Below are 72,089 nucleotides of genomic sequence, written 5' to 3' on the forward strand. Positions count from 1 at the left end.
TTTGTTGAGAAACTAAAGGGATATGTAATATTTGTAAATCTGTATAAATACATGTTTCTTCAATGACAGGGGGGTTGCGATCACACATAGCGGGCTCTGTAATAACACGATTTGTGCTTTCACACTTTTGTAGAGGGCAGAGAGTTTTATTATAGAGAATGTAGAGAAGTTATGTCTCTTTTATAAAGGGACTTTGCACTATTGTAAGCACTTTCATTAAGAGTCGGAGCTATTCTTGAAACTGCAGTAATAAAAGTTTGGCATGGTTTTAATTAATTATCGTTTTTGTGTACTTTTACAGGAATGTAGGATTATCATCTCACTTTTAGAATTTCATTATTTATTTTGATCTATATTCTAAACAATATTACGTTTCTTTGATATTATGCACTATTGTTGTGCCATTGACATTTTGTTGTTGAAACTTTGTTAAAGTTATCTTTACAAGGTAGAATGAGATCGAGATCAATCTTAATTCATTTAAATATTCGTGTGATGACTAATAACTATATATCATTCATTTACAGGCTTAGTTTTCTTTCACTTGTATTAGTTAATGTGAAATATTTCCTTTAATTGATACAAAATCATATGATGAATTATATCAGTTTCTTCCCTCTGTTTTAGTTAACTCGCTCTTGAATTAGGAGAGGGCTATCCCATCATGTTTCAAGATAGGTTTTTCATGTTTTAGATTAGTTTTTCATTTACATATTAGTTTTTATCAAAACTTCTTTTAGAGAGGTAAACAAATGATTTAATTGTGTTTTGATTAGCCTTCAAATCGATCAATCCTTTGTGTTGATAGATTCCTTAAATTCACGTCTTTAAAGATCAATATAAAGGAAATGTATTATAGATATAAATAAATTAACTCTTAGTTTAGGTTAGATTAGTATTAGATTAGTTTTAGGTTTGTCTTAGATGACAAGGTAATTGGACCCATAACCAGTCGGAATCACCATTTTCAACAGAAAAGGAGGTGCTCTAAGTTCTCGACCGGGTGGTCTCCCCTAATGTTGACGATGGACATTTTTTCCGATCAACAAAACTATAAGGTATAATACAAAAAAATAATATACATTATCATAGGTCGGGGAATTGAGGTTTAAAATATATGAAAGGAAAATAAGAACAAATTTAATTCATTGAAGCAATCTAAATTCTCAAAATCAGATAGTAATATGACTAACCAGGGAATCAAAGGGTCCTCATACTATTATTTAAGTGAATAATGGGAGCATTGTGTTTTTACCACAACACGAAACATTATGCATATCACAATTATTCAAAGGTCGACACCTTAAAAATTTCAGATGTTGCGATGTGATGATATGACCAATGCTCTGATATTGTGACCGCTGAGATTTCTAGACCTCCTATATGTGATTTTTGAGATTATTTCCCTCTGATATGCGTTCTCGAATATTTTTTCCTTTCGCAACCTTCAATCCTCGAAAGCTTACCAGACCATTTCTTTTGATATAGGAGACCATTTTTGGACTTGCATGTATGGTTAGAAAGCTTTTTCAGAGTAGGTTTTGAGTCCTTTTGATATTTGCAAAAAATGGCTTCCAACTTCTTTGGTAATTTACTCCTTGGATAGCTAAAAAGAGATTTTCCAATAAGCGACAACAAATGTTCAGGTTTTTTTCCTGTCAAGCATTTTGAAAGTATTTGATTTGAATTAGAGTTGTAAAATTATGCTCACATCAATAACTGAAATGCGAACTTGCAAAGTTTGTTCATTTGTATTTTTTTTTAAATACAATTCTATATTATATGTTTTCTAGAAAGGGGGAAAAATTTTGGAATTTCAACTGAGTTCCACATTAAATATTTGTAAAAGAAAGCAACTATTCTGAAATTGAATCAAAAGTATGCTTACTGAAATGGAATCAGGGGGGCTAGATGCAATGATCATACTATAGATGGTTGTAAAGACTTTGATGCTAGCATGGATTCCTCTTGTTGCCTACATTTGACATAAGCATTGCCTTGCATCCAAGGTTCGAACTTTGGAAATGGAAGTGAATGTTAAGCCTTGTCGTTCTATGTTGCCAATTTCCAATATCGCCTTTGGTAATTTCATCCCTTATGATTTATGTATTGTCAAGCCCCATGTCGTTCGAAGGGGAATTTGCCTATGAGACCCTCGCATTATTGCGAGAACTAGAACATAAGATGGGTTGAAGGTATCCCATGGCAAGACTTTGTATTGAAAGAAGTCAATAAAAAAAAGGATGGCAATTGAGGGGGTTTTGATCTAGGTGCATAGAAAATGGAAACTACTTTTCCAAGTGCTCTGTTGACAAGACCTGCTTCAACCCACAAGTTGCATGTGAGGAAAACCTGTTGTTCATTGCAAATAAGAACTTTTGCATCCAACTATTCATCTTCTTCATGTGTACCAGTAGGATGGTGGTTCCTTTTCTCTGCGTAGCATCATGAAATTGGCATGTTCAATTTTTTGAGCATTTGTTTGTTATGCAATGTGACAACTAGGTTGGTTGGATATAGGTGCATTGCATTGTCGAATTCATGTTGCTCATTGTTTGACAAAAAGGAATTTTTCCTTGACATGATAAGGTTCCAGTCTTCGATTGTTGGTGTTTCATTTCTGAGATTTGTGAGCAATTGGCGGAATGAATTTGAAGAGGGTCGGTTCCCTGTTGACGAAAGATGGTAGATAGTGTGACGATCGTGTCAAAGCTGTGCCAAAGGGAATTTCCACGCAATGTTCCGACATACATGGGGATGTCCTTCATAGGAGGTAGTTGGCTAAAATCACCAGCAAGTATGATAGACCGATGACCAAAAGGCACATTATGATACGCTGGAAATACCTCCCTTAAATGATCTTCTATGCGTGAAAGAAGTTTAGGCCCAATAAAGTTCATTTCATCAATTAAAATGTATTTGACATGACAAAGTTTTTCTCAGAGATGCAGAAGTGGTTGGCCCTCAAGAGGATGCATTGAAACTAAAGGAATGCGAAGGGCAGAATGGATTGTAAGTGTCATTATGTTAAATGTTGCAACACCTGTTGGAGCGAGTAGGAGCAATGGACTTGAATTAGGAGAAGATTCAGCAAGAAATTTATATTTTAAGCAATCAATTAAGTGAGACTTCCCTATGCCAACAATACCTTGGATGAGAATTCGAAGTGGACAATAGTGAAATCAACTTGTTGGGTGGGCGATAGTTAGGTCGGCGAGCAGGGAACTGGAGAGGGGCTAGAATGGATTTGGGTGGATGAGATACTAAAGTCTATGAAACATATGGTTGTTTCTTGCAAAGTGGAAGGGATGGTAGTATGGGCCCAATTGTGGTTTGAGTCAAAGTCGCAATGTACAAACATGTTAAGGTCATCAATTTCCATGTTGTTTCCAGGGTGTAGCTGAGAAAGGAATTTCTATTCATCGATGTATATGGATTCAGGGGGGTTCGACATATGATTAGTGGAGGCATCACCAAAGCAAGGGGAAAGGGGGGCTTCAGGGGCACGATGAGCATGCCATGGAACATACGCATTTATTTTTTGTTCCCAATGCAAAATGTTTGCTTCATCAGTGGAGCCAATGTCTAATAGGAGTGTGCAAAAAGGGAAGTATAGAAGTAGTTCACTCTAGCATAAAGAAGCGTAGCATGCATCAACATGAGAAGGGATTGAGGAATAGCAAGGGAGGACATGAACAATATTGCAAGGATTTATTTGTTTCCATTAGTTTTGTTTTCGGTGAGCAGAGAAGGACCAAGAATGTGCAGCCTCAAGAAGAGTTAGTGTTTCAAGTGAAGGAGGTCTATTCATGTATGCTACAATGAAGGTTGGTGTTGGGAAGAGGGCACCTAGACCATGAGAAAAATGTTATGAAATTTTTTATGTGGCGGATGCGATATTACACAGAAGAGTTATAATAAAGTCAATTGGGTCCGCAAGGCATACTGCAAGGGTGTATTTCAAAAGCTCCAATAAAGGGCATTTGTGATTTTACATTTAAGACTGATATGATAAAACAATTGGGTCTGCATATCAATAGTTGGAGGTCCATATCATAGTTCGGAGATCGGAGAGCAGAGGGTGAGGTTCATTGATATGTTTCTCTTTTCTCCTCTGATATCACTGTTTCTTCCCTTCAGCGCTTACTTTTGGGCATATGTGGTCTTCTCTTTGGATAGCTTGTAAACAATGCGAAACCATATTATGATGGATTACAATAGATGTCGGTAGGTCCCCGCATGCCACATCATTGTTTTAATCCCACATATCGTAACTTCAGGAATATACGAGATTTTTAAGTTGTGCACATGTTCTAACCTTCGACGTAGCGGATGCGATATTTCAAAAAACTCATTTTGATACTCCAATCAGGTCTGCATCATACTGTGGCCTCTCATGGATGTGATATTTCAATTAAATTATTTTGATAGACCTATCAGGTCCACAAGTATAGCCGAACCGGAATTTTTAATATGTCATGCTTGCAAAACTTGCGATAGAAAAGTTCTGACACTAGGGATGTGATATTACATTTAAACGTGATATGATAGAGTAATAGGGTCTTGTTGTTGTGAAAACACAACCCCCCCAATTATTCACTTAATTCTCATTATGGGGACCATTTAATTGAATGGTTAGTCATAGTACTATTTAATTTTGAGTATTTGGATTGCTCTAATGAGTTCGATTTGTTTTTATCTTTCTATTAAAACTCGTTTGATCTCATTTGGACATATGGTTTGCAAATAGTGCCTAATTGAAGATTGGATGTTTTTCACTGCTTTGGCCTTGTAGGATGTATACAATGTACATTACTTTTTATTTTATAAATTTTATTTCATTATTTTATTTTTATCCCTTACAAAGCACCCGAGACCAAGCTGCAATGTTAAAGTGGCTTTATTATTTCAAAGTAATATTAGGGAGAAACCCTTTATATCACAAGTGGCTAGTTGTTTTGAAACTCAAACATTCAAACTGCATTCATAAACCTAATACAAGTGGCAATCAGACTATTATGTATATCGGAGAGGTTCAACCCAAAAGTTGCAATATAATCCCTTCTGATATCCAAAGTCCTGATATTCAAAGCCTTCATCTTATGCAACAAGTGGTTGTAGTTTAGGCATATCGCAAAGATCACAAATCAGGGTTACAATGTTTAAATGTTGCGATATATTAAACTCCGATATGTACCCACCGTTGTTCTGCTTGATAAATAATTTAACGAGGTTTAATAAAAGGTTTACACAACATAACCATTTCATAGTCATGATTTGTGATTTGCACCTGCCACGTCATCTATGAAACTTTATATTGAGGGTGTTCATTCCCAACCTCCGGATCCGATATCATTATGAAATTCAATTTATTATTGTAACGAGTCCACCCATTATATCAGAGAATCTCATATTGGAGTTTTGCAGAGTGTGTCTTCGATTAAAAGTTATGATATCATATTTCACCAATCTCCGATGCAACACTCCCTTTGATTGCTGATATCCCTAAAGGCCTCCACTCTGATATCCCAAAGGGCCTCCTGCTCTAACCTCCGATATGCTCATCCCACCAATTCCCCGATATGCTAGTCCTTCCAACCTCTGATAATCATCTCCTCCAACTTCCGACTTCCGATATTGCTATTCGCTCTGATATCCAGACGCGACAAAACTATAAAAAAGAATTCAATAGAATATCGCATCTGCTCTCAATCAGAACTTTTGAAATGGCACACATCTTAAAATCATCGATATTTCGGACCCGATATAATTATAAGATGTGATTCAATCTAAGATCGCGTCTGTTTATTGGAACTTTCGTAATGACATACATTTAAAATCGTCGATAATACAGATGCGATATTGATATTAAAACAGGTTTAATTGTGATATCGCGCCCGCCCCATATCAGAGCCTCCCGGTATTGGCGAGTCAACATTTTTCATTTGTATTCATTGTTAAAACCTTTGATATCCATTTCTCTAACACCACTCATCTCTTGCCACTTGTCACTTCCAGGAGCCACTGTCATATTAATTGTTAAGCCATTGATTTTTCTATTGGTTTTGGGCATAATTATAGTTTGTTTTCATATTATTGTATCCGCCATTTTTATCGCTAACTTTGATCCTATTTTCTACACCCAAACAGAAATGTCCCATAGGTCCAAGCTCTTACTGCCTCATCTACTTTAGATATCTAGTGATCCTTCTCGGCCTCTAAGTCTCCTGTTTTTTCAAGTTCACAAGTTTTGAAATGTATCTCTCTCTCTGTCATATATTATTGAGATCAATACTTGAAGTGAAGTATTTGACTTTTATATATACAAGTTTTGTCGATAACAAAAAGGCACGTTCATTGGAGGAGAGGCCAACTTGTGCATGAGGTGGCACATTAAAAAATATTTCGGAAGGGGTCTTTTGATAATAGTGGAAAAAATATGCCATAGTTTTATTTGAATGGAATCCACATTATAATAAATGATGGGAGGTCCACATGCCACATCATCGCTTTAATCCTGCATGTCGCAACTTCATGAATATCGGAGATTTTAAGTTGTGCACATACTCTAACCTCTGACGCAACAATGCGATATTTCAATAAACTCGCTTTGATAGTCCAATCGGGTCTGCATCATACTTTGACCTCTAATGGATGCAATATTTTAAGTAAATTGTTTTGATAGTAATATTGGGTCCATGACATATATCGCAATCGCAGGTTTCATCGTGACACAACTTTAAAACTTGCGATATGAAGGTTCTAACATGACGGATGCGATATTAGATCAAGGCTTGTTATGGTGGAGCAATGGTTTGTAACACATATCACAATTAGAGGTTTCAACGTGACAAGGCTTCAAAACTTGTGATATGGAGGATACAATATTACAATGAAGTCGTTATAATAAAGGCAATCGGGTCCGCAAGACATGTCACAATTGGAGATCGATGGATCTAAGCGGAGGTCTCATTCCAAAAGCTCTGATGAAGGGTAGATGTGATTTTATATTAAATATGTTTTGATAAAATTAATCGAGTCCACATATCGGCAGCTCGGATATCAGAGATCCCATTCAAATCGGAGATCGGAGATCAGGGTTTCTGAGTGGTAACACATAAAGTGCATCGATATGATTTCTCCGATGTTCCTCCATTATCATTGTTCTTCCCGTTGTCTCTTTCTCTTGGGCATATGCGGTCTTTTCACATATCTACTTCTTGGCTTGGTTCCTATCTTGACTTAGAGTACAAGTCTGGCCATATGATTAAAATCAACTTATAGAATTCGACGGTTTTCCTCTTTATGAATAACATCTTTCATAAGTTGAATCATTAGATCGACGATGAATTTTCGTATGGTGTTTCTCGCAACTCCGGTGAAAATATCCATGGATATATAACTTTATTAATGTTCTTATGGAAGGAGCATAGCAAAGGCGAAACAAATAGTGCCAGACTATAAGATGCGAGAGATGAATTTAGCTGAAGTATGCAATCTGAGATCATTCAAAGAGAGCGTGAAGAATTTGTTGAAAATAGCCACAAGAAGTGCTAAAAATAGCATTGCTATAGATACCATTTCAGGATATATTCCAATTTTAATTTGTCCTTGAATTAAAATTGAGAATTAAAATTCGAATTTAGTCTCGCCAGCTGTTTGAAAAATAATTAATTAATTCATCTTGAGTTAATTAGTTGGTGAAAATCAAACATGAAGTCTTTGTGAAGACATGCAACAATGATCCCTTTGATTGAGGAAGTTATCCCCTAATTAAGGAGATAAGGATGAGTTGTATTTGAGTTGTAATTAGTTTGCTCAGTTAACTGAGTTAAGTCCAGTTAAATTAGTTCCAAACAGTTTGTGGAACTAATTGTGAGTTCAGTCAGTTAATGCATGCATGCATGCAACTAGTGTTCTCTAGATAACTGAATATTCTCTCATAAATAACTCATGCATGTCAGTTCAGAAAAAGACCCAGTTGAGATTAAAGGCAGAGACAGTGTACTATCAATTGATAGAATATTCCCATGTGAATATCTCTTGCATGTAGAAGGAATTCATTCCTTGAGGATTGCGCAATTACTACAGAGGTCAAATCAGTGTGTGAGGTGAGAATCACATAGGTGGCAGTTGGAGGACCCAGGCGAAACTGCACAAGGAAACAGGAGGCTTGGAGGACTGAAGGAAGGCATATGTGTTGTCTATTCTGTCTATGAGCAGTAGTGAGGGATTGTACCGAGAGCTAGATAGCTTGAGAGCTAAAGCTTTGTGTAATCCTGAGATATTTCCACTTGTATGATAATACAGATAGCGGGGTTTTTAGCTGAGGCTTTCCCCAGAGTATTCTTCTTTGTTTCATGTGTGATTGAATCTTTGTCTCTATTATATGTGTTCTGTTTGATCTTACTCAAAATCGATTAAGCTTCCACTAGTTTGATTGTAGAAGTAGATTAAGTATTTTGCTTTAGTACATTGCATAATTAGTTTAATCTACAGTGATAATTTCTACATGGTTTCAAAGCAAAGGTGATCAAAGTGGAGAACAATATACAAAGAAGGGAGAAGTTCGAAGTTTGAAATTCTTGATTGTAGGTACAAAATCGATTTCTTATCACATCTCAAAGTTCACCAATGGCGTTCAATGGCTTGAGACTCGAGTATGCTCGGGATGGCAGCTCAAATTACATAGCATGGAAGGATCACATGGAAGTGGTATTAGAGGACAATGGTTTGAAGGACTTCATTGATCAATAAGTCCCCAAGCTAGCAGTAGCTAATGCCCAAGAATTGGCAGAATGGAAGAAATGTGTGGCGAGAGCGAGGAGGATTCTTCTGGAGGGAGTTCGAGACCATATTGTCTCGAGTCTCCATGGGAAGGAGACATCGTTTTCAATGTGGAAGACATTGAAGGATCTATATTAGAACAACAGTGACCAGAGGAAGCTGGTGCTAAAGGACAAGCTTCGGAAAATCAAGTGTGAAAAGGGCGACACGATCTCTACATATCTGAACAAGCTCACCACCTGTAGAGATGAGCTTGGAAGTGTAGGAATCACGACAACTGATGATGATATGGTGAGTCTTGCTCTCCTCGGTCTTCCTAAGAGCTGGCATAGCTACCAGGACTCAGTGAATGGAAGAGAGAAACTGCCAGATTGGGAACGACTATGGTCAGATCTGATGCAGGAGGAGATCAGGAGAAGCACCAGAGATGGTTCTTCATCTAAGCATGATGATGAAGAAAATCTAGCCTTAGCAAGTAAGGCGCAGAAAGGGAAAGGGAAGGCTTCCCATTCCAAATCGAGTTCTTCCCATGGTAGGAAGAATATTGAAAAATCTAAAGTGCGATGCTTTAATTGTCATGAGGTGGGCCATTATGCAACTAATTGTCCATTGAAGAAATCCAAGAAGGGATTCTTGAAAGGATCAGATGGTGAGGCACTGGCCTCATAGTTCAAATTGGATTTTACCCTCATCACTTGCATGGTTTCATCGATGGTGGGTTGTGTCTGGTACCTAGACAGTGGTGCCTCATTCCACAGGATTGGCAATAAGAGTTTATTCAGTACCTTGGAGGAGAAAGACCTCAAGATGTGCATAGAGATGGGCGATGATGGAAAGTATCGTGTTTCAGGTGAAGGTATGGTTTTGTTTCAAAGGGAGCATGGAGCTCCTCTCACCCTGACTGATGTAAAGTATGTGCCTGGACTGAAGAAAAACTTGGTATCTGTCTCGATGTTGGAAGACAAAGGTTATGATGTAGTCTTCAATAAAGGAAAGGTGTTCTTGAGACACATACCATAGGTCAGACCAAGAGGATTGGGATTCGAGTGAAGAATCTCTACAAGTTGGAGGTAGATGACTATGTTGCATTAAGTTCCAAAGAAGAATTGGTGCAAAGCCAAGATATTGGTGAGTTATGGCATAGAAGGTTGGGCCACTTGTATCATGGGGCCTTGAAGATAATGCAGCAGATTTCTACTAGACTTCCCAAAGGTAAACTTGAGCAAGTGGACACATGCAAAGGTTGTACCTTGGGTAAGTATGCAAAATCTTCCTTTCAGGATTGAGACAGTCAAGCTGAAGCAATCTTGGAGCAAGTTCATACAGATGTGTGTGGACCATTCTCGACAGCCTCCACTGCTAAACAAAGGTACTATGTTATTTTCATTGATGATTTTTCTCATAGATGCTGGATCTATTTCATGCAGAAGAAGGATCAAACCTTCTCAAGGTTTTGTGAGTTCAAAGCCTTGGTTGAGAAAGAATCAGGAAAGAAGATCAGGGCCTTGTGAAGCGACAATGGTGGAGAGTATGTCTCTCAAGAGTTTAAGGACTTCTATGCAGCAGAAGGAATTAAACGGGAGTTGACGACACCTCATAACCCATAGCAGAATGGGGTGGCCGAGAGGAAGAATAGAACAATTGTGGGGGCAACTCGGGCGATGTTGCATGACCAAGGCCTACCACTTCATTTGTGGGCTAAGGCATGCAACATAGTGGTTTACTTGCAGAATAGAAGCCCGCATCGCATACTTGGGATGAAGACACCAAAGGAAGCTTTCTCCGGGAAGAGACTAGATGTGGGTCACTTCAGGATCTTTGGCTCATCGGTTTATTGCCATGTGACCAAGGATGCCCAGAAGAACCTAGAGCTGATAGCAGAGTTGGGGATACTTGTGGGGTACACTGATACTCCCCATAACTATCAGGTGTATTTGCCTACTAGTCAGAGGACAGTGGTTCGTAGAGATATTAAGTTCGATGAGCTGAAGGCCATGCGAGTTTCCCTTGAGAGGGAGCTCAAGTTGCAGGCAAAGGAGGAACTTTTGGTTCCTAAGGAGGAGGAGCCTCAGACTGATTCAGACCAGTTGCATGCAAAGGTTCCAAGAGTGGAGACATCCACTCATGCAGAGTCTTCCAAAGGGGCGGAAATGCATAAGGGAGGTTGACAGATTGTTGATGGATGCGAGAGAGAATGTGGGAGAGCCATCTTCTCAACACAGATAGAGGAGGTCACCTGAGCGGTACACTGGTTACATGACCCTTGTTGGGGAATGTGTAGAGACCGAACCATCTTCCTTTGAGGAAGCAGTGTAATAGCCAGTGTGGGTTGATGCTACGGTGGAGGAGTATGACTCCATAGTTTGGAACAATGTTTGGGATGTGGTTCCAAGACTAGAGAACAAGTCAGTTGTGAGTTCTTGTTGGCTTTACAAGGTAAAGCGTGCCGCTGATGGTAGTATGGAGACACATAAGGCAAGGTTGGTTGCCCGTGGTTTCTCACAGGTCGAGGGGATCAACTATGATGAAACTTTTGCTCTTTTAGCAAGGTACTCATCTATCATATCGATGTTGGCACTATTAGCACAGATGGGTTGGAAGATCCATCAGATGGATGTGAAGACTGCATTCCTCAATGGCAAGATTGAGGAAAAGGTGTACATAGAGCAACCGGAAGGATTTAAGACCTTCGATCGTGAGTCGCATGTGTGCCGACTCAAGAGAGATTTGTACAAGCTGAAGCAAGCACCTTGTGCTTGGTACACCAGGATCAACAACTACTTCACCGGGTTGGGCTTCACAAAGAGTGAAGCGGATGCGAACTTGTACCACATCATGGTGGAAGGTAAGTAGTTGATCATTGTCCTTTATGTTGATGATCTGATATTGACAAGCGATAATCATTTGATCATGTCTTGCAAGGAGGACCTTGCAAGAGAGTTTGAGATGAAAGACATGGGTCTCATGCACTACTTTCTAGGCATGGAAGTGTGGCAGAAGGATGGGGAAGTGTTTGTGTCTCAAGGCAAGTATGCCAATGAGATACTCAGGAGATTCCACATGGAGAAGTGCAAACCCATGCAAACTCCTCTAGCAGGTAACTGGAGGAAGGAGGATGCTACTTCAGGTGAGGTAGTAGAGGCTACTGTATATCGGTAGCTTGTGGGTTCATTGATGTATTTAGTGAACACATGACCAGATTTGTGCTTTGCGGTGAACCAGCTGAGTCAAGCTATGGTTCAGCCTACCAAGATATTTTGGAAGGCAGCGAAGCATGTTTTGAGATACCTCATAGGCACATCTCAGTTTGGATTATGGTACAGACAGTCAGAGGGAGTGAAGCTACAGGGCTTCATAGATGCAGATTGGGCAGGGAGTCCATCAGATCGGAAGAGCACATTAGGAGGAATTTTCAACCTTGGTTCAGCTGCAGTTTCTTGGTACAACAGGAAATAGAGGTCAGTTGCACTTAGCTCAGCAGAGGCTGAATACATGGCTGCAAGTCAGGCAGCATGTGAGGCCATTTGGATGCGGAAAATTCTAGTTGGTTTGTTTGATCAGAGGATGGATCCAACTGTGATCTATTATGATAATCAGAGTTGTATCAAACTCTCTGAGAATCCAGTATTTCATGACAGGTCCAAGCATATCAACATTTGGTATCATCATCTCAGAGACTGTGTGGCGAGGAGGATCATGTTGTTGCAGTATATTTCGACCGAGGAGCAAGATGCTGACATTTTGACTAAGGCATTGTCAAAGTGTAAATTCAAGTTCCACAGAGACAGGATCGGGGTGACATACAATCCCTTTCTTGTTGAGAGGGAGTGTTGAAAATAGCAAAAAGAAATGCTAAAAATAACATTGCTATAGATAGCATTTCAGGATATATTCCAATTTTAACTTGTCCTTGAATTAAAATTGAGAATTAAAATTCGAATTTAGTCTCACTAGTTGTTTGAAAAATAATTAATTAATTCATCTTGAGTTAATTAGTTGGTGAAAATCAAACATGAAGTCTTTGTGAAGACATGCAACAGTTATCCCTTTGATTGAGGAAGTTATCTCTTAATTAAGGAGATAAGGATGAGTTGTATTTGAGTTGAAATTAGTTAGCTCAGTTAACTAAGTTAAGTCCAGTTAATTACTTCCAAACAGTTTGTGGAACTATTTGTGAGTTCAATCAATTAATGCATGCATGCATGCAACTAGTGTTCTCCAGATGACCAAATATTCTCTCATAAATAACTCATGCATGTCAGTTCAGACAAAGACCCAGTTGAGATTAAAGGCAAGGACAATGTACTAACATTTGCTAGAATATTCCCATGTGAATATATCTTGCATGTAGAAGGAATTCATTCCTTGAGGATTGTGCAGTTACTACAGAGGTCAGATCAGTGTGTGAGGTGAGAATCACACACGTGGTAGCTGGAGGACCTAGGAGAAACTGCGTGAGGAAATAGGAGGCTTGGAGGACTGAATGAAGGCATATGTGTTTCTATTTTGTCTATGAGTAGCAGTGAGGGATTGTACTGAGAGCTGGATAGCTTGAGAGCTAAAGCTTTGTGTAATCCTGAGATATTTCCATTGTATGATAATATAGATAGCGAGGTTTTTAGCTTAGGCTTTCCCTAGAGTATTCTTCTGTGTTTCATGTGTGATTGAATCTTCTTCTCTATTATATGTGTTCTGGTTGATCTTGCTCAAAATCGATTAAGCTTCCAGAGTTTGATTGTAGAAGTAGATTAAGTATTTTGCTTTAGTAAATTGCATAATCAATTTAATATATAGCGAGAATTTCTACATCATTGGAGGAAGGAATGGCATCCATAGATCTACACAAATTATCATCATTTGAACCTTGACAATCTTTTATTTGTCCATGGCTTTAATGGCAACGCTCTCACTGGTGTTGAAGTTTCTGGTGTGATAAACCTTGGCGAACGTCCTGTTGGTAGTTGACAACTAATTAATGTAAATTTGGGTAAATTGTATTACTTATTGATAAGTTAGTTTCATACCGAATCAACAGTTATGTAACGGAGGCTGATATATAAAACTAATGAATGCCCAAACTATTGTAAGGAGAATCATTTTTTGATTGAATAGAGATTCCAATCCCTTGCCCCGTGGATGTTTCCTTAACACTCTGTCAGGGTTTTACCACGTAAATCCTGAGTTATTACTTGTGTGGTTGTATTCAATTTTCTTTTGGTTTCATTTCTTTCTTGTTGTGTAACCTCCATTAACTACAATTGGTATTAGAGAAAATGAGTTGAGTTGAGTCCTGCGTGATCTATTTTTGGAGGCGTTTGAGTGTTTGTAGTTTATAATTATTTTTTGAAGGCTGCGTCGTTGCTGAAAGAGCCTGCCTGCGTGTGAAGGCCCGCGTCATTGCTGGACTGCCTGCATGTGGTAAAGACCAGAGCTGCATGGACCACTGTTGAAGAGCCACTACTGAGACGCTGCGTGGACCACTGTTTTTCTGCGTAGACTCAGTCGTGCTGCATACCAGAGGCTCATTTCTCTTGGTCTCTGCGTATGCATGGAGCAAGTGGTTGTTGGCCCTGTCCACCGCTGCCAGAGCTGTTAAGGAGGTTGCTGCCGAGACCGTCAAGGAAGTTCTTGCTGCCAGAAGAACCTGTGTCTCTGCTCTCTGCGTAGCAAAATCAATACCACGTCTCTGCGTGGACCAGAGCTGTCGTGGAGGCCCAGAACCTAACCGTTGCTCTGTCCAGTCTCTGCGTGCGTCGAGGAGAGCCTTGACCTCTGCGTGCTAGAGGGAAACACTGTTGCATTGTTGCGGAGAGGAAGAGCCATCGAGGAGGGAGCCTGCGTGCTGCCAGAGGTGCTGCCAGAGCAAAGCCTGCATGCTGCCAGAGTTGACAAGGAAGCGTGCTGCCTCTGCATGCTTCCAGAGCCGTCGAGGAGGGACCCCAGAGCCTGGCTTGCTTGTCACCATAGGAATTCGATCAGCAGAATAAGCCCGAGTAGGCGCCTGAGGTCAAATGTTTTTCAGATTAGATGGATGAGTCGGCAACTATAACAACCGTCGATAAATTGTTTCAATACCCACCGTCGAATGGGTATATTCTTTGTAGGCCAACGGATCTGCTATAGTGTCGTGAGGAAGAACCTCTCCATAAAAAGCCTATCGACTTAATTGATTTAACATTAAATATTACTGACATCTCTTTACACATATATAATAGATTTGGTTGGGACTGCATCAATTTTATTATTATTTGAGATGGGTGGTTAACACTGAAATAAGAAGATATTGGAAGTTGATGTCCATCACAAGAAAGTGGAACGCCTTATAAAAAAATTACATGAGTAGGAACTGAATCCAATGCCCGAGCATTTCTTGATGTTGTCGTCCCACATTTTACGTTGGTGTTGTCTACAACGGTGTCAATTTTGCCTTGACACTTAAAAATTGTTGTAATTTGGTCTTTTTATTTTAAAAAATTTGATAGTGAGAGTGTTTGAATGGTGTTTTTTATTGTAAAAACGAATTTAGCATTATCAAAAACTTGTGGAGCACTCAAAATTCTGAAGTTCAACAACTCTAACACGAATTTCCAAAAGTTTCCACCAAATTTTATTAAAATTATTGCCAAATTTTCCTTATTTTTCAACAAAATTGAAACTAATTAAATGACTTTTATGTTTTTCCGTCCACCATTGGAAATGAATTTCAACTGTTTGCTGATGACGGTTATTTTTTTTTCATTTATTTTATTTTATTTTAGATTTAATGCATATTCATGAATATCATTGTTTTTGGGTTATACGAAAGTTTTGGTCAATCACTTTCCATATTTAATGTAACATGGTTTTATGTTTTATGCATATTTATGTTTCAAATGGTTTCTTTTTAACATACAAATTATGGGTAGCAACTTTCCATATATTTAATGTAACATGTTTATTGTTATATTCATTTTTGTAAGGACCATGATTGTGCATACCATATATATTAAACTTAAAAAACAAATATTAAAGAATAACATACAAATTATTATTTGTAGGTGTTTGAAGGGTTTTCCAAGGCATAGTTTATTTATGCTATGTTTTGGATTTATTATCGATTGGATGCGTTGCATCTCTGGCATATATTATGTTTAGTGTTTGTGCCACTGTCATATTCATGCTCCCATTTGGTTGTGACCCATTCTTAATGTAAAACGTGTTGGTGGGTATCCACCAACTTAAGAATTACTTGGAGTCAATGGTGAACATTATCCACAGTGCAAGTTAGGAATTAAGTAGGTGTCAAAAGGTGAATATTATTTATATGGTTATCTAGTATTGAATAATTCGTAAAAATGGGTAAACATTATAGAATTGTTTATTAACATAGAAATTATATAAATTAATGGGGTTGATAAGCATTAATTTAATATCAAAATACATAATTTAATGTTGCTAAAAAGAGGCGGCGACGACGTAGCATTAAATATCACTGACAACCCTTTACACATATACTAGCACAACCACATTAAAATTATTAATGTGGTTGATGTATGCCAAAGATGTCATTTGTATCTACCAATGGTGATGATGATGATGGCAAAGACCACGACGACAATGACAAATAAACGTTAAATATCATTGACAACTCTTTACACATATACTAGCACAACCACATTAAAAATATTAATGTGGTTGATGTACACCAAAAGCTTCATTTGTATCTACCATTGATAAATATATAATAAAAAAAACTATTAAAAAATATGATTATTATTATTATAATTAATAATTATTATTTTAAAATTATATTTAATATTTAATATTAATTTTTTTAATGTTATTTAACTATTTAATAATAATATTAATTAATAATAGTAGTAATACTAATCAATAATGATAATCTTAACATCAATAATTATTTAGTAATAACAATAATTATTTTAAAGTGATTATAATATCTTTTAATTATATTAAATATTATTGCTAATTAAAAATAATTATTGTTAATTAAAGATTATTATAATCATTTTAAAATAATTATTGTTATTACAAAATAATTGTTATTATTAAGATGATGATGATTATTATTAAGAATATTATTATTAATTAATATTACTACTCGTATCAATTAATAAATAATTAAATAGTAAATAAATAAATAGTAATAAATAATAATAATAAATAATTAAATAGTAAAGAATAATTTAAAATGGATTAAGAAATCTTTTGGTAGAAATCATATAATAGAAATTTTTGGCTGACGTGTTTCGAACCAACCAGTGTAGTTCATCATCAGGACCATATGAAGAGGTAGACCTTGGCAAAGGCTTAAACAGAGAGCAATGTAGAGACCATAATTTCAAGTAATGACTATTTTTGAAAAATAATATTTAAACTATGATATTAATTTATTAAAAACAAATATTATTAATTAACGACTATATTAAACCACTGGTTTTTTTTTTTTGATCAAAACAATGAAGGGGGAGAGCGTTGAAGGAAAACCCTGCACCTAGGGTTTAGCACTGTTCTGAACAGGTTCACCAATAGTTCTGGCAGCGCACAGAGATTGATTAGTTGATCTCCTTCTCAGAGGCCGTGTACTGGCCCGACAAATGACAGACGGGGGGTCCACTGGGACCCCATCTTACAGGGAAATAGTCATGCAGAAACACACAACTCACGAAGGTTTTAATATCTCTGGGTATGAAGCCCGAAAAGACAGCTCGGGGACAAGCAGCGGAAGAGCAACCCAGGGGCAGATAGATCCAAACCACGGATCAGAGATGCCAGGAAAAGTCAGTAACAGGCAAGAGAAGCACGGGAACAAACCGAACGCAGGCCAAAACAGCTCAGACCCAATAATAGCTCCGTCAGATGAAGAAAAGGAACATAGGGAGGGAAAACGCCCCATAGAAAACGAGGATAAAACGGAAGCTTCCAACCTCAGCCCTAAAAATACCCTGCAAGGAGTCTGTAAACCCAAAAAGAAGGAAGCCCTCCGAGTGGTTTTCTCAGATCCAGATATTCAGGACTACAGAGACCACATGATGGAGCATGCAATCATATGTAAGTTTATGGGTCTGTGGCCAACAGAAAGAGCTCTTTGCCAATGGATCAAACAGCACTGGCGACCAAAAGGTGATGTCAAACTTCATCTCGGAGCTAAAGGTTTTTTTACTGTTGTCTTTTCTAACCTAGAAGACAAGGATAGGATCTTCGATGGAGGGCCTTACTTCCTTTCATCAGCAGGCCTCTACATGAGGCCTTGGAAAGCAAACTTCGTACCTGAAAAGGAAACCTTCACCCAAGTCCCTGTGTGGATTCGCCTCTTCTCTTTACCTATCGATTACTGGGGCCTAGCAACTCTAAAGCGCATAGGAGACCGACTTGGCACCTTCATTAAAGCCTCGGAGGCAACGATGCAAAGGAAGTACACTTCCTGTGCCAGGATCTGCGTTGAAATGGATGTCTCAGGTGCCCTACATGAAGGACTGTGGCTAGAGTTCAGAGATGAAGATTACTTTCAAGCTATCGACTACGAACAGATCCCTTTCCGTTGTAGGAAATGCCATGAACACGGTCACCTTGTAAGGGAATGCCCATTAATCAAACCTGTGGAAGAAGCCAAGCCTGAGCAGCCGGCCAAGAACCAGGAGGTTTTCAAAAAACCAAAATCACGACAAAGGGCCTACAGGAAAAGAGTAAACAAAGCAGTGACAGATCCCAGCATAACTCTTAACCCCTTCAGCATTCTGGACTCAGAAGCAGACTCGGAAGGTAACAACAAAGAGACAAGGCTACCAGAAGATCCTCAAAAAAATAAGACAGACCACAGATCAACGGATGCAGAGGAAACCACTGAAAACACAGCAATACAAACGCATGAAGTAGCAGATGAACGAGATGAAGACACAGACATGCTAACAAGCGATGGGGAAGACCTGGAACTCAATGAAGTTCTAGAAAAAGAAGGGGTAAACCTGTCAGATATGGAAAAGCACTGGAGAACACAAGGGCTGGAAAATATCCCAGAGGAAGAAATAAAGAAGATCAGCGACCTCTTCATAGAAAGACAACAAGCGGCGCTAGACAAGCAAAAGAAAATATTAGGAATCATGAAAGGCACAGGTAACCAATCCAAAAGTCTTTTTCTTCATTCATTAGGACGGAAGCAAAACAAGAAAAGAGGTCGAAGGACGAATGGAGAGGTTCTTCATGATTTGGGTATCTTTATGATCAATTCAGGCAAAATGAAGGATTTACACGCCTTCCTGTCCTACCAATAACCTCATCATTATTAATGAAAATCATCTCCTGGAATACAAGAGGGCTCAACAGCCACGTCAAACAACGACTTCTCAAGAGGAAGTTACAACAGGAAAAGCCAGATATTATGCTCATTCAGGAAACAAAATGTGCCACTGAACAGCTGGAGAACATCACCAAAAAGCTAGGAAAAACTATCAAATATATAGACATAGCCAGTCACGGATGGGAAGGAGGCATTGCAACCCTCTGGGATTCCAGAGTCATTGAAATCACCTCTATGGAAGCTACCAGATCATACATTGCCACAGAATTTCAACTAACAGGTAACTCTGAAACCTACCTCTGTATAAATGTCTATGGGCCTCAGCGTTTAGAAGATAAAATTTCGTTTCTGAACTCTTTAATGAAGTTAAAGCTAAGACACCAACATTCAAAGATCATAATGGGAGGGGATTTCAACATGATTACCACCCTCCTGGAAAAAAAAGGAGGCCTTAGGCGACTAAATAGAGACTCAGAACTCTTTGTTGACTTCATGGAATCCGCCCAACTGGTCGACATCCCCCCAAAAAATGGGCTCTACACTTGGAACAACCGAAGAGGAGGAGAACACCGGATAGCCTCTCGCCTTGACCGTTTTTTGATCTCAGAAAACATCTTACTGGAAGGAACAACAGTTGACTCTGATATCCTCCCCTGTGGGGGATCAGACCACTGGCCCATCGCCCTGGAAGCTGCTTTTCTTGAGACCCCCAAAAACAGGCCATTCAGATTTGAGAAATTCTGGCTAACTCACCCAAATTTTCCTGATCTGGTGAAGAAATGGTGGGAAGAACCCAGAAATATAAGGGGGACCAAAATGTTTAAACTCCAATCCAAACTAAAACACATCAAACACAAAATCAAGGAATGGAATGCAACCGAGTTTGGTAATATTTTCCAGGAAAAGCACAAGATAGAAGACCGACTAAGTCAAATTCATAAGGACTGGGCTTCAGGGATTAACAGGGAGGACTCAAATGAACAGGAAAAGATTCTAATGCAGAAATGACAACAGGAAGAAATCCTTTGGAAACAAAAGTCTCACATCCAATGGTTGAAGGAGGGAGAGAAAAATACAAAGTTCTTCCATAGATCAACGATGGATTACAGGGGGGCTAACAAAATCCTGAAGCTGACCAATGCATCTGGAGAAGTTATTCAAAATCATAATGAGATTTCAACTTTGCTTACTAGTCATTTTAAGAAAATTGCCCAGGAATCTCAAGAAGATCGATCAGAAGCGAGAGAGGAAATAATTCAGGCCATACCCCAAATCATTACTCCAGCACAAAATGCCTCTCTGTTAAGAAAAATCTCAATGGAGGAGGTGGAGGAGGCTGTTAAAGACATGCCAAATGATAAAGCTCCGGGCCCTGATGGTTTTACTATAAACTTCTACAAAGCTTGTTGGCAAACAGTCAAAACAGAGGTTTGGGAAGTAGTTGAAGATTCAAGATGATCTGGCTCAATTCTTAAAGGCCTAAATTCTACTTTCCTAGCCCTAATCCCTAAAGAAGAGGAAGCCCTAACTCCAGAAAAGTTCCGACCCATAGCTCTGTGCAACGTGATTTATAAAATCATCTCTAAGGTCATCGCTAACAGACTAAAACCTATCCTCCCCGATATCATCTCGGAGGAGCAGACAGGATTCGTGGAAGGCAGACAAATTCTGGACAATATCCTCTTGGCACAGGAGATGATACATACTTTGCAGTCCAGAAAAATCCCCGGTATGATGATTCAACTCGACCTTTCAAAAGCTTTCGACAAAGTGAATTGGAATTACCTGGAGGCCACATTAAGGGCTTTTGGTTTTGATAATCGGTGGACCAAATGGATTCTCGCTCTTATCAAGTCAACAAATTTCTCTATTTTGGTTAATGGATCCCCCTCGGCCACCTTCTCTCCTTCCCGAGGCATAAGGCAAGGAGACCCTCTGTCCCCCTTCCTTTTTGTGATCCTCATGGAAGGGCTTAGCAGATATATTCACAGAGCCAAAGCGGAAGGGAAAATCAATGGATTGCGCCCTCTCCCCTCCACCCCTGCAACTACTCACCAGCAGTTTGCCGATGATACTATGCTGCATGGATCTCCAACTGTCAAAGAGGCCAAGGCTTACAAGTCTATCTTATCTCTTTTCAGCATGGCATCAGGTATGGACATAAACCATTCCAAATCGACTATTTTTTTCTTTAACACTCATGTTTCTATTCAAAGCCATCTCACCAGCATCCTAGGCTTTCGAAATGGTTCTTTGCCCTCGAAATATCTGGGAGCCCCGCTCACCACCAAGCCTTGGCAAAAGGTTCATTGGGAAAGGCTCATAGCAAACATGGAAAAAAGATGCAACCATTGGACCCACAGGGCACTCAACTTTGCGGGGCGCCTTGTTTTAACTAAAGCCATCCTGCAGGCCATCCCTCAGTACATGCTTTCTATCCTCCCGACGCCCAAGGCCATCCTGCAGAAAATTCGATCCATCCAAAGATCCTTTTTATGGAGTGGCAGCGTAGAGAAGAGGAAATGGGCTCTCGTGGCCTGGGAAAAGATCTGTAAATCGAAACTTGCTGGAGGGTTAAACCTAATAGACCCCGATATTAGCAACAAAACTGGGGGAGCCAAACTATGGTGGCGCTGGCTGAAAGAGACCAACCTTCCCTGGGCCAGACACTGGAAGGCGAAATATACTCCCAACTGCAGAAACCAGGACCTCATAAGACTTCAAGAATTACCGGAAGGCTCTCCAATCTGGAACCTAGCAAAAAGAAACCGAAACCTTATACAGGACCACAGCTTCTGGGAGATCCGAAATGGGGAATCAACCCTCTTCTGGGAAGATGCCTGGCAACAGCATCCAAAGCTTGAAAACCCAGACCTTGAAGATTACAAAACAAACTGTCATAACAGGGGAAAATTCACCGTTCATCATTACTGGACCCCCAATGGCATTGACCAAGATTGGAGAGAATGGACCCTTCCAGATACCGAAAACCCTAATGAGGAAAATAATAACATTCAAGACCTGCTTCAAGTCCTTCACAAACGAAAAATTAGGATAACCTCGGAGGCGGACAAGCTGAGGTGGGGTATGAAGGGCAATGGCAACTTCACTCTTAAAGAAGCCAGAGAGCAGTTGGAACTCACAGAGCAGGGGGAGACAGCCCCTTGGTTCACCAAGGTTTGGGATCCCTTATTCTGGCCAAAAATTCAAACTTTTCTATGGCTCCTTATGAGGCGTAAGACGCTCACCTGGGAGAACCTGCAAAAAAAAGGCTTTGAAGGCCCCTCATTTTGCCCTATGTGTAATCAAGCAGAAGAAACTATGAATCATTTATTCAATACATGCGAATGGGCTAACCACATTTGGCAAGGGATAGAAATCATCATGCAACAAAACAGAAGAGATATGGACTCCATCCAAAACACCATCACCAATTGGCCAAGTAATTACTCTGAGAACCCTCAAATCAATAGCATATGGAAAGTTCTGCCAGGTTTTATCACATGGACAATATGGAAAGAAAGGAACAGAAGAATTTTCCAAAACGAGCACAGGAATATAGAGCACCTGAGAATTACCTTAATGGAGAATATTCGCCAATTGATTCTGGTAAAAAGTAAAGTAGACCCATCCATCCAAATCTCAGTGGATGACTAGAGAATCCTGAAGGCCTTCAATATTAGCTTAGACCAAAGCCAAAAGCCCCAAGCTAAACAGCAGAACATTAACAGCACTCCAAAGGATTGGACTCGGCCTCCTGAGGGCTTCCTGAAACTGAATTTTGATGGCGCCTCGCGAGGTAACCCGGGACCAGCTGGCATAGGAGGCCTCATTCGAAACCAGAGAGGTGAAATAATCCATATCTACAGTCAAGCGCTGGGCGAGGGCACTAACAATGAAATGGAATTCGCAGCAATGGAAAAAGGTTTAACAATTCTTCAAAGAAACCAGGCAGAAAACGCAGTAATCGAGGGTGACTCTGAGGTTGCCATTCTGGTGGCAAGGAAAATCTATGGGGGAACGCCGGCCAGCAAGGCTACCAAGCACTGGCGCCTAGCTATGGTCACAGAGAGCATAGGGAAATTGCTCGGGAAAATGAAAGGCCTCATCTTCCAGTCGGTAAGAAGGCAGGCTAATTCGGTTGCCGACCACTTGGCAAACCATGGGATCGAGAACCCAAACGGAATGGTGGACAGCTGTTGGCATCAGGTCGAGAGTAATCAATTAAAGGAACGGTGCTCTCACCTCGCACGAATAGATTTGGTGGCAGCTGACAAGGCAGAATGACAGACCGCCTAATTCACTACCACAAGAGTATGGATAGGTCGACGGGACGAGAGCCATCAATACACAGCAAGCACAGAAGGACAACAGGGTTGAGGGGAATAATGCGCACCGCAGGCCACAGTCAATTGTACAGTAACATGATCCGGAGTGACATAAGCCGCCGCAGATCCGCAGGACAGAGGGACACTTGGCACTTTCAGAACCGTGCAGGAGGAGGTGATCGAAAACATTCTCAATCATCGCAATTCCCCTCCACAACTCCGAATCGCAGCATTTATGTTGATCGGACATGCAATTTGCATGTCGCGATCCGCTCCACCGCCCAAAATCTTCCCGCTATTATCTATATATCCTTCCTTGTTCTCCTTTGGAGCATCAATGTTTCGGTGCTCAACATTCAGAGATCATCGAATTGTATTTTCACTCAGGCAAGCAAGGCAAGCAACAATCAAGAGAGGGCTCCCATGGCGGGAGAAGGATGTCGAAACCAGTCTGCAAACAACGACCTGCGGCTAGCTAGAGAAATGTTCGAGCGGAGAACGTCTGAACGGAACAAACGGAAAATTATTGACCTGGAGGCCTCTGCACAGGAGGAAGAGAGTAAGCTTTCTGACCATCAGTTAAGCCAAGAAGTTGACTGGCTGCAAGATCCGGGGACGACCAGCACTCGGGCGACTCAGTTCATCCGCACTCAAGCAGAAGCGTGGTGCATGAAGACCATCCTGGCTAAGGCCATGGATGTCCAAGCGGAGCAGGCTGAGCAATTGAGAACTCTCCAGCAGTTTGCTGCCACAATGACTAAGGAGCTCATGGCTATGGTTCAAAGCAGTGAATTTAAACTCACTGCTCTGCATGAGGAGGTGGATACCATAAGCAGAAAGCTCACTGTCTTGATCAAGCTGCTCAGGAAAAACATTGAGCAAGACAGCAAGCCTCCAAAGCCGCATCGGGGTGGTTCGTCAAAGGATAACCAGGAAAATGCACTCAACTGCAAAGAGATGCACACAGTGCCTGACTCCCCAAACAAATTCTGATCAGTCTTCCCTGTCCCTCTGTCGGACTTTGCTATGTATGTTCTATTTTTATTCTCTCAGTTATGTGCTCGCCAGTTTTTGGCCTAAGTCGCCCTGCGAGGTGTACTGTTCGGCAGCACTCTGTTTCTCTATTTCTACTGTTTTCAAACTGTTGTTAGCTAGAAAGGCCTGCTTCATAGCGGCCAGTCAACTCCTTCGGCAGAATTTTTGTACTATATGCTACTTTTGTTAATATCAAAGCTTATTTACACAAAAAAAAAAAACGACTGGTTTTTGAAAAATAATATTAAAATTAATTTATTAAGATCAAATATTATTAAAAGAATTATATTAATGGGAAATAATCGAAAAATATAACTAACAAGAATAAAAAAATCGAAGTCAACAATATTTAAATTATGATATTTATTTATTAAAAACAAATATTATTAAGTAACGATTATATTAAACGATTAGTTTTAGAAAAATAATATTTAAATTAATTTTTTATTTCCCATTAATTAAAATCAAATATTATTAAATTTTTTCCCATATTTCCCATTAATTAAAATCAAATATTATTAAAATTTTTCCCATATTTCCCATTAATTAAAATCAAATATTATTAAAATTTTTCCCATATTTCCCATTAATTAAAATCAAATATTATTAAATTTTTTAATTAATGGGAAATAAAAAATTAATTTAAATATTATTTTTCTAAAACTAATCGTTTAATATAGTCGTTACTTAATAATATTTGTTTTTAATAAATAAATATCATAATTTAAATATTATTGACTTTGATTTTTTTATTCTTGTTAGTTATATTTTTCGATTATTTCCCATTAATAATTTTTTTTAATAATATTTGATTTTAATAAATTAATTTAAATATTATTTTTCAAAAACTAGTCGTTTAATATAGTCGTTACTTAATAATATTTATTTTTAATAAATTAATATCATAATTTAAATATTATTTTTCAAAAATAGTCTTTACTTGAAATTATGGTCTCTACATTGCTCTCTATTTAAGCTTTTGCCATGGTCTGACTCTTCATCTGGTCTTGATGATGAACCACACTGGTTGGTTCGAAACGCGTAGGCCAAAAATTTTTGTTATGTGATTTCTACCGAAAGACTTTTCTTAATTCATTATGGATCACAGAAGCGTGAATTCAAAAATTTTAAATGAAATAAAATGAAATATTTAATAATTAAATAATATTAAATAACATAATTAAATAATAATATGAACACTTAGATTATAATAAAAATAAGGGATTAATACTAAAAACCTAAGTAATATTAAACATACTGGATTAATATTATAAACCCAAGGAATATAAACCTTAAGATAAATACTATAAATGTTAAAATAAACATGGTTCAACATGATTTACCATGGCTGATTTTATTGAGACAATCTTTGTCACAATGTGACGTTGGAACATGGTTGATCAATTTTTATTTTTTTATTGAGACAATCTTTGTCACAGTGTGACATTGCATTAGACCATGGTTGACCATGATTATAAACTCAAGTGATTTATATAAAAACCTAGGATTAATATTATAAACCCTATGAATAATATTATACCCTAAGAATATGAACTCTTAGATTAATAAACTCAAGGGAATAATAAACTCAAGGGATTAATATTATAGACCCATGGTATATAAACCCTAAGATAAATATTATAAACCCTAAAATAAATATGGTTGACCATGGTTGATTTTCCTATTCAGACAATCTTTGTCACAATGTGACGTTTGACCACAGTCGACCATGGTTGACCATGATTATAAACCCAAAGGGTTTATATTAAACTCAAGGATTAATATTATAAATGCTATGAATAATATTATACCCAAGGAATATGAACCCTTGGATTAATAAACCCAAAGGATTCATATTATAAACCCAAGGGATTAATACTAAAAACACAGGGGATTATAAACTCGAGGGATTAATATTATAAACCCAAGGTATATAAACCCTAATATAATTATTATAAACCGTAAAATAAACACGGTTGAGCATGGTTTACCATGGTTGATTTTCATATTGATTCAATCTTTATCACAATGTGATGTTGGACCATGGTTGACTATGGTTGACCATTTTTATAAACCTAAGGGACTTATATTAAACCCTAGGATTAATATTAAAACCCTTATGAATAATATTATACCCTAAGAATATGAACTCTAGCATTAATAAACTCAAGGGGTTATACTAAAACACCATAGGATTATAAAGTCAATGGAATAATATTAAACCCAATGGATTAATATTATAAACCCATGGTATATAAGCCCTAAGATAAATATTATAAACCCTAAAATAAAAATAGTTGACCATGGTTGACCATGGTTGATTTTCATATTGAGGCAATCTTCGTCACAATGTGACATTGGACCATAGCTGACCATGGTCGACCATGATTGATTTTCATGTGGAGACAATCTTTGTAACAATGCGACGTTGGACCATTGTTGATTTTCATATTGAGAACATCTTTGTCACAATGTCACGTTGGACGATGGTTGGTCATGATTATAAACCCAATGGATTTATACTAAACCCAAAGATTAATATTATAAAGCATATGAATTCTATTATACGCTAGGGATATGAAACCTTAAATTACTAAACCCAAGGGATTAACCATGATTGACCATGGTTAACCATGATTAATTTTCATATTGAGACAACCTTTGTCACAATGTGACGTTTGACCATGCTTAACCATGCTTGATTTTCATATTGAGACAATATTTATCACAATGTGATATTAGACCATGGTTGACCATGATTGACTATGGTTGATGATGGTTGAACATGTTTAATTTTCATATTGAGACAATTATCACATTGTGACGTTGGACCATGATTGACCATGATTATAAACCCAAGGGATAATTTATATTAAACCCTATTTTTAATATTATAAACCCTATGAATAATATTATACTATATGAATATGAACACTTAGATTAATAAACCCAAGGAATTGGTATTGTAAACCCAAGGGATTAATATTAAAACCCCAAGTGCTTATGAACCCAAGGGAATTATATTAAACCCAAGGGACTAATATTATAAACCCACTGTATACAAACCCTAAGATAAATATTATAAACAATAAAATAAACATGGTTGACCATGGTTGATTTTCATATTGAGATAATCCTTGCCAAAATGTGACATTAGACCATGGTTGGCCATGTTTGATCGTGGTTGCTTTTTGTATCAAGACAATATTTATCACAATGCGACATTCGAACATGATTGACCATGATTGACTATGGATAACCATGTTTAATTATATAAAACATGGTTGGACATGGTTGACCAAGGTTTACCATGATTGACCATGATTGATCATGGTTGACCATGATTATCATATTGATACAATCTTTGTCATAATGCGATGTTGGCCTAGCTTGTGGTTCAATGATTGATTTGAGACAATCTTTGTCACAATGTAACGTTGGACCATGGTTGACCATAGTTGACCATGATCAATATTATAAATCCAAGGGAATAATAAACCCTAATATAAACCCTAAGATGAATATTGTAAATCCTAAAATAAACATGGTTGACCATGGTTGATTTCCATATTAAGACAATCTTTGTCACAATGCAACGTTTAACCATACTTGGCCACGATTAATTTTCATATTGAGACAATCATTGTCACAATGTGACATTTGACCACAATTGACCATGGCTAGCTATGATTGACCATGGTTGACCATGATTGATATTATAAACCCAAGGAAGTAATAAACCCTATAATTAGTTATAATGTATTATGAAATAAGTGTTTTGATACCTATTATGGATTGATGTCTATAGGAATTTACCTACCATTTAATTTACATAGTTGCCATAGTAAATAAGCAATTAAATTATTTTGTATCAATAAATTATTTGATGAGAATTTTATTATATTTTATTAATAATTAAAAAATTCGAATATAAACTAATAGTTTCAAATTTTGTATTTTTTTAATTAAAGAAAAAAGTATAATTTATTTATGAGATGTAGATTAATTAATTTGTATAAAATTTAGATTTTATTAGATTATGGATTCAAATCTTGTAAGAAGGAATTAAAGATGATAACTAATTACGGGGAACAAAAATTATGAACTCAACTCATTCTCTCTCGTAAAAAAAGAAAATAACTAATTTACATTTAATTCAAACTCCAAACCTATTCACAAACTACTTAGCATTCAATAATTTTATTACAAAAGGAGAAAATCCAAAATCCCAATTAACATAATTGAGGGAAAAAATAAAAATATAAAAACATAACCGTAAATTCAACCAAAATGACATCTGGCGGACCAAAACTTCTAAGTTGTAGATTAAATCCCATTATACCAATTACGTACATAATCTACACAACTTAAAAAAGAGAATGTGTGAAGGTATTTTCTTTAAACTCTTCTTGCATACTCCCTTATGGGAATTAACTTCATTGCGCCTTATGAACTGGTAGTTAAAGATTATGAAGACCATGTTTTTTCCACTGGAAAAATCGTAATTTTTCATTATGATTGAAAAATTACATGTTGTAGATGCCTTTCGGCATATGCTGTAAACAGATTTCAAAATTGGTGCTAAAAAAATATGCATAGATCCTTCATCACCACGCAGGGTGTACGGAAGATGCCTTTCGACATATGCTGTAAACAGAAAAAAGTGCTCAAAAAGAGAATGCATAGATCCTTCATCACCACGCAGGGTGTACGGATTTCAAGAAAAAAACATGTAAAGCAAAAAATATTTTTGTACAGGTGGGGGAAAAGTCAGACTTTTCGCCCTTTTTTCTTCTCAACTTTTCTCCAACTCCCCTGTGACTCTATTGGCGTTATAAGTGCTAGTGTTGTTTCAGCCACAGGTTGTGTATTGTCTTTATCAGAATCTGATGTGTCTGATATGTGTTGTCTTTTATTTCTGCCCATATCCATAGTATCTGAGGTCCTTTCCAGTGCTGTGTCTATATTTTCCTGTGGATTTGTGTCTTCTACTGCTGGTTCTTTATTCATCTGATTAGTCTGGTTGGGGTAAGCGAAATCCATCTCTTCTTCCTCCTCGTCATCCGAGGGAGGTGGAGGGAATTGCCACCCTTTTGCTTGTTTTTCCGTTTTCTTTTTTCTACGATTATCTTTTTTGACTGCTGGACACGTGCTTTGTAGGTGTCCTGTTTGTCGGCAAATTCGGCACCTGAAGGCAGTATTTTCATAATCTAGAACCTGTGTCCAGCTCCACTGTCTATGCTTCAGCTGGATCTGGTCTGGCAGTCCTTTGCTAAGGTCTACTTCCACACATATTCGTGCAAAAGTATAAATTCTTTCCTCCACTCGCTGGGTGTCCATTTTGATGTAACGCCCAATAATATTTCCAATTCCAGCTATTACTTGGTGATCCCAGAGATGTATTGGGAGGTTGTGTAGCCTCACCCAAACTGGCATCTTGGAGACAACCATTGTGTTTGCATCAAAATCTAGGAACCATGGTGTGATGAAGAGCCCAATGGATCCCCAGAACCAAGGTCCTTCCTATATTACTATGTCTCTATCTATTTCTGATAAAAATTTTACTATGAAAAAACCTTTGGAACAGAGATGTATTTCGCAGTGTGTGGTCCAGTTCGTGAAGATCCAGTGAAATAGATCAGCAGGTTTGGGCCAAAAGCTGTTAAATCTACATATTATTGCTTGTTTTTCATATATAGTGCAATACTCCTCTATTTCTGGTGCATCTATATTGTATTCTGGAGTATGATTCAGCTGTTCCACAATGTATGGCCTGGCGTCCATACCTGATTGATTCGGTGCTGCTCCTTTTGTGTTTTTCCCTTGTAGAATGTTTTTGAAGGAAATGTTGCCTGGTTTTTTCCCTATTGAACCAGTACCACTTCCTTCAACCTTGTAAGGATTCCTGCTATTGACGGATGCGCCCCCTCTTATTCTCAGATTGAGGATGATTGTTGACAGGGGTGCAATTTTGTATTCCTAGAGGTATTTTGAGTCTTGTAGCACTCTGCCCTCATGTATCAGATTTTGAGATCTGATGGGGTATCCCAGCTGTTGCATTATAATTTTCTGCAGTTGCTTGACAGAATCTGTCTCTTTTACCCAAATTATTTTCGATTTTCCTTCCGGGATTTTTACAAATACTTGGAAACCTCTTACCGGGGGTCTAGATCTTGAATTCGTCAGATCTAACCCTGAGATTCTACTCTGTGCCTTTTTCTCACCTCTAGACAGCTTGTATAGTGAGTGGGCTTCCAGATCTGGCCAACATAGGGGTCGATCTACAGTATGCAGGTCTGAATCGAAGAGTCCAGGGCTCGATCTGTGCAACATACCCCGGATCAAGGAATATGTTGCCCAATCGGGGCTCAACAGCGGCCGCTCGAACAGGTAAAAAACAAGATCTACATCGTAGAGGTGCCTGATCCGCGAGAATTTCTGAAGCATAGCTGACCCTTTTAATCCATTCGGGAGTATATCAGTGATATTCGCCGCCTGAAGAAACACGATATGCAGCAGATCTAGCCGGATTCGCACCTCTGTGCTTCTTATAAACCCTAACTGCAGCGAATAACATAAAACCCTTACTCTCGGCGGCACGAAGATGACCAGTGCGAGTCCTGCGATTTCAGTCTTCTTGCTTATGGAATCATCGAAGGTTTGGCTGACATGGGAAAGGCGGAGAGCCATTGCCGTCGCAAGGATCGAACCCAGATCCAAAAATCTCCCGTCGCAGAGCTCTCATTATGAAGACCATGTTATAAATCTAAGGATTTTGTTAAATACTTTTTTAATTAAAAAAATAGAAAACAAAACTTTTATACAAAATGATAGATTACATTTTCTAACAAATTTACCAATTGTAAAAATTTAAAACCTAATGAAAATGTGAAAATTCAAAGTATGATTTTTATTTTAACTTCATAAATAAATCCAAGTAATATTTAACCAATAAAAAATTATAAATTTTATTATTATATTTAGTTTTTAATAATTAAGATATTTTTATTAATTTTAAAATATAATTATTTTTATTATGAAATAAAAATTCAAAATATTAAAATAATATTTATTATTTATTTGAATATTATAATTTTAAAATTAGAATAAAAACCACCCCAAAAAACACTTCATACGGTAACTATTTTCTTGATCATTGCTAGACAACATCGCACAATTAATGTTATAAATTAACATAATCACATGACTAACTTCATGAATTATGCTTAATCAACAACAATGTATTACATTCGTGTATTTACAATGTATTGATGACTCTACAAATATACATTCGTGTACCAACCTGTCTATCTACAATGGTTAACAAATCGGGTGGCTTCTGCAAGTCTCAGGTTCCGCCATTTATTCCCTGATGCCTTATCTGAATATTAAACACCAAGGCATAATTACGCAGAACTAATATTATAGACTATTTTCATATTATCAATCAAAGTCCCAAATTTAAAATCTTTTATTACTGTTTAAATTACACTATTGACCCTTTTCTCTGCTGACAATCGAGATGTCTTAATTTTATTTAATAGGATTAATATAACTTAAATGTGTAGATAGTTAATGTTTAAGTAAGGGAATTAATACATAATCTTAATATATTGTATGCGTAGTTTATGTTTCATAATTATTTTAGTTCTTAAATTATGCATAATTAATATATTAGAATATTTAAAAAAAAATAGGTAACTTGGTTATTAATTTATATAAGTTTTAAGTGGGTTATTTTATTTATAATGTAAATATTTTTCTAATTAATATATATTATTAAAATTGGAAAGGGTAGCCAACAATCTCTATGGAGAGGAGAGAAGCTTAGTGAAGGGAAAGTTATATAAGGATGGAGAAACTTTTTATATTTACTGAAATTATATCATGCTTTTATGAGTTGGTAGTTGAACCACCAATTGTCGGCAATTATGAGAAAAGTAGGAAGTGTGGGCAGAGTACCCATCCAGAGTCATCCAAGATTTGACCATGCAATCCAAGACAGGGGCCTTGAACCCTCACACTAGGAGCAGTTCTCATGGGGGTAAGAAGATAGATAAAGGGAGAGAGAGAGATCAGAGAACAAACAAAAAGAGAGGGGTATAAAGAGTGCAAGTGAACCAAGGAGATTGTTACAAAACCTATGAATTCTGTAAACTAAAACTAATCCAACCATGGGCACTAAAAACATAATTCTAAATAGGACGGGGGGTGAACAACCTTTTGAGTCATGTCAAATTGGTGTGGCAATGAAATCTTAATTGAATGGGCAAGGAATTAGCAAGGAAGACTTCAACCTAAGATTTAGGGGCTTGGAAGAGTTTTTGAATAGTTTGTTTAACCGAGGCATGTAAGCACTCGGAGAGGGAAAGCACTGAAGAACTACTAGATCAGGGAAGAGCTCCCTTTTGTGTTGTGAAAACCCTAGATGGCCATATTTTACTATGACATTAACAAGCCTTGACTTAGCATTTGAAGGAATATATATTAAATCTTGTTTGTAAAGAATAGTGGCTTCCATGCCTTCAACATGAAATGTAAATGTTGAAGTCCAAAATATTCTTCCTTTTTACAACCTTTTTTGCTTTCATTTTCGTCCCTTTCATGATAGTTTGCTACGTTTTCAGTTGAAAGGTCACCTCAGTTATGCTCGTGTTAGGTCCCTATACTACTAGTGTAACCCCTTATTTATATTAGTGATCCCCCCATTACTATTGTCATTGTATCCCTTATTGTTATTATTGTGCCCCTATTGTCCCCATATTGTTATTATTGTGCCCCATAGAATCCCTCTATTGTTATTATTGTGCCTTTATATTTTTATTGTTAGGTTGGCTTGGTTATATTGTGACCTCATAGACTCCTATATATAGAAAGGAGGTTTTGTCATTTGAATCATCTAAGAATTGTTCATTTGTGTAATGTAAAGGAGGTTGCCCCCTCGAAGAGGCTTATTTCTAAGGCGTTCATCTATCTTTTCTATCTTTTTGTGAGTTGGTTTCACAACATTTGGTATTAGAGCTTTGGATTCTAGGGTTTCATTGCTCCAAATAGGTCATCATGGAATTTTTGCTATAAATATTTTCTGTGACGTTTCAGAAGCTAAAAAAAACCCATTTGAGACAACATCTTGTTGAACCTCGGGTCTGAATTTCATAGTTTTTCTCGCTATATGTTCGGAGATATGATCTGAGGAAGTTAGGGTTTTTGCAAGCTCCAAAATTTCATCTAAAACAGGTCATCGTGGAATTTGCACTATAACTATTTCTCTACAAAGTTTCAGAAGCTAAAAAATCAACCCATTTGAGAAGAAATTGTTTTGAATCTTGGATCCAAATTTCAGATCCTGTCTCGCTATATTTTTGAAGATATAATCTGAGGAAGTTAGGGTTTTTGCAGACCCCCGAATTACATTCCAAACAGGTCACCTTGGGAAAATTGTCATAACTTTTGTTCTGAGCATCAGATTGAAATTTCATAAGAAGTTTCAAAAAGAAGACTTCCTGTAGTTTTCTGTATATTAGTTTCAAGTACTAAGGTCAAAACAGTGAGACGTGGCACATCATACAAGTTCGCTTTACTAAACTAATCTATAATTAGGTCACCATGGGAGATTTGGCATAACTCTTTCTTGGATAATCAAATTCTGATCAAACTTGCAGGGATAGAAAGAGAACTCAGAGAGCTACTGCAAGAATAAATTTTAGAACTTGAAGACTTGAAATTATAGAGTTACAATCATTTCAATATCGAGCTCCTAAAATCAAGAAAAATCAAGATGAGGAAGTTTGATGGCAAGGATCCGGTAAATTGGATACTACAGATGGAGAAATATTCTGATCTACATGGTGTACCACTATTACAAAAGGTATGTATTGCATCTTAATATTTAGAACAAGATCAATTTTTATGGTATAAAGGGCTTTGTTCTTGTAAACCACTTGTTACATTGTCAATTTTCACGGAGGAAATTATAGCACATTATGAGGATACAAAGAGCAACACCTTCTTTAGAGAAACACCACAAAAATTGGAAGAAAAAAGAGAAAAAGGGCTTTGTTACAAAGTGGAAAGAAAAATTATGGCAATAAGGAAGTCTACCCCTCACAACTATAAAGATGGAAGTGTTGTTTCTCTTAGCCTTCCACAACCTACAAGAGTTACACCACAAAAATTGGAAGAAAAAAGAGAAAAAGGGCTTTGTTACAATTATGATAAAAAATACATTAAAGGTTGTAAGTGTGCTAAGAAGAAATTATTTTACATTGATTGTGGAGAGGAGGAAGAAAATGATCAATAAAATTCAAAAGAAGAGTATATACACCAGGAACCAACCCCAGAGAAAGAAGAAATGAATCCGACCACATCTTGTAAAGCATTGGAAATAATTACTACTCCTCAAACTATTAAGATAGAATGAAATATCAAGAAGAAAAAGGCTCAAGAAGTGAAAGACCACATCAAGAAAGAAGAAAGGAATATGATCATATATTTTAATGCAATGGCCAGAATTACCACTCCTCAAACTATCAATATAGAAGGACATATCAAGAAGAAAAATGTTCAAGAAGTGAAAGATCACAAAAGCATCAAGAAATGAATCCGACCATATCTTGTAATGCACTTGAAGAAATTACCACTCCTCAAACTCTAAATATAGAAGGACATATCAAGAAGAAAAAGATTCAAGCAGTGAAAGATCACATCGAGCATCAACAACAAGTTCTCCAACTTTTAAAGGATAACGAGATGCCCCTGCATCAGATAACGCATATATATGAATGATTGCAATGGTGATTTAGAATCCCATTAGGGAGATGCACGATTTTATAAAGAGCCACGTCACATAATGGGATTCTAAATCACCATTGCAATCATTCATATATATGCGTTAAGGTTTAAAACCCCACACCATACATAATACAAACACACGGGAGTATTGTATAAATTCTGCTCCAATCCACTTTATACGGATATCAAAATATGTATTATCGCCCCTATAAATATCGGCGATCCGCATCACTACCCAAGGCCGATGCAATGCAAGTCTTCGCTGCTCCGATCCAATTAGTCGGAAGTCGGAGATTGCATAGATCATAACCGTCAGCAATCTTACCAGTTTTGATGCGATTAACCGGAAATCACCAATCGGCGTTTGTAATGCCGATTCTGCATTTCGCCTCTCTGGAATTCTGACTGCAATCCAGCCGGAATCGCTGTGGTTCAATTGGAAATTAACCATCGTAATTGAAATGCGCTGATGGCTTATACAGGATCCGATCCATATTAAACAATTTAAATACACGTCGCCCCAGATCCATCGTTATATTGAACGATGTGGTTCCTCTCCATGCTCCGATGTATTGTTAATCAGTGAATTCCAATTGCTCATTTTCAAAACGCAACATTACCCAAACTGCATCACACGCATATAGTTATATTCGATCAACATGTATAACAGTTACACAACAATCCAGATCGCCATCGACCCTGAACTGATCGATGTCGATTGACAAACTCGCACACAGAATTAACTCATAGATTTAAGCTACAAAATCCATAGCTTAACATGCTCGAAACACATAATTTACTCAATTATAAAACACACATAAATGTACGCGACATACAATAAACCCAGGTTTCATATATTATACAAAATGGTTACAGACTAAGGCGTTTCAGCCTTAGAAACGAGCTCATGCTCGGCTACATCTTGCTCAGTCACAATTTTCCTCACTAATTAGATATCTCTCACGCCCTCTCGATCTCTGTCTTATATAGGAAGCGTTAGAAAGAAAGAACCGATCAGATCCGCTCCTTGTTTTTCTCCCACAAAAGACTTCCACAACGCATGCATGGTAGATGACAATAGTAAGTCTCCTTGAGAGACTTATCCGTCTTTAAATCTGTTTTAAAGCAGATTTTTCCTATCTTCCTCCTTCGACTCAGCTTTGTTGTCCACGTCCTCCTCGCTCTACTTTAGATTCTTCTTTGATTAAGGAGGGGTTAGATGCCCCTGCATCATAACGCCACTTTGGTGCAGAATCGAATGAAACAACAGGCAGATTAACATCACAATGAAAGAAGTTTTGATGTAGGTGATTGGGTATTTTTATGGTTACATACATACAAACAAATGTGCCTCAAGAAAGCTATTTATGAGAAGGAAATGTTGGAAATACTACATGCACTTAAGAAATGGTGACCTTACCTAATGGGAAGACACTTCAAGGTAAAAAAGGATCATGATAGTATTAAATACTTTTTAGAACAAAAATTATCCTTTGAAGAGCAACAAAAATGGGTCACAGAGATGTTGGGTTATGACTTTGAAATCATATACAAAAAATGGAAGAAAAATGTTATGGCAGATTCACTCTCAAGAAAGGATGAGGATGTGGAAGCCTTGTTGTGCGCCATTTCTATTATCCAACCGGATTGGATAAGCGAAAGAAGGATGAAGAAGTGTGGCCACTCATTCAAAAGTTGTAGAAGATCCCAGTTCAAACAATATTTCCAGAAATTGACGAGGAAGGAAAAATCATATTGGATCCTGGAGCAATCACAGAAACAAGAAACTGACAACTACAAAATCGATCAATTTCAGAGTATCTCATCAAGTGGAAGAACTTACCAGCTGAAGATTCCACATGGGAGGACAAGAATTTTATACAGGAGAATCAAGAACTACTCAAGCGTTGAGGACAACACTTTTTGAAGGAGAGGGGAATGTTAGGTCCCTATATTACTAGTGTAACCCCTTATTGATATTAGTGATCCGCCCATTACTATTGTCATTGTATCCCTTATTGTTATTATTGTGCCCCTATTGTCCCCATATTGTTGTTACTGTGCCCCATAGAATCCCTCTATTGTTATTTTTGTGCCTTTATATTATTATTGTTAGCTCGTCTTGGTTATATTGTGACCCCGTAGACTCCTATATATAGAAAGTAGGTTTTGTCATTTGAATCATCTAAGAATTGTTCATTTGTGTAATGTAAAGGAGGTTTCCCCCTCGAAGAGGCTTACTTCTAAGGCGTTCATCTATCTTTTCTATATTTTTGTGAGTTGGTTTCATAACAGCTCGAACATCATAAAAGGTATCAATCATTCATGGTTTATAATCTATTATTTATTTATGAAATTTAATCAAAACATTCCTATAGCTACTGAATTGCACTCGTTCTGCAACTAACCAAAGATTTTGTACCTACATCCATGGTTAGATAGGTTATGTTGCATTGGAGAAGGAATAAAGGACATAGGTAGATGGAAAATGATTGACACATGTACATCTACATATCATAACAATCTAGAAATTCGCCCGGTTCAAGAGATCTAATGGTCAAACTAGAAGACAACTCTGGTTATAACACTCCAGCGATGCGCCTGATTTGAAGGTGGTTTATGGCATTATCAAGTAAGCGTGGAATTGGACGAGAAGAATTTGGAGCTAATATGTCAAATCAAAATATTCTCATGATTTTCTCTTTCAGTAGAAAATCATGAGAAGAAAGACTACAATTTCGATCTCATTTCTTAAGTTATCAAAACTAGAAACTTGCCTCTCAGCGTATGACTCTTAAGGCAAGTGTTTAATAGAGGATTATAAAAGGCTCTCAAGTGAAGGGATAGACACTCTTACTCTTTTTAAATTTACAATCATTTGTTGTTGAAGATTTCGGCATTTAACACAAATACTTTGTTCCTTTGGTGATCAATGTCTGGCTAAATAGTTTGATATTCAATTTCGTGCTTCCACTCAATAGGAGGGACCCCTCGAGAGTTGTAATATTAGTTTAGTTTCTGGTTATGTTATTTTTCTTGAACAATATCTTCTTCATCGCAATTAATGTTTTTTTAGTGTTTCGATTGGTATTTCATTTATTAGTTTATAACTTAATCTTCAGTATTTTGAATAGGTCAAGTGCTCATAAAAAGACAAAAACATTTCCTTCTCACAATTTGTTTCATTCAATTATTTTCATTTTGATTTCATGAGTAATGGCAAAGAAATTTTGAATCATAATTGTGCACATTAGTAATCCTTCTGAGTTACATCTTTGCTTGTTATTTTGCTGAAGTATTTCGACTTGGATTTATTCTTATGTTGAGTATAATATAATTTCAATTTGCAAAAGCATTTAGAACATTTCAATTTCTTGTAAGTAGAATTAAAATTTCAATTCTTCCATTAGAATAGATCTTCCAATTTAGTTCAAGTAGAATAATTTTTAATTCTTGTTGCCATAGATTAAATTTAAATTCAGTTCTAATAGAATAATTTTTAATTCTTGTTGCAATAGATTCAATTTTGATTTAGTTTGATAAGTTAAAATTGATTTCACCTTGAAGTTTGATTTGATTTAAAAAAAAAACTAATTTTGATGGAAAGAACATGTGTGTAGAAATGTTTTGAGTTAGTCTAGTCCCATTTATATTTGGTTCAATTTCATCTTTTAAAATAAAAAATAGAACTTCTAACATATATTGTGCACATGCGCTTCATAAATACACAAACCTTGGTTGACAATTAATGAAGTAATTTAACCATCAATTAAATTACCCAAAATTTTGGCGTCGTTGTCAGGGAAGTGTATATAGGATTTCAAATTTTGATTTAAATATCATCTTAGATGGAATCATTCAATCTTATAGAGGCATAATTAAAGCATGATAAAAATAATTTATAATGCATTAATAGAGAACGAGATTCTAGGGGTAGATTTGTATGTAGAGGTAGAGGACAGAGTTCAATACCAACCTCCACTAGACCACGTAGTGCCACACCATCCACTGACACTCACATTCCATCTATAATAGGTAGACATAGACTTCCTAAGGTGCATAGATTTGAAATCCAACCTAAGGACTCACCAACTGCTTCCACTGAAGTTGTAGTTGAAGAACCTACATCCCCTACTGAAGGAGTTATATTTCTCTCTTCAACAGGAGAAAAAGTCTTAGGACAGGAGTTAGAAGTACCTAGTGAAGAAGATGTTATCACTCAGAATTTTCTCTAGAAGTTATCAGAAGAAATAAAATGACCGAGGTAACCACAAACCAACTTTTAAGCATAGGCTCTAGCCAACCTATGGCTTAGAGAGGGCTCTCTCTATGTGATTTAGCTTTGTTTGCCAAGATTTTAGGCTAGTTCTGAATGTCCAAGGGTTTTGATTTGTATTGAAGATTGGATGGTGGAATCCTTAAAATAGATGGATAGAATGATGTCTTTAGACCATTGGGCTATGGAGTCAACAGAAGGGCAACAGAACTAGAATTAACTCAATAAAGGGAATGTTAAAAGGGAAAGATAGCAGAGTAGAGTGCAGGGCTTTGGGCCAGAGGTGTGAAATGGTTTGAATCAGGGCGAGAGAGCAATCAAGAATTCTCAGACCAGGACTTAAACGAGGACCAAAGGGTAATCAGAAACAAAGGGCAATTAAGAATCCTTTTCTATAGATTATAAAGGGACAACCTAAACTAAGGAGCAATTAAGAATTCCTTAACTTAGATATCAGTAGAAAACATTTATATGCCTAACTGTTAAAACCGAGTGAAATTAAACAAATTCTGAGATAATACTCCAGTTATAGCATTCAGATTCAAATATACATTAAATATTGTGGAAAAACTTTAAGAAAGATAACAACAACATGAGAAAATACTTGTCTGCACTTTGCTCTACACATGAATCCTGTGAAATATATTGTCTTTATTCATTAATCCAGCTTGCTGGTCCAGTCAATGATAGAATAGCTTTATGGTATTTTGATCAAGAAATCTATAAAAATGTCTAAGAATCCACCCTACATACTTCGTATTTTGAAGTATTTATACAGAAATTATTACAAAATATCTCAAACTAACTTGAGATTTAATCTAGGAAATACAAATATCTTCTTGTAAGAAGATAGAGACAACTATTGAACTGCTTTCATGTTGTCCCATTTATTTTGGTGCTGGTGGCCTTTATAGTTGGGTTTCTAGCCCTTTATGTTGCCTTTTTGTTTGAACTTTCACGCTAGAGTCTTTAGTTACTTGAGGCTTTTATCTGATACACTTTGACACTGTTGACCTGTCTTTACCTTTTACCCTGGTGACTGTACATTAACCTTTTTACTACATTTTGCTATAGTAAATCAGTCAATTTTTCCCATAATTCATCATCTAGTAACTTGATTTTCAACATCCTCCTATATATCTCATATGCCTTGGTGTACTTAGAAAATGTAGGCCTAGTGATGAATAAGTGCTCACCTCATGCTGGAGGAAAAACAAGTTTTCAAATGTCTGGTAAAGCACCTTGCCTATTGGCAATGCCTTTATTGATGGTGTACTGGCCTGATCTTTAGCTAGCTCTCTGATTTTGTTGTTGTAATCCTGTTGTGTCATGAGCTTATCATTTATGACTAAGGGACTGGGTAACCCTTTCTCCCTCAGAATTTGATACTTATCCACGAATCTATCTATGGCTACCTGCATATTATGGCACTTGTCCTCCAAGTTTAACATTAAGTTTCTCTTGGAAAGGACCTTTCTTACCTCTAAAATGGTTTCAGTTCTATCTTCTATATCCAATTCCTAGATTTCATACTTGTTTTTACTGTTGAGGAAGTGGATAAGTCTGGTAGCATCTTCAAGCATGTCTCCTAATTCTTCCTTGACTTTTTGGATAGCTTCTGTAGCTATCTTTATTAGATCTATCTGTTCAAAAATCACTTGAATGGATGGCCAAATATCATTGACAGGGTTAATGATATTGGCCCATAATAGTTCGTTGGCTTGCCCAAGGGGTTCCTTTAGTGTTAGATCTTTTTCCATGGCCTTTAATCTTTCATTCATTCTGGCAGCTTTCTGCACTTCTTCCTTATGCATGATCTTGGAAAGCTTGTAATCTGTTTCTAAGCTTGTCACATTTTCTTTCAATTTTTTCATTTTTGTAGCCTAAATAGACATTTCCTCCATGGCTCTGACCAACTTTGTTGCTTCTTCTCCTGAGGCACCTGTTGCTAATTTAGACTCTATCGAAATCGCTTGTGCTGTAGGTATGCGAGCTATGGGAGCCAATGAGGCTGCCAGTGTTGAAGGGACTATTGTTGAGACCGTTGGGATGAAATTGGCAACTATAGTGGAAATTCTTTTTCTGTTTCTTTTAACTGATCATTAAGTTATAGGACCAATTCCATCAACTCTTCATGTCTGGTTTGGTTCTCTAAGACCTATAGAGTTTGGGGATGCTGTAGCTGAGGTATCTTCAATTGTTTTTTCAGTGTAGCAATGTCATCAATTTTCTTCTTTATTAGTTGCTCAGTGGCTTTGATATCTTTGGGATCATGTCCCAATTCAATCACCAAGTATTCCAAAGACATGATTCTAGTATCCTTGGCCTGTGAGGAGGCCTTCTCTAATTGATATTGAGTTCAGATATTTCTCAATGAATTCTATAACTGATGAGAAGCTATGGCTTTACCTTTGAGGGTGGAGTATATCATCTCTCCATCTTGCTTGTGCAATTCGATTTGGTCAATGGGATGAATATCCCTTGCCAATACCTCAAAATCGATATTTTTATAGTCTATTGATGTCCTTGGTTGTTGTGCAATTGGTTTTATGAAGGACATCTGTAATTTTCCCTCCTCAAAAGTTGACATCAACCTTGTCTGACTGGTAGGTGTGAGTTTGAGATACTGAGCATAAGTTTGGGCCTGCTGAATAAGGACAATTCTACACTTAGTTGCCTTTCCAAAATCTAGGTCTGTGATGTGGAAGGCCCCTATGTTTCCCCAGATGAAGCTATGCCCCTTCTTCTATCAAAATCAGTATTGGTTACTTCTGTTGATCCTTCTATATCTTCCTGCTCTGAAACAGGATTGAGCCTTTGCCTCTTACTCTGACTGGTTTCCTGTTGTATATTGGATGTTTCCATGCCTGAAGTGGAGGCTCCCTCTCTGTTTCTCTTGGGATTTCTTTCCTCATTCTGAGGATTCTGCATGATAGGAGGGGTGCTCATGGTTGTTCTTTGCTGTTTAGGTACCTGCAGAAATGAACTCTCATCAAGCTGTCTTTCTAAGTCACATAAGGTATTCTCTACATCTACCTGGTACTGTGTCTATCTACAAGATTGTTTTCCACCCATTCAGATTGATTTGCATATCTTTCTATCTCTAGTATGGGGTGGTGAATATAAGGTCCCAACTTCACCTTCTTTCTCAATCTAGTCATAAATTCTTGAGGGTCATACCTCCACATAAAACTCTTTTGGAAGTTCATTCGCTGCAAAATTTGTCTACCTCCTCCCCTGCCTCTCTAGAATTGCATATGAATGGGCCTAATTGGTTTTTTACTTGACTGTGATCTTTTCTTGGCCGAGACAAAATTTATCTCATTAGATTTCATTATTTGTCTATAGTAATTTAGAGCAAATAACCTCATGGGGAGGTATTTGGGTAGTTTATATGGTGCAAGTTGGAAACCATAAATTCTTATCTCTGTGTGGTTTTGGTAAAGGTAACAATCTCCCACTTTGCTTTGTTTAGACAACATAAGGACCCTTTTGATCTCTGGACTTATGCTGGGTGGAGGGCTTCATGTCAGCATAGTCATTACTGGATGAAAAAAGAATCTATGAAATCTGAATAGGTATATGGTTACTGATACTTATGGAACAATGGGGTCCAAAAAATGACAGACCTGGGCTGGCCTTTGGTATCCAGCTTCTGAAGGGAAAAAAGAAATCTGTTTGGTTGATAGTATAGGAACATATGGTAGAGTACAAATGAGTATTTAAACACTCTTTCATTGTGCATCCTGGTGAACTATTCATGCATTCTCTCAGCTATGAACTTAGCAAAATTGTACAAAACAACAAGAGGTTGTCCTAGGGTATAAATTGACATGAAGGCTAGGACAAGTTCATCAAAAAATTCATCAGTGGAGAAACCTAGGACACATGATATCATGGTGATGATTTGTTTGCCCCTTTCGGAGAACATGGCAGAAACATATGGAGGGGGATCTTTGGGAATATACTGTTCTTCTACAATGAATGTCTAGAATATTTGGGCTAACCTAGACAGACTTAACTTGGACTACTGATCTAACAAATCCCCAATGGAGAGTAGGGTTAGGTTTTGACCTGGTTGGATTTGCAACATTTCATTAATGGAATTAGTTGTAATGGTGAACATAATCTTTTGGTCAGGGGACATAATAGCTCTTAGGCTGGGAATGTAACAAGCATGGCACTAGTGGACAATTTCAAGGAAAATATGTACCTCTGGGAACTAGTATTTGGGCAAATTTGACTCCCAAAGGCCAATATCATCAGCATAGTTGAGGTATCTGTCCCTACTTAAACAATGGATTTGAAGCAAGAGGTTCTGGGTAGATGTATCCTTGATTTGGAAATCCCTGTCAGCTAAGGGAAGGTGGTTGAGGTCCAAATGTGGAGTTGTGACAGGTCTAACATCCAAGGCAACAGGGGCAGCCATAATTTAGTTCTTGTGGATTTAAATTTGGCTTTCCAGGTTTAATTCAGAGGTTTTTCATGGTAACTGGGATTTTTTAGAGGGTTTTGGCGGTGGGTTTTCAAATTTAAAGTATTATTCAATTAATTTTACTTAATTGAAACATTGTACAAGGTTGAGCATTTCCGAATTTGAAAGGGTGAGTTGTAATTTATGGTGAAATACCTGGAATTGGATGGAAAATCTGCAAATTTTGGAGTTAAAAGCAGCTGCAGAGGTCTGAATGAATCTGGTATAGACTGAGAGGTCGATTGGGGTCTCTGCAACTTTATTCAAGGGTGAATTTAGAGTTCAAATGGTGAATTCGGTGTTTGCAGGAATCACACTGGTTCGTAGAGGTTCACAGAGAAAATGAGCAAAAAAAGGCGAAAAAAGGCTTCTCGGCCTTTTCATGGAGCAATGGTTACTTTTTGGCGGAAATTTTATGAATGAATAGTAGATGGTTTGGCAGGTTGAGTGGGGAGGCAGTTTCCCAGGCCATCACACCGCTTATGGAGGTTGGGCGGTATTTCGAAGGGGTCACCGGATCTACTCTAGAGTTTGACACGCAGCCTTCGAGGGGTCGGGGAAAACCACTTTATTGGGCGAGTAACGTTCGTCCATTGGGCGCAGCTGATATGGCTATGGACCATTGGATGAGTAGCAAGTTGATCTAACGGTAGTCAAGTGACAAACTTGCGCGGAGGAAATGAACGAGAGTTTGGGGGGGGCCAGGGGTCTTAATCACGACGGTTTGTGATTAACGTGGGGTTAATCACAAGGTTAGGGGATTGGGTGGATCTTAATGACAGGATTAACTTAAATTTTACCGAGATTTGGTAAATTAAGTGGGTTTTGTCGAAATATGGTGTAAATGTATTAGTTTCTATTAAAACTAAGGGTTGGGGGTATTTACATAGGGATTTAGTTAATATACGGGAAAAAGGGTTCATCGAGGAGTTATATGATAAAGTTAATAATTAATATGAAGTGTGGCGGAGTGGGTTTTTCCTTAAGTAAAAAGGTAAAATGTAATTTTTTGCACACATATGCTCAATACCTAAGATAAAAAGTTTTTTGTGGGTTTTTTGAGTGAAATAGGATTTACATAAGGGTTTTCACTTTTCATAGGCAAAATGAAGTTTAACCTTAGGAAAAGGGATTTTATTAGGGAAATGAGGGGGGAAATGGATTTTATGAAGGGGATTCTAGCACTTGATGTCCTTAAGTCATTAAGCCGAGAGTCCGGTCCCTCCAAAAGTCAGGGTAATGCTCTGAGCCTCTTTGACTTGTAGGATTTAAAGTACTAGAACATATTTGTGGATAGGAAATTAGTAAGTAACGGGGAAAAATGAATGAAGGGAGTTAATCACATTAACTTGAAAACCTTTGTTTTTGCTTCCATAATTGATCATACATATTGAAATATGAGTTTAAGCATGATGTATGTATTTTGATCCAATCAACTTTGTAGTTCAGCAACCTTTCTTCTACTTACCCATTTATTTATTCTAACATTTTTTCTTCATTTATTTGGGTGCATTTAGGCTAGCAAACCCTTATTCTATCTTTTCTTTAATAAAACAAACTATCTATTTCTAACTTTATATCATCCAAGGGCTCAGATTAAACTGATGAGATCATTTTATTTTCCCTACCTATCTAATGATATACCAAGATTAAACTGTTTGGTCAGATTTTATTCTCTAACCATAACCATAAAATTCAAAACATGATAATAATCAAGATTAAACATTTTGATTACCATGGATTGTGGCATGAATAACAAGCTGCACACAATCATTATTATGCATAAAAGTAAATAATAGTGGCATTTAGACTTGCTTACTTTCATGGTCTCTTTTTGTTTTTTTTGGGGTTCATATATTTTCATTTTTTTTTGTACCTTTTTTCATTCTTTTTGTCCTTTGATTTTTCTTCTAGGACATACCCTCTTTACATTTTTTAATTTTTTGATATGGAAAACATTTGCAGAAAGCAAAGGTATGTACAATATTATAAGGCTTAACCTTAGACATTCAAAACTATGACTCCTATTGGTATAGGAACCTAACAAAAGATAAGGAATATTTTTCTAAAATACCATTAATAGAAGAACCATAGGAAGAGTTAAGAAATCCTATTATTGAACCTTATATTACCCTGAAGAGTCTACAATGGCAAGAGAAGGGGAAAGAGAAGTAAACAATGTAGATGGTGATCTTAGGATTTGAGTTGCAAGAGGAAGAGGAGGAAATAGAGGAGGAGGTGGAGGACGAGGTGGTAGAGGAGGTAGGGGATAACCAGATCCTTATGGATTTCCTATCTTTGATTAGGATACCACAGCCACAATGAAAAATATCTCACCTTCTATTCTTCCTAATTTTCATGGCCTAAGAATTGAGGATCCAAAGACATTTATTTTTGAGTTTGAAGTATTATGTAGATCCTATGACCACTTACTTGATACTCAAAAATTGAAACTATTTCTATCTACTCTAAAAGATGGAACCCTTAAATGGTTTATGGGTCTATGAACACATAGTATCAGAACATGGGAATAAATGAAAATGGTTTTCCTAGAAAAATATGAATATTATTATATGCCCCATAACCTTAAGGATGAAGTCTTTAAGATGATGCAAAAAGAGGATGAAATCCTTGAAGACTTAGTGTAAATATTTTCCTACAATGTTAAAAGGGTTAGGATGCATGATTTGGATGAGGAAACATTAAAAGCTCTTTTATTAAAATCTATAAGAGATGAGTGGATTTACCTCCTCAACTTAATGGGAAAAGGACAAGTTTCCCAACCTTCATTTGGTGAAACTTTTGAGTTGTGCAAACATATTTCGAGAGGTAAGGCTATATATAGTAAGGATACAAGAGATCCAACCATGTCAAGAGTTAGTAAATCTACAACTCGAACAATGAGTAGAGAAGAATTATGAAATTTGAATGATAAATTTAAAACATATATTATTGGGAAACTTAGTGAACAACTAGATACTCTCAAAATACAAAACAAGAAAAAAATTGAGAATGTTGCATTATCTATCTTCTGTCCTAGGTGTAGGAAAAAACATACTTTGAGAGAATGTCCTCTTGATAGTGTAGAAATTTGTGTCATATGTGTTGAAAATCATGATACAAGGGAATTCCCTTCAATACCTGGGTTTAAAGTTGTATTTCAGGATGAAGCTGAAACAAGTCAAGTTGAATCACTTCACTTTATTTCTATAAGACCATGGCAATCCCAACAATCAAGAATGACACAAGGTTTTAACACTCAATACCAATCATATTCACAACCACAAAATAACTAGACTGCACATATGCCTTGGAAACCTTGGCCACCCCAACCCCAAAATACATCTTGGGCACAAGGTTGGAAGCATTCTTATGGCAAAAATCCCTAATATCCTCAATTCCAACAGCCTTTTTCCCCTTGTCCACCTCAATACTACTCTCCTCAACCCAGCCAACCTCCTCCACCTCAATTCCCCTTATATTTTCATTAAGGAGTTGTGCATTAGAAAAATAGGAAGAAAAAGAAAATATTTTAAGAAAATCCAATTTGTAGGAAAGATCGCAAATATTATGATGGGGAAACCAATAGTTCAAAAATATCTAGATCTAGGTATCCCTATTGTAAAAATTAACATTAATGGTATTGAAATTCTAAACACCTTGATTGATTTAGGAGCAACCACTAATATTATGAGTAAACAACCTATGGATCAATTGAAGTTTCCCAATCTTCAATATACTCCAACATTATTATAATTAGAATATAGATATGTTATCAAACCGGATGGTATATTAGAGGATGTGTATGTATCTTTGGATTCGTGGGAGTATCTTGTTGATTTTATGATTTTAACTGCTAAGAATAATCTAGGAGGCCATCCATTGATCCTTGGAATACCTTGGCTAGCTATAGTTGATTCATTCATAAGTTGTAGATCTAGTGATATGTATATCTATGATGGTAGCTCTACTAAGAAATTCACATTGTATCCGCCTGTAAAAATATTAATTGAAGTAGAAAGTGAAGTTTAGGTAGATGATTATAATGAATATTTTGATGATATTCAACCAGTATTTACTCTTTCACAAATAGATGAGGAAGATCAATTAACAAATTTGATGAAAAATAATGATTATTCTTCATATTGTGAACAAGATTAGAGTTTTCAAGAACAATGTAATATTGAATATTTATTATCTCATCAAATTGCTTTGCATTCTATGGAAAAGTTTGGAAATTCCTTAGTAGAAATATTTCCAGGTAAAACATTAAACATCAATAATAAATTTGGTAGAATTTCAAAAGAGAAAGTTGATAAATATGCTACAAAAACATTCATTTGTTTATGCATGGGAATACATTGATATGAAAGGAATTGATCCTAAAACATGTATGTGTCATATTTATATCCAAGAAAATTCCAAACCAGTTAGACAACCTCAGAGAAGGATGAATCCTAATCTGAGAGAAATTGTTAAGGAGGAATTACAAAAGTTACTTAATGTGAATTTCATTTATCTGATATCAAATAGTCAATGGGTTTCACCTTTGGTAATTGTTCCAAAGAAGAATGGAAAATGGAGAGTGTGCATTGATTATAGGGAATTGAATAAAGCCACTTTGAAATATCATTTTCCACTACCTTGTATAGATCAAGTACTAGATACCTTAGCAAGAAAGAAATACTTTTCATTTATTGATGATTTCAGTGGATATAACCAAATCCAATTAGCACCAGAAGATTAAGACAAAACAAACTTTACATGTCCATGGGGTACATATGCCTATAGGGTACTTCCTTTTGGGTTATGTAATGCTCCTGCAACATTTCAAAGAGAATTTTTGAGTATCTTTTCTGATCTAATTCATGAATCATTATGTGGAAGTTTACATGGATGATTTTACTATTTATGGAAATACTTTTGAAGAAGCTATTGAAAATTAGAAAAAAATCTCATTAGGTGTAAAGAAGTAAATCTTTCATTAATTCATGAGAAATGTTTTATGATATTTAATGAGGGAATTGTTTTAGGCCACCATATTTCAGGCGATGAAATTAAGGTGGATACATCTAAGGGAGAAGTAATTTGTAAAATTTCAATTCCTACTTTTCAAAGAGATTATAGAAGTTTTCTTGGTTTTACTAGTTATTATAGAAGATTCATAGAAAAATTCACAAAAATAGTCTCGCCACCTTTCAACCTTCTTATAAAAGATTGTGATTTTTTTTGGAATTCTCACTGCCATAAAGCATTTGATTCATTGAAGCAGAAAATCACTGAAGCACCAATTTTAAAGGGACCTAATTGGTATCTTCCTTTTCATATTTAAATTGATGCTTCAAATAAACCTTTAGGAGCTGTGTTGGGACAGAAAGATCTAACTCCTTATGTTATTTATTACACAAGAAAAAATTTGACTCCTGCAGAGTTAAATTGCATGGTAATAGAAAAGGAGTTTTTAGTTGTTGTGCATGCCATTAACAAGTTTCGACATTATATCGCTGATTACGAGAGTTTCATTCATACAGACCATTTTTCTATTAGATATTTAATGAATAAACCAATTACTAGTGGTTGGATTTCAACATGGTTATTATTGTTGCAGGAATTCAATATTACTATTTTTGACAGACCAGGAAAAGAAAACATAGTTGTTGATTTCCTTTCTAGGATGCAAAATGATAATAATGATGTTCTTATAAAAGATAATTTCCCTGAAGAGTATCTTTTTACAGTTTCTATTAAAACTCCTTGGTTTGCATATATTGTTAACTATTTGGCTACAGGGAAGTTACCCCCACAATTATCAACCAAAGTGAAGCATAAAGTTATCAAATATAGTGCACCTTATTCTTGGACCTGACTTGATCATTCAAATATGTGTTTGAGAAGATGAAGTACCATAAATATTGAAAGCTTGTCATGATGAACCATATAGAAGAAGTACTTATAAAGTCCTTCTTTTGGGATATAAATTCCAAGGAATATGTCAAGAGATGTGATAGCTGCGAAAGAATGGGTAATCATATTCAATCAAATGAGATGTATCTACAACCACAAGTACTTGTAGAGCCTTTTGAAAAATGGGCTCTAGATTTCATTGGTCCAATCAATCCTCCATCTAAATAGAAAAAGTATATACTCATTTGTATAAATTATGTTACAATTAAATGGGCAGAAGCTAAACCACTTCAATTTACAACTAAAAATGTTGTAGTTACATTTCTTTTTGAGGATATTTTTACTCATATTGGTGTCCCAACGGAAATTGTTACAGATCAAGGTACTCAATTCACATCCAAGTTGGTGCAGAAAATAATGGAGCAATACAAAATTAAACATCGGAACTCTACTCCATATCATCCACAAGCCAATGAGCAAGTAGGATTACTTGAATCAATTCTAACCAAGATTGTACATTTTCATAGAAGAGATTAGGCAAAAAGGCTTTTAGAGGCATTATGGGAATACCATACCACATGGAGAAACACAATTGGACATACTCCCTATGAGCTTGTCTATGGGAAGCAACTTTTCCTTCCAATCAAGTTCCAAGTGGAGACCTTTAGAACAACAGGAAAATTGGGTCTTGATCTATCTGAAGGTCAAAAATAAAGGTTATCAAAATTGAATGAGCTAGATGAGATTTGACAAGATGTTATCCAAAGAACCAACATAGTTCAGTAGCCAATATAAAGATGGGATGACAAATTCAACAAAACTAAAAGGTTCAAACCAGGTGATTGGGCTCTTCCATTTTACTCTAAATTCAAATATTTCCAAGGAAAGTTTTAAACTCATTGGCTTGGTCCTTATGAAATAGATATTGTCTTTGACAATGGAGCTGTCAGAATCAAAACCATTGACAAAGAAAAAATTACCTTCCTTGTTACTGGTCGTATATTAACGTTATATCATAAACCATTAAAAAGAGAATAATTTGTCAAATATTTGCAAGATAATTATGATTTCAAGTTGGTTGAGAAAGTATATTTTTCTCCTCATCCTCCAACCCAATTGTAATTTTCTTTTCTCAAACGGGAAAAAAAAATAAGGAAAATATAAAATAATGAGTATAGATATGAAAACCAACATTTTTGATATGCCTATACAGAAAATATTAACTAAAAACCAAGAATTCTTGGCAGTTTAGATTTTCACACCCCTTGTCTCTTTCCCATTTTATTGTTATCCCTCTTTTTCTAATAAATTTGCAGGTCTAAAGCAACACTTTTGAGGCCTAGTTTTCTTTAAGGAGCAGCAACAATAGGATTACATTCCAATGGCAACAACGAAATTCTTAAAAAGAATAGCTACTAAATCAGTCATATTATGCAACCAACTTTAAATTCTGCAACTGATTTCAAATTCTATAGCCAGATCAATCAACATAGAAAGAAGCTTCCAGGACCTGCGGTAGAGAAAAATATATCAAATTTGAAAGAGATATGTTCTAAGGTATGTAACTAGGATGTTAGATTATTTTTCATCTAAGAGCATTAGGTTTTTAAACTCATTGAATGATCATGATACATATAAAAATTAGGCAAATGCTAGACCTTATAACACCCCCTACCACTATACCTCTATAATCATACCTGTTACAACATTATACTTTCATCATATCCCAAGTTATCACATCAAAATCTCTCCAAAATTGTCTAAATTCATGTGATCCTATAAAATTGGATCGAAGGGTCGTGGAAATCATTAACACACAAGGAGAATTTAATTATGAATCAAACACTACCACAAGCAACCTATTTCACCCTCACTTGACATCCTCAAACTATCCAGCCTTATAGACCATCTTTCCATTTGTATTTGCCACCCTTGTCAAAGAGAGACAATCTAGGATTAAAACTCCTCCTACGCCATGGGTGTCATTGTTAGAACAGAGCCCAACATAGTGAAATTACTCCATGCATTTCCTCGAGTTAGGGATCAGTTGCAGCAGGTGGGTTGGTTCAATTTCTTTAAGAAATTCGATGGGCACGAGTCAAAAGTTACAAAATATTTTGCACGTGTGTTTGATGCAGTAGAGATAGAAATTGGTGACATTAAGATCATACTTACATATTCCATAGTGGTAGAAACAACGGAATTACCGAGAAACAAAGAAATTTGGTTCAAAAATAGGAAAATTGAGAAAGAGTGGACATACTTCCTTTGAGATCCAGGTATGGATACTTATATTGTCAAAAAGGGGATAACAGTGACTGCACTGAAAACTAAGTAGAGGATTCTGTTGCTATTCATTAAAAAAATTAACTCATGAAGGGAGATATGGCACCATGTTTTTCTACCATGTTCGGCTCTTAATGTATTTCATTGATGGCAATGAATTAAATTTACCATACTTCCTACTCTGTAGTCTCAAAAAAATGGCCTCTAGTGTACAACGAGAATTGAAAACCATTGATAGTGCCCTCTATCACCATGGATTAATTAAAATCCTCATTGAAGCACATCTGAGAGCCAGTGGAGACAATTTGCAAAGTTTTTTGGTTCGCAATCATTTTATAGAAGTTCAGGAGTAAGAAATGGTTACTAAAACTAGAAGAAGTTGGCATAGAATAAACTTAAACCTATTAATGAAGAAGAGGGTTTGACTCATGATGAGGCAAAGAAAATAGAAATCTCACCAGAGGTACTAGAATATGATACTCCTCTTTGTCAATTCCTGGAAAAAATTAGAAAAAATAAAAATGAAAAAGAAGATATTAGAAGGAAGAAAGGCAGCACAAGTTTCCAGCAGCCTAAAGAAAAAGAAGTAGAATCATATGATAAGGAACATAAGAAGACAAGCAAAAGAAAAGATGTCCAAAATACAAAGGAGTCAGAAGTGAAATTGAGAAGGAGCAAACACATTTCTAAGCATTTAAGTATAAAATCACTAGAGATAGTTTACCTCAAGGAGGAGAAACATAGCATAAGTGAATAAGACAAAGCTAAGACAAAGCATCACCACTTTATAGGACTCCAAGTCCAACCAGGAAGACACTGAAATTGACCCAGTCCAACAGAAAATCTATTATTATGTGGAATCACTAGAAAAAAGAGCACAACGAAAGGTAAATTCCCCTCTCCAAAATCAATATGAAGATGCTTTAAATTAAGAAGTTCCTTTGACTGATGATATTCCTCAAAAATAATATAAGATTGAAGATGCTTTAAAACAGGATATGTATGAGTTATAAGTATTGAACAAGCATCTCAAACAAGAACATGAGGCTATAAAACTACAAAATGAAATCCTAAGGACTCAAAATGATATCATACTCTTGCATTTGTTCCACTGGTATAAGAAGAACAAGAAACTCAAGGCTAACAACAGGTTCCTTAGAAACAAAGTTAAAGGGTTGCAGAGTAATATTTTAATGAAGAAACCAAGGGTAGCATTTAGTTCTAAGAAGAAAAATTAGGGCACTGGCTTGGATGTCTTGATCCAAGCTTCAGAGATAGTACAGTGAGTGAAGGATTTGGAAAAGTTTGAATTTTTGAAGCATGAGGACATGCAAAACCCTCGGTGTGGGGGAATGTTGAAGTCCAAAATTGTCTTCTTTTTTATAGCCCTTTTTGCTTTCCTTTTCATCCTTTTCATGATAGCTTTCTACATTTCCAATTTAAAGGTCACCTCATTAATGCTCAAACATCATAAAAGTTATTAATCCTTCATGGTTTATAATCTACCATTTCTTTATGAAATTTAATCAAAACATTCCTATAGCTACTAAATTGCACTCATTTTGCATCTCATCGAGGATTCTGCAGCTACATCCATGGTTAGATAGGTTCGAGTGCATTGGATAAGGAATAAAAGACATAGGTAGATGGAAAATGATTGACGCATGGGAATCCACCAATCATGGTGATCTGGAAAGTCACCTAGTTCAAGAGATCTGATGGTCAAACTAGAAGACAATTTTGGTTATAACACTCCAACGATGCGCAAGATTTGAAGGTGGTTCGTGGCATTATCAAGTTAGCATGGAATTGGCAAAGAATAATTTGGAGCTAATATGTCTAATCAAAAATCAAAATCTTCTCATGATTTTCTCTTTCAGTAGAAAATCATGAGAAGAAAGAATCCAATTTTGATTTCATTTCTTAAGTTGCCAAAAATAGAAGCTTTCCTCTCGGCTTATGAATATTAAGAAAATGTTTAATAGAGGATTATAAAATGCTTTGAGGTGAAATAATAGACACTCTTACTCTTGTTAAATTTGCAATCATTTGTTGTTGAAGACTTTGGAATTTAATACAAATACTTTGTTCCTTTGGTGATCAATGCGTGGCTAAATAGTTTGATATTCAATTCCATGCTTACACTCAATAAGAAGGCCCCCTGGAGAGTTGTAAGATTACTTTAGTTTATAGTTATGTTAAATTTTCTTGAACAATATCTTCTTCATCGCAGTTAATGTTTTGTTAGTATTTTGATTGGTATTTTGTTTATTAGTTTATATCTTAATATTTAGTATTTTAAAGAGGTCAAGCACCTAAAAGAGACAAAAACATTTCCTTCTCACAGTTTGTTTGATTCAATTATTTTCATTTTGATTTCATGAGTAATGGACAGAGCAATTTTGTATCATAATTGTGCATATTAGTAATCCTTATGAGTTACATCTTAGCTTGTTATTTTGATGAAGTATTTAGATTTGGATTTATTCTTCTGTTGAGTAAAATAGAATTTAAATTTACAAAAGCATTTAGAACATTTCAATTTCTTGCAAGTAGAATTAAAATTTCAATTTTTCCATTAGAATATATTTTTCAACTTAGTTCAGGTAGAATAATTTTCAATTCTTGTTGCCATAGATTAAATTTCAATTCAGTTCTAACAGAACAATTTTTAATTCTTGTTGCAATAGATTCAATTTTGACTTAGTTTGATAAGTTAGAATTGATTTCACCTTGAAGTTTGATTTGATTTCAAAAGAGTAATTTTGATGGAAAGAACATGCGCGTAGAAATGTTTTGAGTTAATCTAGTCCCATTTATATTTGGTTCAATTTCATCTTTTAAAATAAAAAATAAAACTCCTAGCATATATTGTGCACATGCACTTCATAAGTACACACGTCTTGGTTGGCAATTAATGAAGTAACTTAACCATCAATTAAATTACTCAACAGTAAACTTGCTAAACCTTGAGTGAAGCTTTCCCTTAAGGAATTAAATATAGCTTAGGGGTGGCCAAATGAAAGAAATATTGCACTGTATCTAAGCCTAAGGTTGGGTGAGGAGCTTCTCTTCCTTTTTTATTTCTAGCAAGCTTGAGAGAAATAGATAGATGTAACTTTCCTTTCTTAATTAAATGCTATGGTTGTTCAATGTTTTGTGAATATTACTATGTTGGCTATTGTACCTTTTTGTAACAGTGATTTGAAGATTATTGTAATGATCACTCATGGAATATGTATGATTGAAGATATGGAAATATTACATACATGTGCTTGGTTAGTAGCTATAATTGCTTTGTTGAATGAATGTTATGTGCAGAGGCATACTTTGAAGTAGGTTGTTCTTCATGGCTATATTATGCATGGTGTTTGAGGCATGATTTATAAGTTGATTTGAGCCTTAGTCTCTTCTCCTGTTATGTTAGTGTCATTGCCCTTTCTAAGGCCATTTGTGGGGTAAGAGAAACTATTGACTATGTCCCTACTTTGATTAACAATAATTAAAGTCCATCTCTACATAAGATGACTTTGTCCTTCTAGGAGATAAGCTAATATATTGGTCTCCTTGTGTATAATTGTTCTAAAGTAAGAAGCTATAGATTATGCCCATGGCCCCATCCTTTTCTTTTGGATTAAAATGGAGATTTGGCCATTGGCCCTTCTTATGCTTTCTTATGGAATTAAACTAGTTGAAAGTAGTTTTTTGTGATTCTCTTGAGCCTATTGAATACTTAGTCTTCAAAATTAATTGGGAAATCAATTTTCCTGTGGAATAAGCTTTAGACCTTAGAGTAGGTATGGGAGTCTCTTGGGAAGTTTATGAAATTTGGGGTTGGATTCCTTAGCCTCGGCCTCTTATCACATGGCTAACATGGGGCCATGACCATGAGCTTAGTTAAAGGGGGGCTTAATCCCATGGAGGCAGATCATTAGAGTATCAAGCTATCGAGAGTTGGGTATTAAGTCCATTCCAACAAGTGATCCCTTTCGATAAGGGTTGATACCAAAAGATCCCAAAACCACTCATTATATGGATTGTTATTGAGAATTGTGATTATAATAATGTCAAGTGCTCGACATCGAGTGTTACATTATGCAACCATTATAGATTTTCCCCAACACTAGGAGCCTCAATCCAACCATAATAGTTAACATGATCCCCCTTCATTAGTGGATTTATGTGTTTTGTGTGTTAGGCCTTAATTGGGTGGCTATTGTTGAGAAACAAAGCATAGGGAAGATAAGGCTTGATTCCTCTTACTTGATAATTACTTGTGAATGATTAGATTTCTTGTTTATTATTAGTTATGTCTTCCTCATCAAGAAATTATACGAAATGTTCAATCTTCCAAGAAGATAAAGAGACAAGAGACACAAAAATTAGGCTCCAAGCTAGGGAAAAACCACAAGGGGGTAAACCCAACAACAATCCTTCTCTTCTAGAATCATATCAATGTGATATATCCAAGACCAAGACCATAACTTCCACCAAAAAGTCCAAGTCTAGACCTCCTCCAAGGTCAACATAGGTGAAACTAGTCACCGTCCTAAAATTTCGCTCCTGAAATTTTTGGCCTACAATAAGCTTTGAAATTTCACCCTGCAACTAGCTCTAAAATTTGTCCTTCTTTCATTGAAATTCCTCCACATGTGTGTGCTCTTTCCCTCCTTCTTATTGTTCTATTACTCCTTCGTTGGGTGCAGAAGATGTATATGATGATGATGAGTGAGTGTGCCTCAAAGTGATCAAAGTAATATATATATATATATATATATATATATATATATATATATATATATATATATATATATATATATATATATATATATATATATATATATATATATATATATATATATATATATATATATATATATATATGTATATATATATACATATATATATCTATATATATATACATATCTTTCTAGGAGGTCAAATAGGTGGCTCTTGGAGGACTGGGCTAACATGTACATTTTTGGTGGACTTTGACTCAATAAAAATTCAAAAATGTTTTTCTTACAAATGTCCAGATGAGACATGACTCAAGTACATTTTCTTTGACTCAAAATAATTTCTTTTTTACTCTATAAGCATGAAGACCATGCTTTGACCAAAAACGAAAATTTTAATAATGAATAAATAAATGACTGATAGATTTACATTACATTATCAAGGTCGAAACTAGTTACATCTTCAACACTCCCTCTTAACTAGAGAGGTATTCATAATGAGTCAACAAGAAAATATCAAATTGAAATATTCATTTAAGAAAGGACCTAGATTGATCAACATCAATGATGATAAAATCATCATAACTAGCATTGTCAAACTGCCAAGGCCTTGACAAGTAAGCTCTATCTCTCCACTAGATATGAGCACAATGTTGGGAGGCATAAATTTAGATACCACCACCTCTCTGAGGCACATACGCCACCCGGGTGTTCACTAAGGTATGTCCTCACATGACCATTTCCAAATCCATTGTCACAAGGAAATGTCATTCCTTAGGATTATTCTTATCTTAGATCAATGTACTTGACTTGTGGTTGTTAGTTTCGGTCACAGTACATATATTTAAATAATATTGATCCCAAATGATTATATAATCCACCATTCTACCTTCCAGTGTTCATCCACTAGGCTCATGGTTGTTAGCCCTATCCATAGTACATGACACATGAAGAACACGATGCACCCTCACTCCCTCTCAACTGGGGAGGATACCCTCACTCCCTCTCAACTCAGGAGGAGATAACTACAAGCCTAAGCTTGTGTTGAAAGTACTCATACTTCCCTTACATCAGCTACATGTTCTTCCATGGAGATCAGTTATAGCTTCTCGACTCCTATCTGCATCATAATCTCGAATCATAAATCAATTTGACCTTCATAGTTCTCTAGCAATATTCATGAATATTTTAACGATATCATAATCAAATGCAACATGTCATCAAGTATTTCATCAAACACATTATGGACCCAAACTTCTTAACAACTAATTATACAAGCCTTCACATCTTCTTCCTTCACATTGCAACAGAATTTTGCTTCATACTCTTCCAATAAATCATACCAGTTCCTACTCAAACTTCAAGCAGTATTGTATCCAAGATCTTACAACTCCCTCTTTCCAACTAAGGTAAGTGAAATTCTTCCCTTTTATTAAAACTTGCTTTCCTATTGTCATCTAATCAACTTCTTTGATGCATACTCCAAATTGCTTCGTCCTTCTTCATTTATGTCTATTATGATTCAGATAAATCTTTTTGCTTTGTTATGGTCTTCCAATTCTCCCATCTACTAATAAAGATTATATAGTTCTTAATTTGACCCACAAACTTTATTAGAAGATTGTGAAAGAACAAAAAACAAAGTGCATAAACAAAATAGCAATAATAGTAATTAAAGAAAGGAGATGTGAAGTACTTATATTTTTTAGGAAGGTCAACTCCCTTTTAATATTAGACCTGTCAACCTTGTTCTCACATTAGCATGATGTAATTTATGTCATTTTCAAGAGTTAGATCTTATTCCTATAGTGGAAACGATTAGTTAGGGTTTTGATTCTAGGGTTTTCCTAACGCAAACCTTTGCTAGGGTTTACAAACCCTGGATGCCAAATTCTTCAAGGCCCGTCAACTTTCAAATCGAAATTTATAAATGTATAATAATATGTTAGTTATAAACCCTAGAAATATCATATAAAATCCTTCTAAGATATGGAGTTTCTAGATCTTACAGGTTATCTAACTTTACGAGGAAAGGATTTAAATATTAAGATATTGATTATGTCAATGTCCTCAGGAGAGGAGACAAGACTTGTTATACAAGATGACTATACATATCCTTTTAATAATATGTTAATGTTAACTTAATATTCATGTGAATACTCCATGACCTTAACATTTTATTCTATATAATGGACATAGCAAGAGAACTTTGAAATGAATAGAAGTTATACGTACATTTTCAATCTTACTTATCCGTAGTCATTTTATCATAGAGATCTAATCCTTTGAAATAGAATGTATTTGACCCTTTCTTCCACTTATGTATATCATCTTCATTTAATAGAGGTGCCTCAGACTTTCAGTTTTCAAACTAGGATACGAACCACAAAAATGAACCCTAAAAGGATTTAGTACACAGAAGAGATGTTATAGAGGATTCGATGCACTTTTAGTCCCAATTTGCTTCAAAGTGATAAGTGTCTTTTCTGAAACAATTCAGATGTCATATGTTTGGACTTCATTTTTTCTTTATGACTCGGATTTGTGTATTGACTTCAGAGTTCTTAAACCTCGGAATTGTCACACAACTTTCAGGTGCCTTATGTCATGTAAACTTTAAAAATTCTCAGTGTAGATGCTTTTCATCACAAAGATATTTTGACCATCATCAAGTATTTGTTTTTCCAAAACAAGGGAATTCAAATCATACTTAACCTCAATAGATTCTTAGTTCATATCACATGACTGAGTACCACAAGTTCAGTTATATGCCATAGAGATGAGCTTCATTATCACAGTCCTTCACAGAGTCTCGTCCTTTTATTCATAGATTGGTTTCACATAAATTTGTTTCTTATTGCATAGATGTATAGGTGAAATTTGTCACTTACATATATATGTCACATATATCTTGTTCCTTCACACTATTTTTATACGTGTTATGTCTGAGAAGTATACTTCGTACTATTGCAATCCTTGGAGATATGCCAAACATTGTTTCATGCTCGAGAGATTCCACATAGATATTGTTTTATATCTCAGTCATGTAGTCACCTTGAAACTTGTGGCCACACGTTTGTGAAAAAAATATTTCTCCTTGATAATACAAGTGTTTTTCTTTGAGGAGACTCAACCCTTAATTGTGCCACAGAAAATTTTGTAAACCACAGTGCCATAGAAGGTTTGGATGTCACTTTCTAGGGATAGTTTCAGCCTTCTTTAATGAATATACTTCTCCTCATATATATATATATATATATATATATATATATATATATATATATATATATATATATATATATATATATATATATATATATATATATATATATATATAGATATAGATATATATATATATTTATATTTATATATATATAGATATATATAAGCTTCATTATTTTTTACATATAATAGACTTCTAAAGGTTTCATATCACTTATAGAGAATATTTCTTTTCTTGGTCCCATAGGTTTAGCGTGAACTTGTCCACATAGATAGTTAGCAAAAAAAAATTATATATGCTTACAATGTCATATAGATATAGGTTCCATAAGAAGCATGCTTCATTGTAGGAAGAGGTACCACTAGAACTCCCATTAGCTTTGAGAGATAAGCTACAAGAACTTGCATCACTATAGATAAATGTGTCACAGAAACTTCATCACAGAAAAACTCACATCATTGTAGATATAAACTCGCATCACAGTCAATAGGAACCTTGGATAATTTGTATTCCATGGGAAACTATTACAGAGCTCTAACCTTCCTTTCTATTTTGAGAGATAACATATAAATCACATATATTCTTCCTTCTAAATCTCTCCCTTCATCTTTCCTTGTGTCTTTATAGATTGCAGAGATGAATAAATTGAATTAGTTTAGCCCTCAGAGATTTGATCTTCCTTAAGAGTGTTCCCTGACCTCAACACTTTTATGATCTTTGATTCTCTACATATTATCCTTTTGCTCTTATTTCTTCTAGATTTAGCCCTACTTAGGGTTTCCCTAACAGTGCTCATGTCTTCACCATAGCTCTAATACCATGCTAAGAAACCATACATAGGGTAGACAAGGATTGATTCCTCTTACTTGATAATTACTTGTGAATATTTAGATTTATTATTTAATATTGGTTATTTCTTCATCATCAAAACTTATACAAAATGTTTAATATTCCAAGAAAATAAAGAGATAAGAGACACAAAAATTAGGCTCCAAGCTAGGGAAAAACCCCACAAGGGAGAAAACCCAACAACAATCCTTCTCTTATAGAATTAGATCAAAATGAGATATCCAAGACCAAGACCATAACTACCAAAAAAATTATAAGTCCATCCCTCCTCCAAGACACCTACAAAGTCAACATAGGTCAAACTGGTCACCTTCCTGAAATTTTGGGCTTGCAATAAGCTCTGAAATTCGACCCTACAACTAGCACTAAAATTCGTCCTTGTTTTAATTAAATTCCTCCAAATGTGTGAGTTATTTCTCTTCTTAATCTTGTTCAATTACTCCTTCATTGGGTGCAGAAGATGTACATTTTTGGTGGACTTTGACTCAATAAAAATTCAAAATTATTTTCCTTACAAACGCCCAAATGGGACATGACTCAAGTACATTTTCTTTCTCAAAATAATTTTTTTTTACTCTATAAGCATGAAGAACATGCTTTGACCAAAAATGAAAAATATAATAATGAATAAATTAATTAATGATAGATTTATATTACATTATGAATATTGGCACTAGTTACATCTTCAACACTTATCAAAGGTTAGGAGTTTCTTCAACTGTTCTAAAAATAACTCTTGATACCGATGAAATCGACAAGTCCATCGAATTACAAGACTATCCCCACTAATTGATGTCCATATCAAATCAGAGGTAAGGTATCGACTGAGGAGTCACTAGGGAAAATTTTAGGTGCTAATATTCGCCCATTGGCTAATTTTCTATACTTTTTCCAACAAAAGATTCACTAATTTCCATTTTTTTGTAAAATTGATTCTCCCAAATTTTATAGAATGAAATTAGTTTACCCTAAAAATCGCCAAAAAATTATATATAGACTATATAAAAATATTATAAATTTGAATATTTTTACAAAAATATCTCCATTCATTTTATAGATTTCATATTATGGACTAGTGGGATTCGCCAAGGTTTCTAAACTTTAAGATAAATTTCCATCCTTAAAATTTCCCCTGGGAGTGACCATTGGAACCCATCCCCTATGGGATGGGAACCTATGAAATGAAGTATTAACTAAGAACTATATTGGATGCTATAGATGTTGGAAACTAGATCACTACTGAGAAGGGGGGGGTTGAATCAGTTGTGAGAGCACTTATAAATTTTTCTCCAAATTATTAATATTTAACCATGCATAAAGTGAAAATAAAAACCATAGATTAGAGCATCAAATATAGACATGACACCATAAAATAAATCAACACAATGAACACAAGTATGTTTGGTGGAAAAACCTCTCTAGGGAAAAAAAACATCTGTTACTATTGCGCTACTCAAATTCTATTATGTCAAAAAATTCTTTGCATAGAGATATACATGGCTACTATTAAATGGAGATTGTTTCTCATGTAGATCTACAGACTATCATTCGTTGAATGCCACCAAAATCAACGATCCTTGCTCAAATACTCCTGAACTAACAAATGACTCTACAGACTCTGATCTGCTAGAAGCGACCAGAACCAACAAGCCTCGCCCAGTTTCTACCGAACTATCCAATCACCATTGGATTGAGAAAACTGCTCACTTATATTGATTTTGTCGGAATCACCCAACTCCACTTCTTTATGTGGTTCTCATTTCAAAATATTTCAGACTAGAACCAAGAACTTCTCAACATGAGCACCGCAACAACATATCATCAAAGCACAAAATTGAAACCCAAATCTGCACAACAAACTACAACACAATCTCTCCACACAAATGGAAAAATAATCTCCAAATACTCCTGCAATCAAACTCTAATAATCTCCTCACTAGTTGCACAAAATATTAGCTAAAACATACTTTAGCTAATTGTTGCAACAACTGTAAATTGCTTCAGAAATTATGCATAATACAACTCACACATTCTGCAGACTATCCTCCAAACACACACTCACTCAACACATCACTCATCCAGCCATACTATCATTGAGTTATCTCCAATATATAGATGAACTAAGATGCTCAACTCAATAATTACAAAGAACTACTGAATTTTCAACTTTGATTAATTTCTGGAGGTCCCACAAACTTTTTCGGCCATAAATTGAAAATTTCTTATCATAAGCTTCACCATAATACAAAAATTAGCTATACAGTGTGAGAAATCCAAAGAAAAACTCATGAACATGCTCGATCGCATGCACAACATTGAACAAATTCAACTGGAACATCACAGTCACTCCCATAGGCATGTCTTCCAGTGACTGGAGCTTTTCAGTCACTCCCATGGGCTTAGCTCCATGTGACTGGGGAAAATATTAAAGAAAAACACTAAAACATCAATCCAAGACTCTTCCAACTGATGGATCATCTTCTTCAGTTCATGAACATCCCTCCAATCCTTTGTGACAAGTCTGAAAATGATGACATAGGCCAAGAAAAATTCGCTGACATGTAAGACCTAGTCTGCCAACCTCATCACCAATATCATCACCTCCATCTCCTCAAGCAACAACCACAATCTATCCAAACACCTCTAGCAACTTTGAGAAACATCTCTAACTCTTGTAGCAGCATCTCCAACTCCTGTAGCAACAACATCATGTCATCCAACTGCCTCCAACACAAGCACCCACAACCCAACACATGTAGCAGCATATACAATGTCTCCAAGACATGTAGATACATATGCAGCACCTAGATCAGCACTCCAACCACATGCAGCGTAGCATCTCCAACCAACAACAACATGCCAACCTCAATCCAATCATCACATGTGAAATCCATCTCTATTCAGCAACCACAACATCATCTCCACTAGGTCTAGTCATAAGTATGTTGACATCAATGCCAACTAACAAGACCATCAAGCCAAACATCCATCACATATGCACATGACAAGAAGCACCATGAACCTATTGACATCAATGCCAACACTAAAATGCCAACAATAGAGGTGTTTCAAAGCCCACGATGTTAGTTATCAAGATATCCAGTGTTGGGTTATCCATTGAGGGTCTACCAACATAAACCTTCAATAGAAATGGAAACTAACAAGTACATCTATTATCAAGAGTTGGGTTACCATCATGTGATGGGGATGTAGTGATTTTTGGCTTATCAGCTTTCAGGATTTAGGATATTCAGAACACAAATATCATACTTTTCCCTTGACATGGCTAAAACTCAGTAAGGGGCCTAATGTGGTAAGTGATAACGAGGAGAATTGACATGGACTGATGAAGCTACCATGTGCTAACCACAAGACAGTTGAGCCAACATGTTGTTGTGTCATGATGATGTGGCATCAAGTGGGTCCTTGTTGATGTGGCATGCTAATGTGGCGCTGACATGGCATGTTGATGTGGTGTTGGTGTGGCATGTTGATGTGGTGTTGGTGTGGTATGTTTATGTGGCAAGATAATGTTGAGTGGAATATTAATACTGCACTAAAGTAGTGGATATCGAGATGTTACTATTGGATGTCGAAAGTTTTGGAACTCATTTGATTTTCTTAGGGGTCTAGTGGCTTAGCTATTAACCTATTATGTGTTGATTTATTGGCCTATCGACGTGTTGAATATTGGATATCATTTGTTTTCATAATTGTAGTATCGAGGTGTTTAATAAATAATAAGTATTGTTTTGATTTGGAAAGATAGCCATATATCAGCGAGAAATGTGCTCATTTAATATAAAAGAAAACTTCAACCATGTGAAGCATGCACTGGCCTTATTGATTTAATACATCTTAAAAAGGTAACAGAGAACAATGAATACAATCCAAGATGTGGGATGTGGACATGGGATGTTGTTGAAGAAATCCTCCCACAACCACATGTGAAAGAAAGTAAGAGTAGAAATGACTAACTATAGAGTCATATAGGAAGGATTGATGTGGTAGGTAAATTATTATGGGAATATAAGTGATGAAAATACATCCTACAACCTACATTGATGTGAAAAATGGTTTTATTGGTATGGGGGAAAGAGTTGTGTGAGAGGAAGGGTAAAGAAAAGGCTTCCTGCTACCTGCATTGAAGTAAAATGGTTTAAGTATAGGAAAAAATGTGATTTGTATGATGTGGAAGTGCGAGTGCAAGTTGCATAATGTGGGTGTAGGATGACTTGAAGAAAATGAGGTTCCCCAACCCACATACACAAAAATGACTAAGTAGATGGAATTTGTGGGTTGTGAGTAATGTCAAAAGGAAAGAATAGAAAAGTGGTTAACAACCCACAAATGTGAAATTGGATAAGTATCATAAAAATGAGAGAGTTAGAAATAGTATAGAGTATGAGAAATCATATACAATTTATTAATTAATGTTGGTCAACATTTTGCTCCAATTATAGGATAGTGACCCCTTTGAGTTTCTAAGAATCCAAAAGGTCTTATCCATTGGGCACATAGATTCAATAAGGAGAAAAATATTGATTTTAAAGTGAGAGGGAAAATATGTATAGAAAAAAGGAAGGGAAATATATACAAGGGGGAGAATGAACATGATAAGAAGAAGTGCTTAATATGTCACACATTCATGGGAAAAAATTTAACTCCATTCATATCTTTAAGGAGATAAGAATTAAATCCACAAACTATCTAACGTGGTCCAATCCAAAGAGCTTCAAACTTTGTATGAAGGGAGTACTTTACCTTTGGTTTATTCCATAACAGTACTAATTGGTCATTTTGGAAATCATTTATGGTAGAAATTTGGTCAAAATATCTCTTAACTTCTTGTTTCCTTCTTTATTTATTCAACATTTCATGCATGTGTTGTTCTTCCAATTGAAGGAGATAATATATCTCCTACAATGGACTAACATATTCATCATCTCCAATCCTTATAGAAATTGACAAAGCATTGAGTTCTAAATTTATGAGAAGTTTAACATCCTTTTTATAAATTAACATATTAAGGAGATTACCCTATACTTTTATTTGGAGTAATTTTATTTTCCTAATGAGCGCCCAGTAAGTTTTTATGCCAATTTCTCTTGATTTAAAGAAATAATATTCTTTAAAGTTTGAATCGGTGGATTAAGCCAAGGCATTTCCTTGTGGGTAGTAATTTGATGATTGTCCCATGAATATTTCATTCCCTCCATAAAACCTTGTAAATTTTTATCCCATGAAAATAGAACCATTATCTATTATGGATTTATCTAGGATACCAAATCAAGATAAGATATTCTCTTTCAAAAATTGTATCAATTGTTTGAATTGGCAGTTTTCAATGCACCTTATTTAGATCATTTTATGTAGTTTGGGGTATTCAAAATATATGAATTACCTTTACTGGGCTTTCAATTTATAGGCCAAATGACATCTAAACCCCATTGTGAGAATGGGATTTATGATGAGATGGTTTTAAAACACATAGTTATTCTCTTCATGTTTCTTGAGAATTTCTAACAAGGAACACATCTTCTAATTATCACATAAGTGTCTTTAAATAATAACCAGCTCTGATAACCCTATGCATATTTACCAAAGGAGAAAAGTGTTTTCCACAAACCCATTTATGTAATTCATGAATAAATTGTTGAGATTTTTGGGAATTCAAATATATTAACATCATTCCATCCAAGTTTCTTTTGAATAAAATTCCAAAAATTAAAACATAGTTATTAATTTTCGTTTTCAATGCCCTTGTTTCTTTTGAGGTCAACCCAACTGGAAATTGTACAGATTTTAATTAAAAGAATATATTTCTATGCCAATCACATCTTGCAATTGTAGTATCTTCTTCATCATCTATAGGAATGGTATTTATAGCCTTCATACCCATAGTTAACTTACATAATTCTTTTCCATTTACTGCTTTAAGGGTTTTATCTCGATGTCATACTCTTGTAAATATAACAACCAATTTTCCTATCTTCCTTCTCGAAATCGTTGGTTAAATATAGTCTTAATAGGAATATTTATTTCATGAGCAATAAGATGGGATGAGATGAAATTAATTTATGAAGTGAGAATTTGCCTTTACTAAAGCATAAGCTTTCTTTTCTAGGTTTAAATAGTCAACTCATAATCATGTAATGTTTTACTTATGAATGAAATGGAAAAATTCTCTCCCTTCATATCCTTTTTAGTAATAATAGAGGTGATAGATTCATATAAAGCTAAAGAATAGAGTATGCAATCTAGCTCAAAATCTGGACTTGCTAGCACTGGAAATATTTAATTTCTTGTTTAATGTTTGTGAAAACCATCTATGTTTCTGGAGTCCATTAAAAAACCTGATCCTTCTTTACCAAATTGTTAACTGGAATGTTATTGAGTCATTATTTGGTATAAATTTTTGAACAAATTTTATCTTTTCAAATAATTATTGTACTCATTTAAGAGAAATTGGAGGTTGCAAAACATTTATGGCTTTAACTCTATCTAGATCAACATAAATTCCTTCCTTGCTTACAATGACCCAAACTTTTTCCTTTTAATTTCGCAAACAAACATTTCCTTGGATTGAGAGATGTGTCATACAATTTACAACACTAGAATATTTGTCTTAAATGATTAATATGGTGTTCCCTTAATTTTGAATGAACATTAAGATCATATTGGTATTGTTCCATAAACTTACATATCACATCTTTAAATTCATAATCCATGGCTCTTTGAAACATAGCTTTGGCATTCTTCAATCCAAAGGGCATCCTTATGTATGCAAATGTTCAACATGGTGTTACAAAAGTAGTCTTATGTCTATCATATTCATTAACTAACACCTATGTTGGAAATAATATTGAGAGGGGGGATGAATCAGTATTAGTCAAGTCAATTAATATTTTTCATTTCCACATTCTATTTTATGTACGCTACTTCGATGAAGGTAACTCACGTGTACACGCAACTGTGTTTAAGGCAACCAGTGTATATCCATCAAATTTATGATTCAGTTGATTCATCATATGTTGTTCTTTAATCAATATATAAGAAATAACCATGTGCAGTAATATCAAAACAAACCATCACACATAAGAAACGCACATGAGCACCAAGATTTAAGGTGGAAATCCAATGCGGGACAAAAACCACCCATTGTTGTCTTCTTTTAATATAAGAAAAACCTGTTTACAATACTGTACTGGTGTAGACTCATACCAGTACGCAGGCACCCACCTGTAGAAGGCTACAACCTTCTCTCATTCTCCAGCTTCTACTGGAAGGGAGCTACAACCCCCTAGCTTTTGTATTAGCCGATCCGTTTACTAGTATGTAGGCACTGGCCTACTGAAGGCTCCAACCTTCACTCGTTTTCCAACTATTACTGGAAGGGAGATCCAAACCCTGGCTCTTGTACTGGCCGATATGTTTACCAGTACATAGTGCTAACCTATAGAAGGCTATGACCTTCTCTCTTCCTCCAGGGACCATGTTTCATAAATTTTCATACTGGACCCATCAATAACATTGAAGCTCAAAATCAATCACAACTGCAATACAACCATCAAATACATCTGCATTAACCAATCACTGAAAATCAATCATCAATCTCTGAATCACCCACAACTGAATCAATGAAGTCCTATCATCACTGAAGCAAATCACAATCACCCAATATGAACATTCAGAATATTGTCATCAAAATATAGTCACTAGAACATAGAGCAAAACCCAGAACTCTACCACAACCACTAGAACCAGTTGCAAATTCAAATATCATATTTCATAATGTATACGCTACTCTGATGAGCCGAACCAGCGTGTATACGCGCTTTTACCAAAGTGAACCAGCGTACAGATCTGCAAATACTAACTTAAAAACTTCATAGCTATTTCAGAATTCAGTCATACCCAGATCACAACATTTGCAAAATAAAACATGCGTCAGTATTCAGATCTAGACTATCCATGATCAAACCACATAATGATAATACATTTCAGGTCTTATGATCCCGATCCATCATCCATCATCAACCACATAGGTGCATCCTTAGTTTAGACCAGAAACCCATAACCTGCATACTTGATCTCACACTTCATCATATATTTAATACTTGCACACTTGGCCTAATGATCTTCTCCTCCTTATATAGTTTTAGGCCTTTCTCAATACCATGGACCAAAACCACTTAGGACCAATACCTTGGACCAAATACCTAGGGTCAATACCTCGGACCAAATACCTTGGACCAATACCTTGGATCAAAATACCTTAGACCAAATACCTCAGACCAAAAACTTAGTTTTCCAACATGTACGCGCTTTTCCTCCTGTGAAAGTGCGTGTATACGTTATACGCTCCTTTTGTTCTATTAACCCACGTGTATATGCTTCTTGGACAAGGTGAACCTGCGTATAGCTCTCTTTCTTCATTCTTTGTAATCTGATCTGTAATCCTTTGTTGTTGTACTATGAACTATCATCTGAGTGAGTTGCCATCAAGGACAACACTTGTATCATAATGCCAACAACCTAATTGTATCTTGTGAACCCATCAAGCATGAACATTAAAGCAGAACTAGTAACTTATTGGAAGAGAAATTCCATATTGGGTAGTGGATAATTATCTTTCACCAATTATTTACTAAGATCTCGAAAATTAACACAAATATAGATCACACCATTCTTCTTCCTCACTACCACTAAATTAGAAATCCACTCAAAATATATAATTGGGAAGATAATACTAACCTTCTTCATCTTTTCAACTTTGATTTTGACTAGGGGCTTTAGTTTGGGATTTATAATTCTATTATTTTTCCTGATGAGTGTTGCACCTTCTTTAAGTAGTATTGTATGCTAAAAAATGTATTATTTCATATCATAATAAGTCCATGCAGATATTTCCTAAAAATCTTTAAATAAATCAAGGTATTGTTCCATTTCTTGTCTAGCACAATTGGTTCGTGAATTTAGATATTTGGGATTTTCCAATGTACCAATATTAATCTTCTAATTTTCTTCAAATTTCCTCAAAGAAGATTCTTCTTTAGGGTTCTAATTCTACAAATAATCGTTTATTGTAAATAAAGATTCTAGAATTTCAGATCCTTTTGGGAGAGATGACTTTGTTACTTTCTTCTTTAGGTGTGAATCTTTATTATCCTCATCTTGTTGGATTATTAGAATCTAGGGATATTTCTTCTATATCATAAATGAACTTTCTTACATGTTCATCATTATTGAACACTTGCCAATAATCTCCATAATAAGGTACCAACAGGAAAGAGATTCTTTCAAGGAAAATAGAATTCTTAAGATATGATCATTACGGTTGAAAAGAGATATTGCAACTACTAAGGAGTCAACAATTTGATTTTGTTCTCTTCAAATAAATATCAAGTTAAAAAGAACTAGAATTTTAAAAGATATCCCAAACTCTTATAGCATAATACTTAAATGGTTCTTCTTAATTGTATGTCTTTTCTTGATTTGATTTATGATCAACTAAGAATATCCTTTCACAACTAGATATTTTATATGCATTTGAATAGCTAGGATTAATCCTTTGATCAACGCCTCATATTTTTCCTCATTATTTTTGCAAGGAAACTCTAATTTGAAGGCTTAAGGATAAATATAGGATTCTAGACTCTAAAATACAACCACATCTCCAATTCCGGTATTTGAACAAGAACCATCAAAGGAAATTATCTAAAATAGTTAGAAGATGTCTATTTTTCAGCCTTTGGTTGGTTGTAGATTGAGAATGGCATGATTTCCTATTCCTAAATCTATGCAATTCTGAATAATATCAAATTCCTTGATTTCAGAGGAAATAGGTTTCCTTTATTCTCCTGGTATTCTAGCAAGGGTTTTATATTTACTCAGAAACATCATATAGCTTTCATCGTTCATGGAAAATCCTCCAATCATAAAACACCAATCATGACCAAGAATAATTTTATAAGCAGACATAAGATCGACAACAATTATGGTGAATGTTATGCCAAACTTATCGATGCACAAAAGCCTTTAATGTCACCATATGCAAGGACCTTTCTTGAGTCTATAGCATAATTACATTTTATATTCTTAGAATAGTTGTTTCATTATAACCCCAAAGATTCTACGAGAGTGGCATAATATTATTTATGGCTCCACTATCAACCAAACAATTATGTGGGATAAAATTATGATTCTTAGGAGAAATAGCTTTTCCTCTTACTCTTGGCATAAAATAATTGGGTCTTTGTTCAATACCAACCAACGTTTCTTGTATTCTCAAACTTTATGTACTCATGTTCTCAAGGATCTTAACCAAGTTCTCCCTTTGTTGAGGTATCTTTACTACTTCAAAGAAAGAAAGAGTGATTTCCAACTAGAAAATTTCATCCATTATATTAGAAGACATATTTGTTGTTGCATTATCTTGTTCCTTTGTTGGTTATTGAGTGACTTGTTGGGATTTTTACTGGGGAGAATCATTAATCCTTTTCCCTTTATTAGCCTAATTCTTAGGCTTGAATTTGCTTACTTGAGCTATTATCTAAACAAAATTTTCTTGATCTTATTCATAATTATATCTTTAAATAAAATCTTCTTTAGTGAGAATCTACATATATTTTCTTTAGATTTCATTAATTCTAAAATATGATATTCTTGAATTTTCTCATCATTCAATACATCTGGATATTCTTTGATTTCTTTGAATACATTTTCTTCTTCTAATACAATTGGTTTTTGATTAAATTGGTGCATGAGTAACTTTTGGTTGTGTTCTTAAAGTCTCTAATTACTATCACTTCATTCTCTGGGATCGAGTATTCTCATCCTTTCTACCTGGGGTCATTGTCTTGGAATAGATTTATCATTTCTTTTGAGATGACTAATCTCATTTTTCATTTGTCACAATGTCTAATTAAGGTGCACAATTTTTTCTTCTTGTTGTGTCCTTGAGGCTTCCTCTACAACATTCTTTATATTTGGAGGATGTCCTTGAAAAATTATTATTCTAACTTCGTGTCATGAAAAATACTTCTTCCTATTCCTTAATCATGTGAGATTCCTCCTCCAACTATTTAATTGTGTATTACC

This window comes from Pinus tabuliformis, chromosome 6 (genome assembly GCF_031772625.1).
Source record: "Pinus tabuliformis cultivar Carrire ecotype Pingquan chromosome 6, CPIR1, whole genome shotgun sequence".
In the NCBI taxonomy this organism is placed as follows: domain Eukaryota; kingdom Viridiplantae; phylum Streptophyta; class Pinopsida; order Pinales; family Pinaceae; genus Pinus; species Pinus tabuliformis.